Here is a 72,089-nt window from a genome sequence, read left to right as displayed (position 1 = left end):
TGTTACTATTTTTGCCATTCTTAGAGGAGATATTATTACTAGGAATTTCTTGACTATAATCCCTTCTCAGATGTCCTATTCTACCACAATTAAAACATTTGGCATTTTGATGTCTCCTCATTCCTTTGGAAATTGCTTCTCCTACCCAAGGTTCAGTATTACAGTCAATTGTCTTAATGTTCATTGTATTCAGGATCCATTCATCCATAGGTGCTGATCTAACCTTTAAAGGCCCGAGTATCATTTGCATTCTGTGTTGACATTTTCAAAAGCCAGAGATTCAACATTTACTTATCTAGCATCTGGTTCTGTTACTCCTATTTGTACAGCCTTAGGTAATCTTTGTAGAAAGTCACTAAAGTGTTCTCTCTGGCCATGTTTAACCCTAGTATATGATTTAATTTGTTTTCCTAGTTCTTGAATCTTTTCCCAAGCATAAAGGCTGCTTTGTTGCATGAAGACAAGATATCTTCATCATAAAGTGCTTGAACCTGTGGGTCAGCATAAAGGCTTTCACCAAGAATTTGAGACTTCTTGAGAAGTCTCAAAGCCCTTTGCTTTTGCTTTTGTTTCAAAATTTTGGCCTCTTCTCTGAAATAAATTTTAAACATTAATTGAGGTCCATCATCCAGGACTGCTGAAACCAACTGAAAGAAATCATTTGGTGTTGCTTTGATGCTAGGAGCCCAAGTCTTTATCATCTACTTAACAAATACAGAATTCAAGCCATAAGTTACAACAGCTTGCTTAATTTCTTTTAGAACATTTATTCCTATAGGTATCCGTCTACCTTCTTTGGATCCTTTTGGGCCTTTAGAACTTGATGCTTTGTCAGAGTAGATTACAGGGTAGAAAGCTAAAACCTTCATAAGTCATCTCTAACAGCTACAGGCAATGTTGAATCCTGTCCTTACGCCTTCTTTCTGGTCCATCAGGTCCCATAACTTCCTCATTTATTTCAAATCTTTTTATTATTGTCTTTTGTAAAGCCTGAATCTCCTGGCCTGTGTATATTTCTAGTGATTTCATTGAGGCACCTAGCCAATGGTCCACATTCTGCACATGTAATTTCAAGGTATGAAGTTTTTCCTTTAAAGAAAACATCTAATCCTTGGACATTACTTGAACAGCATACAGAGTGCCATCCTGGAGAGACAGTCTATCTGCTAACTTATAATTTTTAACAAATTTTGATTATCAAATTTAACAGTATGAATTCTTTAAGATAACTTCTTGGTATCCTTAAATATGAATTTAATTTTGTCTATCAAATAATGTTATCCTTTTTAATATTATTAATTTTTTCATAGAACTTTTGATTCTCCATGGTATTAATTGTGTCACCTAGCTTTTCATTATTAGTCTGTAAAGACAGTATCATTCCTAAAAGTGCCATATTCTTTCTTAATGATAGAATATGGAGAAGAAAACTGAATCCCAATACACAATAAATTAAAGTATCACCATAACCATACAAGCCTCACATAATACAATCCATATTATTAGCAAAAAAATTACCAAAAATTTCAGTATTAATTTAGTCTGCCCTATTAATTTATAAATCTCTTTATTAACCTGTTACAAGATTTGTTAAATTGTTTTAGGTGTAATAATCTTTATAGTCCAGGAGATGTCATGGTTGCAGACTCAGTGTTGACAGGAACAGTCTTGAACTGCTTTACTTTCTAAGACACTTTACTTTCCCACCTTGGTACTGGTTAATACTGAGAAATATGCTTTTCTTGACAAATTAAAAGCAATTAAATCACTTCCATACATGAAGCAAGAAACCCAGAACTCACAGGCAGAGAGCAGAAACAAGAACTTGCACAAGTCACCATTTAGCAAGGAACTGTCCCAGGGAATGCAGTAGTCATACATGTGCTTGGAAAATTTCCAAGTTGCCACACGCAGTAAACTCCACTCTTGTGGGGATTCTACAAAAAACCACTTAGATAAAAGCAAGCCAAGTGGTCAGGGTTGGGAGACTATCTGGGTCTTGGACCCGATAAGCTATTAGGCTCCTCACGTGTTAAGTGTGGAGTCTGAATGCATGTGGGCACCAAATGTGGATGGATGCTTAAAAATAAATACCACATTAGCTCAGAATTGAAAAATAGATGGTTATTTATTTAGGGGTAGACTCACAAATCAGAATCCTCTGTTTAAACAGAGATCAAAAAACAAATCCCGCAACCGGAACAGATAAAAGCCAGACACATGCTCTAGATCAGCATATATGGTATAGGAGGCCATGCCCCAGTGGGCAAGTAACCACTTGTTGTAAGACTTCCTACAGTACAAAGTCACCAGGGGGCCTTAAGAAGTACAGACCCCAGGCCTCTACCCTGTAGAAACTGCAATTTATCAGGTCTTGGTGGGAATACATGTATGTTTTAACAAGCTCGGAAAAAATGTGGTGCACAATCAGATGCTTCTGCCATGGGTTGTAAACCATAAAATGTTTAAGTGGATCACTACCCCAAATGTGGATCCCAAGAAGAGTGTGACATGTGACTCAGTAGAGATTGCTGCTCCCGTACTGAACTCAGCTCACCAGCAGGCATGAGCACTGGGACCCAGCCCAGTGAGCACATGTTCCCTTCCCCTTTCTAGATCTCATGCACATGAGCAAGAGAGGTCACCTCATCCGCATCCCTAGCATTCATTGTCCACCCAAGAATCCCTAGTGGGAAAGTGTAAGATCCATGTCAAGTACTCTGTAGGCTTTACGCCCTTGGTGGCCACAGCCATAGTCAAGAGTGCAGCCAGCTTCCCAGCCAATAACCCTCCCTTTGAATCTGTCATTATTCTCTTACTCCAGGATGAGTCAGACCTAGGGTGGTGAGGGTGAGGTGGAACTTGGGAGTTGATGAGATTTTGATATAAAGTTGATGAAACTTATTGAAAACAATGAGGATTGGAGTAACTGGTTTCCCATAATCTTCTTTTAAAAATATATTTACTTGTTTGGGAATATACAATGTATTTGACCGTAGTCACCCGTAACTCTAACTCCTGCCTGATCCACACAACCTCCTTGTTCCCAGCCCCCAAGATTTCTCAAAACTTATGGCAATTTCTTCTAAGATTTAAACCATTTAGTTTATTTAAAAAAATTGTAGTAACTCTATGGCAAGGAATAATCTCCCTACTTCTTTCTCCTCAAAAACCAAACTTTATTGAAGTATACATTTATGCTGTGTATCAGTTCCCTGCAGGGTGGACACATTCCATCTTACAGGGTAACTCATTAATATAGGAATTGATCACCTCAAAATAACTTCAGGAAGTCCCTGTAACTGACCTGATTCCTGCGGCCTCTTCTTCCCTAAGCCTATGAACAGTAAAGAGTGCTGAGAGTCACTCTCAGACAGGCCAAGCAGCCTGGAAGAAGCAAGCTCCAGGTGAGATGCCTGAAAGAGGCTCAGCCCAGCTGAGACACCTGGAAAGGAAGCTGTCTAACTGCTGAACTACAGCTCTGCAGTCCTTCCATTTTCTGTCTTTGGTGCAGGTTGTAAACAACACAGTTTCTTTCGTTTTTCCTTTTTTTTAGAATATGTTTTTTAAAAATTGTTTTTAATGAATGATATTTTTTACTCAGTTCTCCTACCTTCCTCTCCCTGGCCTTTATACCCTCTCCCATGGTCCTCATGCTCCATAATTAATTAGGAGATCTTTTCATTTTCTACTTCCCATGTATATTAGATCCATGTATGTCTCTCTAAGGGTCCTCATTGCTGTCTAGATTTTCTGGGATTGTGAATTGTAGGCTGGTTTTCTTTTCATTATGTCTAAAAGCCCCTTAGGAGTGAGTATATATGATATTTGTCATTCTGAGTCTGGGTAACCTCACTCAATATGATGTTATCTAGATTTATCCATTCCATTTGCTTGCAAATTTCAAAATGTCATTTTTTTTCTGTTGTGTACTACTCCATTGTTTAAATGTACCAATATTCCTTAACCATTCTTTGGTCAAGGGGCATTTTGATTGTTTCCAGGTTTGGGCTATGACAAATAATGTTGTTATGAATATAGTTGGACACATATCTTTGTCATATGACTGAGCGTCCTTTGGGTTTTAGACCCAAAATTGGTATTGTTGGGTCTTGAGGTAGGTTGTTTCCTAATTTTCTGAGAAATTGCCACACTGACATCCAAAGGGGCTGTACCAGTTTGCACTCCCACCCACAATCTAAGAGTGTCTCCTTTATCCCACATTCTCTCCAGAATAAGTTGTCATCAGTGTTTTGATCTTGGCCATTCTTACAGGTGTAAGATAGAATCTTAGAGTTGTTTTGATTTGCATTTCTCTGATGACTAAGGATTTTGAGCATTTCCTTATTTGTCTTTCAGCCATTTGAGATTGCTCTATTAAGAGTTCCCTGTTTAGGTCTGTACCCCATTTTTTCATTGGATTATTCATTCTTTTGATGACTGATTCTTTGAGGTTTTTGAGTATTTTGGAGCTCAGTTCTCCATTTGATGTGGGGTTGGTGAAGATCTTTTTCCCATTCTGTAGGCTTCTGTTTTGTCTTGTTGACCATAAAGCATACAATTTCTACACTATTTATCTGGGAGGATTAACTTAACAGTATCCTCACTTTCCTCTCTCCTGAGACTAATCCTTAGGTAGTTAAGTTTCAGGACCAGGGTCAGCTGGTGTGCTCAGAAGTAAGATTTTTCGTTTTACTGTTTTAGCTTAGCATGACCTTCCTGTCTGCAACATTTGTCTTTAAAATCTTCTACCAGGGGCCATGCACTTAGAAGGATCCTATCATTCAGTGCTGTGACACTGAACATCAGCCTCTGCTCCCATGGGCTCACTTAGCATCTTAGGGACTTGCTGCTCCTCATGGGCTGAGTTACTGGGGTCCAAATTCTATTCACATAAAGTTACAGCTTTATTAATTGGCCTCAGCAGCCAGGAATCTGTTATGTCTCCATTGTTTACTTTCTGCAAGGAAATGTTTGCTAAGCAATTTAGTGGTTGGCCAAGATCCAAGGGAGGCTGCTAATGGGATGAGAATTTGTGGTAAATTGTAACAAAGTATAATGGTCTACTCAGACAAATGCCAAGGACTTCTGCCTAGAAACACCTTAGACAAGCAAGGTAGCATATTATGTTCCCAGAAATCAGAAAATGTGTTTCCTTATGCATCACACTTCAATCCTGGATGATGTAGATCGTCAGAGCCATGTGAATAAGAGCATTGCAGGTACTTCAAGAATATTTACAAAAACACCAATTATGTTTTATAAGGGTTATATTCATTTAGACTTAAGGTCCATTATCTTTGTACACAATTCCAACTCGAAACCAATAAAACTGGAGAATATGCTCCTATGTGGTTTAGTTTTCGGAAATGTAAATATCCACCCACACAGGATGAGGACCTGAAAGAGTCACAGCAGCTTTTATTTAAAACAGCTTAAACCAGAAATGATTTAAATGTCTACACTGTGGAAAACAAATTAACAATTTGGGATATTTTTATTTATGCAGCACTATTTAACAGCAGAAAAAGAATAAAATATGTTATAAGCAGACAGAGAACAAACTCTCAGAAGTTATTCTAAACACAGGCACAAAGCGCTCATCAAATATGACCCTGTCACATACCCAGGGCATTTCATCCTGGGGGCCAAGGTGAAACACAGGCCCACCCAGCACCTCGTGGTCCTGGGAAGTCAGCCATGATTATGGGTGCAAGGGCAAGGGCAGATACAAAGGAACAGGGAGATGGAAGAAACTAAGATGCATGATGTAAAAGACATAAAAAAATGATTAAATTTTAAAATCAGAAGATGACCAAATCTAAAAAAAAAGCATGCTCTTATCCACAGATTAACAAAATGGGTTAAATTAAGATGTAAGAGAGGATCAACATAGTAAAAATGTCAATTCTACCAAAGGCAATTTATAGATTCAATGCAATCCCCATCAAGGTCCCATCAAAATTCTTCGCAGATCTTGAGAGGACAATAATCAACTTTATATGGAAAAACAAAAAACCCAGGATAGCCAAAACAATCCTATACAATAAAGGATTGTCTGGAGGCATTACCATCCCTGACTTCAAACTCTATTACAGAGCTACAGTGATGAAAACAGTGTGGTACTGGCATAAAAACAGAGAAGTCGACCAATGGAATCGTATAGAAGACCCGAATTTTAACCCACAAACCTATGAACACCTCATTTTTGATAAAGGAGGCAAAAGTATACAATGGAAGAAAGAAAACATCTTCAACAAATGCTGGCATAACTGGACGTCAACCTGTAGAAGAATGAAAATAGACCCATATCTATCACCATGCACAAAACTCAAGTCCAAATGGATTAAAGACCTCACTATCAGTCAGAACACACTGAACCTGATAGAAGAGAAAGTGGGAAGTACCCTACATCAGATGGGCACAGGAGATCGCTTCCTATGTGTAACCCCAACAGCTCAGACATTAAGGGCAACATTGAATAAATGGGACCTACTAAAACTGAGAAGCTTCTGTAAAGCAAAGGACACTGTCACCAAGACAAAAAGGCAACCTACTGACTGGGAGAAGATCTTCACCAACCCCACAACAGACAAAGGTCTGATCTCCAAAATATATAGAGAACTCAGGAAACTAGACTTTAAAATGCTAATTAACCCAATTAAAAAATGGGGCACTGATCTGAACAGAGAATTCTCAGCAGAGGAAGTTCAAATGGCCAAAAGACACTTAAGGTCATGCTCAACCTCCTTAGCGATCAGGGAAATGCAAATCAAAACAACTTTGAGATATCATCTTACACCTGTCAGAATGGCTAAAATAAAAAACTCCAATGATAGCCTTTGCTGGAGAGGCTGTGGAGGACGGGGTACCCTCATCCATTGCTGGTGGGAATGCAATCTTGTGCAACCACTTTGGAAATCAGTGTTTCGGTTTCTCAGGAAATTTGGGATCAACCTACCCCTGGACCCAGCAATACCACTCCTGGGAATATACCCAAGAGATGCCCTATCATATGACAAGAGCATTTGTTCAACTATGTTCATAGCAGTATTATTTGTAATAGCCAGAACCTGGAAACAACCTAGATGCCCTTCAATGGAAAAATGGATGAAGAAAGTGTGGAATATCAACACATTAGAGTACTATGCTGCGGTAAAAAACAATGACTTCTCGAATTTTGCATGCAAATGGATGGTAATAGAAAACACTATCCTGAGTGAGGTAACCCAGACCCAAAAAGATGAAAATGGGTTGTACTCACTCATAATTGGTTTCTAGCCATAAATAAGGGACACAGAGCCTACAATTGGTGATCCTAAAGAAGCTAAGTAAGAAGGTGAACCAAAGGAAAAACATATAGTTATCCTCTTGGCTATGGGAAGTAGACAAAGTTGCCGGGGAGAAAATTGAGATCTTGGGGGTGGGGTGGGATGGGGGTAAGGGGAGATGGGGAGAGAAAAGGGAGAAGGGGAGGAAGGGGGGAACTTGGAGGAAAAGGAGGATTGGGATAAAGGAAGGTTGGATAGGGGAGCACGGAAGCACAATTCGTATTCGTAGTTAAGGGAGCCACCTTAGGGTTGGCAAGAGATTTGAACCTAGAATGGCTCCCAGGTGCCCAAGCCGAGGTCCCCAGTTAATTCCTTGGGCAGCTGGGGATAGGGAACCTGAAATGACCCTATCCTAGAGCAATACTGACGAATATCTTGCATATCATCATAGAACCTTCATCTGGTGATGGATGGAGATAGAGACAGAGACCCACACTGGAGCACTGGACTGAGCTCCCAAGGTCCAAATGAGGAGCAGAAGGAGGGAGAACAAGAGCAAAGAACTCGGGACCACGAGGGGTGCACCCACCCAATGAGACAGCGGAGCTGATGTATTGGGAGCTCACCAAGGCCAGCTGGACTGTGACTGAAAAAGAATGGGATAAAACTGGACTCTCTAAACATTGCGAACAATGAGAGCTGATGAGACGCCAAGGACAATGGCAAGGGGTTTTGATCCTACGTAATGTGCTGGCTTTGTGGGAGCCTAGCCAGTTTGGATGTTCACCTTCCTAGATATGGACGGAGGGGGGAGGACCTGGGACTTACCACAGGGCAGGGAACCCTGACAGCTCTTTGGACTGGAGAGGGAGGGGGAAAGGAGTGGGGTGAGGGGGAGAAGGGTGGGAGGAGGGGGAGAAGGGTGGGAGGAGGGGGAGGGAAATGGGAGGCTGGGAGGAGGTGGAAACTTGTTTTTTCTCATTTTCTCAATAAAAAAAAAAGATTTAAAAATAAAGAAATTAAAAATAAATAAACTGCCTGGTGAGAGAAAAAAAAAGAAGTTAGAGCTAATGAGCCAAGCAGTGACTTAATTAATACAATTTCTTTGTGGTTATTTTGGATCTGGGTAGCTGAGACAAACAAGTTGGCCCTCCTCCTACAAGATCTCCCTTAAAAATATTATAATTAAGGTTTTAGCCATTGTAAGCCTAATTAAAAGTTTGTATGCTATCCTTTTAATCTATATTGCAAATCTGCCAGCTGATAGAAAAATAAAAAAGAAGGCATATTCAACAAAAGATGCTGGCATAACTGAACATCAACATGTAGAAAAATAAAAATAGATTCATATTCATTGTTCTGCACAAAACTCAAATCCAAATGGATTAAAGGCCTCAATATAAAATGAAACACACTGAATTTCACAGCCACTTTGGATACCAGTATGGCAATTTCCCAGAAAATTAGGCAACAATCTAAGGCTCAGCAAGACCATTTTTGTGTATATACACAAAAAATTCTCAATCATACCACAATGACATGTGCTCAACTGTGATCATAGCAGAATTATTTGTCATAGTCTGAATCTAGAAACAACCTAAATGCTCCTCTCTTATACAGATGATAAATGAGCTGAGAAAGAAATCAGAGAAACATCACCTTTACAATAGCCACAAATAAAATAAGATATCTTGGAGTAACTCTAACTAAAGCTAGTGGAAAAACCTGTGGACAAGAACGTAAGATCTTTGAAGAAAGACACTGAAGACATCAGAAAATGGAAAGATCTTCCCTGCTTTTAGGAAGGTAGAACTAACATAACAAAAATGGCAAAAACAATCCACTGATTTAATGCAAATTTCCATTAAAATTACAGCAAAATTCTTTACAGACCTCCAAACAACAATTTTTAACTTTATAGGGAAAACAAAAACTCCTAAGTGGTTTGTTGTGTGTTCTGTGTTTCATTCTTGTGCATGCCAGGTAATTTCAATAACAGCAAGCAACACTGGCCCATCAGTTTCACTAGCCTGCATCAACACAGGTTTCTATCTGGGACCCAGCACAGGCCAGGCACTCAATCTTACGTTCTTGTCCGCTATACATGGCTCCCTTTTCTTTGCCATCCATGCTCAGACCCCTGCTGCCCTGCCCTTCCCTTCTGACAACTAACGCCTCCCCCTTTTCCCTGTCTTTCCACTCTAAAACTCTACAAAAACTGTTTTGTCCTTATGTTTGCGTTTTCTCTTGCAATGCCTTGGTCAGCTGACATAGGTCCCAAAAGCCCTCCTAGCTGTTTCTCTGTTAAAACAATGTGGCCATGATGTGTTTATGTAAGTATGTAACTGTATTTTCCACCTGTGAATTTGTTTTGTGTATGTGTGCTTCCAGATTACAACAGCTCTAAAACTTTAGCTTATAAGCCATGTCTAAAATACCAGGTAATGACACTTGGCTCTCAAGTGCCTTTATAGATCTGAGATCATGGCATTTTAACAATCATGGAGCTTCTAACACAGAGACATGCCAGCCTTTGCAGCACCCTATGACTCCTTTAAGAAGACAGAAGGCCTGCTGTCTCCAGACTTGCCCCCGGGTTTGCAAAGCCAACACACAGAAAAGCAAAAAAAAAGCCTTTTACCCAGGGAATCAATCAGCTTTTCCTGCCAAGACAGGTAAGACAATCTTCCCCTCACAAAAAAAAAAAAATCTTTTGGATGCTCACACTCAACAGCTAATAGCAAATACTGATTTTAAGACTGATGTTCTCCAAGGACTAGAAGAGGTCTTGGGATTTCCTGCTACCCAAAAGTTGTCTTGATTCTTGTTCATCTTTTCCTCCCAGATCTGTCTAAAGGCATTTGACAACTCAAGGTACTGTTCTTTAATAGGATTCATAGTTCAGGATTAAAAGATTTCACCCTTCAAAGCTTAAGAGTTCCCAATTTCCTCTTAATAGACTTCTAACCTATGACACCAAAATATAAAATCTGTTCCAATTCTCTTACATGTTCCTGGAAAAGTTCTATCACTACATCAAAATCAGGTCTAATAAAATCCAAGGTTCTTAATTTTTAACTCCAGGCAGTTTTAAGCGTATTTTGCAGGTTATTCCTGCTGCCTAAGTCAAGACTGCTCTTAGGACAGCACTAACAGCACCTGTACCAGGTCCGGGACTTCACCATTTGTACCAGCCCTTCTTGATCAAGGACATCTGCCAACTAAAATCTGGTTTTCTTTGATATCGTGTCTCATCCCATGGATAGCCCCATTTCAAAGATTCAATAATAACAATATTATTTTCTCCTAGATACCTGCCTTCTTACCTTCCTCAAGAAACAAATGCGTGGCATCTCTGGGATGACAGCAAACAGAATGCCTTTCCAGCCACACCACCCACTGAATGTGGACCCACCAACACCCAGCTCTCCCCTCCCCAACTACTCCCCATGCCCACAGGAAGTAGCCAGACTTGGGTCTTTGCCCTTTTTCAAAAGAGAGTCTAAAATGTTGGTCATAATTATCACTTCAACTTCCTGTCACCCCTATATCAAAAGAGTCTAAATGTTAAGTTTGGAGTGTAGCTCCAGCCCTGGCAGGCATGAGAAAGCAAAGTCCAAGAAAGTGGACAAAAGCCTGGAAGAGCTGAGCAACCTCCAGGAACACAGAGTGACCACCAGGGTAACTAGAACCATGTGGCACTTACTGTACCACAAGGAAAAACCATCTGAGCCTTGGATGCACTGACACCTAGAGAATAATCAACAGAATCACAGACAGCCCTAACAACACCTATTAGAGGAAAAGATGAGTAGAAAAGCTAAGAACACATGCAACACCACAAAGAACAATACAACACCAATAAAACTTAAAGATCCTACAATATCAAGACTTGAACAACTAACTATAGATGAAGCTGAAGAAAATGACCTAAAAAAATAACTTCAGGAGAATGTTGGAAACTCTTAAATTGAAATTCCCTCAAAGAAATGGAGGAAAAGACAAACAAAAATTGGAAGACATGAGCAATCCCTTAAAGAAAACCAAGAAAAAATAATAAAACATATTAATGAAACTATTCAAGACTTGAAAACTGAAATGAGTCAATAATGAAAACACAAGCCAAGAGAATCATAGAAACAGAAATCTTGAGAAAATGATCCAGAACCACAAACTCAAGCATGAACAGCAGAATATAAGAGATGGGAGAAAGAATCTCAAGCACTGAAGATACAATAGAGGAAATAGACTCATCAGCCAATGTAAACATTAAATCTAACAAAAGCTTAACCCAAAATATCCAGGAAATATGGGACACCATGAAAAGAGCAAACCTAAAAATAATAGCTATAGAAGAAGGAAAAGAAGCTCAACTCAAAAGCCTGGAAAATATATTTAACAAAATCATAGAAGAAAGCTCTCCCAACCTAAAGATAGATAGATACACCTATGAAGATACAAGAAGCTAACAGAATAGCAAACAGACCAGATCTCAAAAAAAAGTCCCCATGCCACATAATAATCAAAACACTAAACATGCAGAATAAAGAAAGAATATTAAGAGCTGCAAAGGAAAAAGGCCAAGTATCTTATAAAGGCAGACCTATCAGAATTACACCTGAATTTTCATTGGAGAAAATGAAGCCAGAAGGTCGTAGTCAAGCATTATGCAGACATTAAGAGACCATGGGTGCCAGCCCAGACTACTATACCCAGCAAAACTTTCAATTACCATAGGACAAAACAAGATATTCTGTGAGGAAAAAACAGATTTAACCAGTACCTAATGACAAACCCAGCCCTACACAAATACTAGAAGGAAAGCTCTAACCCAAGGAAGTTAGCTACATCAACAAAAACACAGATCGTCTCATAGCAGCAAATCCCAAAGACAGAGAAACACACAAATTAACATCATCAACAAGGAAAAGTAAATTAACAGGAGATAGCAATCACTGCTATTTAATAGCCCTTAATGTAAATGGACTCAACTCAGCTATAAAAAGGCACTGGCTAACAGACTGCATACGAAAACAGAATCCATCCTTCTGCTGCTTACAAGAAACATACTCAACCTCAAAGATAGACTTCACCTCAGAGTAAAGAGTTGGGAAAAATATTCCAATCAAATGGACCTAAGAACCAAGCTGATGTAGCTATCCTAATAGTTAACAAAATAGACTTCAAACTAAAATCAATCAAAAGAGGAAAAAAAAGGACATTTCCTATCAGTCACAGGAAAAAATTGTCAAGAGGAAATCTCATACTGAACATCTAGACCCCAAATACAAAGGCACTCGCATATGTAAAAGAAACAATTCTAGAGCTTAAAGCATACATTAAACCCCACACACTAATAGTAGGAGACTTCAACACTCCCCTCTCACCACAGGACAGGTCACTCAGAAAAAATTAACAGAGAAATAGGGGAAATAACAGATGTTATGATTCAAATGGACTTAACAGACATCTATATAATAGTCCATCCAAACATAAATAATATACCTTCTTCTCAGAACCTCATAGAAGCTTCCCAAAAATTGACCACATACTACGTAACAAAACAAACCTTAACAAATGCAAAAAAATGGAATAACCCCATGTATCTTATCATATCACCATTGCTTAAAACTAGAATTCAACAACAATACCAATTCCAGAAAGCTGACAAATACAGGGAAATTTTACAGTGCTCACATGAATCATCAATGGGTAAAGAAAAAATAAAAGGAAAAATTAAAGACTTCCTGAAATTCAATGAGAATGACCACACAACATACCCAAATTTATTGGACACAATGAAAGCAGTGTTAGAGGAAACTTCATAGCACTAAATGCCTACATAAAGAAGCTGGAAAAATCCCACACTTGTCAATAAACAGAACATTTGAAAACTTTAAAACAAAAAGAAGCAAACTCACCCATAAGAACTAGACAGAAGGAAATAATCAAATTGAAAGCTGAAATCAACAAAATAGAAACAAAGAAAACAATACAAAGAATCAATAAGAGAAAGAGTTGGTTCTTTGAGAAAATCAACAAAATACCTTTATCCAAACTAACCAAAAGGCAGAGAGAGAATATTCAAGTTAACAAAATCAGAAATGGAAAAGGGGACATAACAACAGACATGGAGAAAATACAGAGAATCATTAGGTCATATTTCCAATACCTGTACTCTACAAAATTGAAAAACTTAAAAGAAATGGACAACTTTCTGGATAAATATCACTTACTAAAATTAAATCAAAACCAGATGAGCAAAAGAAACAGACCTATAATTGCTGAAGAAATAGAAACATTAATCAAAAGTCTCCCAACCCAAAAAAAAAAGCCCATGTCCACATGGTTTCATGGCAGAATTCTACAAGATTTTCAAAGAAGAACTAATACTAATACTCTTCAAATTGTTCCACACAATAGAAACAGAAAGAACATTGCCGAATTTTTTTTATGAGACTACAATCACTCTGATACCCAAATCACAGAAAGACATTACTAAGAAAGAGAATTACAGACCAATCTTACTCATGAACATTAATGCAAAAATACTAAATAAAATAATGGCAAATTGAATCCAAGAACACATCAGAACCACCATCCACCATGATCAAGTCAGCTTCATCCTAGAGATGCAAGGATGGTTCAACATCCAAAAAGCTGTCAATGTAATCCACCATATAAACAAACTGAATAATAAAACCACATGATCATCTCACTAGATGCCAAAAAAGATATGGACAAAATACAACATCCCTTGATGATAAAGGTCTTTGAGAGAGCAAGACTACAAGAAACATACCTAAACATAATAAAGGCATTATACAGCAAGCCAACAGCCAACATCAAACATCAAAATGGAGAGAAGCTCCTAGTGAGCCCACTGAAATCAGGAACAAGACATGGTTGTCCAATCTCTCCATATCTATTCAATTAGTTGTTGAGATTCTAGGTAGAGCACTTCCTGCTAACTCAAGTAATATTATTTCCCTTCTCAAGTCTTCAATGGAGTTGGAGATTAGATAGTCTTAGTTACTGTCCTCTCATGACTTGACCAAGTTATTTATAATACAAGACATAAACTCCTTAGGATATGATAATTATTGAAACATTTATCATGTGTTTCTTGTTTGATATTATTTATGCTGGTTGCAATTCTAATTTTTATACCTGATATTTGTTCTTATTGTATATAATTTTGTATTAGCTTAGAACTCTCTTATTTAAACAAATGGGGAGTGCTGTGGAAATCCTAGAGCCAGTAGAATTTAAGTTACCCACCTACTCGGCCGTGGCCTCTTATATTATAAATGCCAAAGTAAAGCATGCATGTAGAATGCATGATGCAAACACTCACCAGGGGCTGGGGAGAGCATGTGTGCAGTCACAGGCTCCATCCCCAGCACCAAAACTCAAAAATGATATGCACCAAAAAAGACATTTGGCCACAGAATCCATTTTTCCACTTATATTTAAAATGACTATGCCTGCTGCTTGGGCACTTTGAATCTTCACCTCCAGGAACAATCTAAGGCCATCTGTGAGGATCTGTCTTTTCCTGAGAGTTAGGCTAAAAGGCAGGAGACACCTGAGGCAATGAATTTTCCCAACAAATTCTCAGCCAAATGAAAGCACCATACAAAACATAGAGGTGTGAATGAGAGTTTACTTCTTCTTCACTTGTGCCAGTGTTCATGCACAGTTTACATTCTGGAGAGCCATAAAGAAATAAAAATAAGCAAAGAGCCTGGGAGGTCAGTGTTTGCAGGAGCCTTTGCAAAGATTATTTTTGTTTTTATTTCATTTATTATGTGTGTGCATGCACATGTGGGCAGGCCAACCATGGGCTTGTGAAGCTCAATTGTCTTCTTTCACCATGTGGGTCTCAAGGACTGAATTGCATTTTCTAGAGTAATTTGGCAGCAATCACTTTAACCCACTGATCCATCTTACCCGGGCCAGAAGGGACTCCCAGGCTAACATGATGCAGCAGCTTGGCTGGTATCAGACACCTCCTTTGGGAAGTCCCCTCGGGACCTGTGAATAATAACAAGACTCTCCCCACCACCATACCAAGCCAAAGTCCCAGACAGAGAGAAGAGGAAGCATCCCATCTACCCAGGAGAGTTCCAGCCTAGAGAAGGCTAAGAGACCAATCCTAATGTGATGAATATAGGAAATTCATTCTTTTTAAATTAAAAATTTATTAAAATTATTAAAAATTTCTACCTCCTCCCCTCCTCTTATTTCCCTCCACCTCCCCCCACTTCCCCTCTAACTTCCTCTCCAATCCAAAGAGCAGTCAGGGTTCCCTGCCCTGTGGGAAGTCCAAGGTCCTCCCCCTCCATCCAGGTCTAGGAAGGTGAACACCCAAACAGACTAGGCTCCCACAAAGTCAATACATGCAGTAGAATCAAAACCCAGTGGCATTGTCCTTGGCTTCTCAGTCAGCACTCATTGACAGCCACATTCAGAGAGTCCCGTTTGATCACATGCTCCATCAGTCCAAGTCCAGCTGGCCTTGGTGAGCTCCCAAAAGATCAGACACACCGTCTCAGTGGGTAAACACACCCCTCGCGGTCCTGACTTCCTTGCTCATGTTCTCCCTCCTTCTGCTCCTCATTTGGACCTTGGGAGCTCAGTCCAGTGCTCCAGTGTGGGTCTCTGTCTCTATCTCCACCCATCACCAGATGAAGGTTCTATGGTGATATGCAAGATATTGATCAGTGTGGCTATAGGATATGGTCAGTTCAGGCACCCTCTCCTCTGCTGCCCAAGAAACTAGCTGGGGACATCTCCTTGGACACCTGGAAAACCATCTAGATTCAAGTCTCTTGCCAACCCTAAAATGGCTCCCTTAATTAAGATATCTACTTCCCTGCTCCCATATCCATCCTTCCTCCATCGCAACCATCCCATTCCCCCAAGCCCTCCCCATCCTCCCCTTCTTGTAGTGATGAGTGGTGGGCCTTAGCTTTACCCAAAATAATTACAGGCGAGCGGGAGTGGCAGGCTGCATTCCCGCCCGGCTCCTGCACGTCTAGCATTACCCAAAATAATTACACGAAAACTTTATTCATTTAAACACTGCCTGGCCCATTATATCTAACCTCTTCTTGGCTAACTCTCATCCCTTGATTAAACCATATCTATTAATGTGTGTAGCACCATGAGGTGGTGGCTTACTGGGAAGATTCTGACTTGCTTCCATCTCAGAGAAGAGACCTATGGCATCTGCCTCACTTCCCTTCTTCCCAGGATTCTGTTCTGTTTACTCCACCTACCTAATTTTCTGTCCTATCAAAGGGCCAAGGCAGTATCTTTATTAACCAAAGAAAGTAACACATAGACTGATGACCCTCCTCCATCACCTTCTCACTTCTCTCTCCCCATCTCTTCTTACCCCCACCCCACCTCCACCACAAAGCTCATCCATTGCTGGTGGAAATGCAAACTTGTGCAACCACTTTGGAAATTAGTGTGGCAGTTCTCAGGAAATTTGGGATCAACCTACCCCAGGATCCAGCAATACCACTCTTGGGAATATACCCAAGAGATGCCCTATAATATGACAAAAGCATTTGTTCAACTATATTCATAGCAGCATTATTTGTAATAGCCAGAAACTGGAAACAATCTAGATGCCCCTCAATGGAAGAATGGATGAAGAAAGTGTGGAATATATACACATTAGAGTACTAATCAGTGGTAAAAAACAATGACTTCTTGAATTTTGCATGCAAATGGATGGAAATAGAAAACACTATCCTGAGTGAGGTAACCCAGATCCAAAAAGATGAATATGGTATGTACTTACTCAAAAGTGGATTCTAGCCATAAATAAATGACATTGAACCTATAATTCGTGATCCTAGAGAAGCTAAATAAGAAGGTAAACCAAAAGAAAAACATATAGTTATCCTCCTGGATATTGGAAGTAGACAAGATTGCCAGGCAAAAATAGGAAATTCATTCTTAATTTAAAAACGTGGTATGAGAAAGCTAATGCTTCCAAAAGGAGGGATGGAGAAGACAAGATGCTTAGAGCAACATCTCATCTATTTTTTAAATGATGCCCAACAGCTGCCTTATTAAATTCGGCTTGTGAATTATTCAGTCTGCAATGAGGCTGCAGATTCAGTGGGGAAACCAGAGGATGTCTGAACCCTGGCTTTCTTCTTTCAAAACATCATCCTGAGGCCAGTAATGGACACTCTAGTGCAATCACAGGTGCAGCTGTGATGATAAAAGCTATGTTTCCTCAGCAGGGAGGTGTGTGTGTGTGTGTGTGTTTCACTTCTGCCTGAAGGCTGGAGGTCAAGAACACTCTGGGTGTGCAAGTGTGAGCCACTCCTTCAGCTCATGTCCCCACCATAGTAGCCTCATGACAAAGTGCATCTGATTGTGCAAGGGAGAGATCAAGGCAACCTCACACTCTAAAGAGAAGATCGTAGGTACTTGCTATATCTCATCCCAAGTAATAAAACTAGCCTGGATCTTGCATGTAGACACCTGGATCTGTGTGCACATGTGAAATGCACATGACCTCATGATAAAACTAGTCTAAATGGGAGGTTTGTGAGAATTCCACGGAGGGCCCCAGGGCCATGTGAGTTTCAGGGAGAACCATGAAGAAGTAAAGCCACACTCTAGCCAACACCCAGGACAGAGGTGGCATTGTGCAGGCAAATAGAGATGCTGGTGACTCCTTGGGTAGCACCAGCCCCAGGCTTCTGAGAGAAGTAAACATGCAGGAAGGTTGTTAATGCTGTGCCAATGGAGAAGGCTGAGGGCTGGGCCTCCACTGCACCTCAGGTCCTGGTTGAGTCACTGAGTCACCTCAGTTGCCTCTGCTGACAACCAGTTTGGCCTTAAGAATTAAGTGCAGCTATCTGCAAAACATGCCTCCATCTTCAATGCAAGAGCAAGTCTGGGTACAGGCTCCTCCAATTGAGGAATAACAGTTCTGACGAGTGAGTTTTTTTGAGTTTAGATGGGAGCATATTGCAATGTTTACAATCATACAGTCACAAGAAGTCTTAGCTCCAAGCACATAGTAAAATCTAGTAAGGTAAAAGGCAGGGGGAATCAATAATTCCCACAATACAGAGCAAGATTACGTGTCTGATGACATTGGCCAAATGGCCATGAGCCCCTGTTTTTACCTAGCTCTGAAAACCTTCAGGATTAAATTCTGAACCAAAACCACTCAGCAGATCTCTGACCATGTGATAAATGCAGTGTGATGATGGAGGTGGGTCTTTATCTATCTGTTGCTTTCATTGGTTAACTAATAAAGAAAACTGCTTGGCCTGATAGGACAAAAAATTAGGTAGGCAGAGTAAACTGAACAGAATGCTGGGAGAAAGAAGCCGAGTCAGTCAGTGGCCATGATTCTCCCACTCCAGACAGACGCAGGTTAAGATCTTTCCTGGTAAGCCAGCTCGTGGTGCTACACAGAATATTGGAAATGGGTTAGATCAATATGTAAGAGTTAGCCAATAAGAGGTTAAAACTAATGGGCCAAGCAATGTTTAAAAGAATACATTTTCCGTGTAATTATTTCTGGTAAAGCTAGCCATGCAGAGCTGGGCGGGAACACAGCCCACCACTCCTATTACTACAGTGTGAAGAGCCAGGTTCAGGAAGGATCACATTTGCAGGGAGAACCCTTTGACTTTTGGTGTGGAACAACTGCCTGTATTCTGTCGATTACATTTAAATAAATGCTGATTGGCCAGTAGCCAGGCAGGAAGAATAGGCAGGACAACCAGACAGAAAGTTGAGGTGGGTCAATGAGAACAGGAGAATTCTGGGAAGAGGGAAGCCCATTCCTCTGAAGTCCTGAGCCCACAAGAAGAAGCAAGATGTGACTACCTCACTAAAAAAGGTACTGAACAATGTGGCTAACTCAGACAGGAATAATGGGCTAATAAAAGTTATAAGAGTTAATAAGAAGCCTGAGCTAATGGGCCAATCAGTTTATAACTAATGTAGACTTCAGTATGATTTCTTTGGGACTTAATGACTGCATGAACCAGACAGGACAGAAAACCCCAAAAACAGACTGGGCCTACATCCATGGTCTGCATCCCAGGAGCTTGGACCAGTCCAGGTTCCAGTAAAGTTCCTGGACACCAATACAGGCCATGCCTGTGCCTGGCTGCCCTTGAGTTTGAACTTAGAGGTCTGAAGTGCTCCAGAGCTGCAACTGATCACCATCAATCCATCAACCATCTGCAGCAGAGACAATGTGTTCCAAAAGACTCAGAGGAGACATCACCCTCACTAGGATTTCAGCAGTGTGATCAGCCTATATAGAAAGACTCACCAGTGGCTTCTCAGGCTAATTCATATGGTCAAATAGCGCAGTTTTCTTCTAGAATGGAGGTGAGCAAGTGTCTGCAGGTGTGCATGTCTCATATTGAAGATGCATTAAGTATGCAGCGGCTAAAAGACTCAGTGCCTACCTACATCATGCAGTTGAGGGAAGAGAGCTTAGAAAGCTGATTCATCAAAGACATAGCATTTAAAAATAGAAGAATTGGGAAGTGAGAGGCAGGGGACTCAGGAAAGGTCCTGAAGGATGCTAGTTTGCTTTAAGACACCCACCCTAAGCTTCTTCCACCACTGCTCTCTGGCAAAGAATGGGACACTCAGTTGGGGGCCACCAACTGAATTCTCATTCCTGCTCTGTTTGCAGACTGGGAGTCTTTGGACAAGTAATTGGCTGTGGCTACTGGTTCCTAACCTGTAAAATGGGAATGATCACATCCATGGCTTCATATGCATAGTGAACCCTTAAATGAGAAGATGAGGGCATGTCTCAAACCTCGAGAACATAGTGCAAAAGCCTGAGAGATGAGATCTGATATAGCTCTGAGTGCCAAGTGGGAACAAGTCTTGACTTGTGTGTGTATGTGTGTGTGTGTGTGTGTGTGTGTGTGTGTGTGTGTGCATCCACTCTATTATATGCAGGGCACTGAGAACAGCATTCTTTGCCTTTCTCCTCCTTCTCTCTACCCCTGAAAGTTCCCAGCAAGGCCATCCCTGATCTTTCCAAAGTATCACTGAAGGTTATTGGAAGTTTGAACTGTGGATACCATCAACACTAAGAAGGGCAATACTTTTTCTGAGAATTCTCCAGTATCTGCCAGTAAGAGAGTAAGGTCTGGGGTGTCACAGAGTGGCAGGTCACAATTTTACGAAAGCGGCACACAGAGAAGTATAAGCCACCTGGGAAAAAGGTCTGTTCAGTGTGGAGTTCCTCAGGCCGGATCTTCAGCTTAGCCAGGCAGAGCCCAACAAACACATCCTCCAGCTTGAGGAATGGAACACTCTCTGAGATATTGTATACTTTGCTGGCCACATCACTAGAAAAGACATAACCTGTACCAGAACAAAAAGGTGGGTACCTGTCCCAGGGATATTCAAATTTACTCACAAACCACTTGCTGAATATCTCCCTAAAGGGGGGAGTATTAGATATTATGTAACCCGTGAAGAACCTGGAAGTTTTGTTTTTCTTTAGCAGTAGGTCAGTCAAATAACCAACATTCACAAACATGTCTGAGTCTGTCTTCATCACAAAAGCTGCCTGAGGACAAAAGTGGTGGACCCATTCCATGCCCATCAATGTCTTTAGGGTCAAGTTGTAATAGTCGTCCTTGAAATCCTTCTGGATGATGTCACGGTGCTGCTTACCCTCCTGGGCTGTAGCATTCATCTCATTGATGCTGTCTGAGGCCCCCAGGAGGAAGAGGGTCTTCACATTCCTCCCTTGAATCTCTGCCTCTCTACCCCATGTCTTGCGGATGGCCATGCGAGCTGCCAGCTGTTTGTGGGATGATGTCACCAGCAGCACAAGGAAAGGTGGTTTCTGCTTGCAGTCTATATCTGGAAGCTGGAGGAACTTCCTGTGACCTTTCTTGAGAACAAATGGCTGTGTCTTAAAAGGCTCCATGCTGAAGTACAAGCAAAGAATGTCCATCATCAGAATGAAAGCATAAACAAGCCTTATCTTCATGAAGTCCATCTGAAAGAACAAAGACAAACTGCCAGGTTTCCCAAGAAAGAAGGTGGAATAACAGATACACAAACACAAAGAGATCTGAGGGCTCTGTTCTGGTGTTCCAAGCCTAGTAGCAGGGCTAGAATTTATACTTTATAAGATACTAACAGGGAAGTATTTGATAGTTTCCAACACAGGGCTAGAAAGACCACTCAGTGGTTAGGAGCACTTCCTGTCAGCAACCACCTGTATCTGCTATTCTAGTGGAAAAATCACCCACTAGGTGGTATGGGAGGTCCTCCTGTCAGTGTGTTGATTTTATTGGTTAAGGAATAAAGAAGTGGCTTGGGCTATAGCATGGTAGGAGGCAGGCAGAGTAGGGAGACACCATGGAGTTGCTTCCAGAGATAGATGTGCTGAAACTTTGTTGGTAAAACACAACCTAGTGGTGATGCACAAATTAATGGTCATTGGTTAAATAAAGATATAAGAGGCCGGGCGGTGTTGGCGCACGCCTTTAATCCCAGCACTCGGGAGGCAGAGGCAGGTGGATCTCTGTGAATTCGAGACCAGCCTGGTTTACAGAGCTAGTTCCAGGACAGGCTCCAAAAACCACAGAGAAACCCTATCTCAAAAAACAAAAAAAAAAAAAAAGATACAAGAGTTGGCCAATAAGAAGCTAGAGCTAATGGGCCAAGCAGTGACTTAATTAATACAGTTTCTGTGTGATTATTTTGGGTCTAAGCTAGCTAGGTGGCTAGGACAAACATGTGACCCTTCCTGCTCCAACAACCAGGACCAAGGAGACTTCATCCCAGAGATGCAGGGATGATTCAACATATGAAAATCTGTCAATGTAATCCACCATATAAATAAACTGAAAGGAAAATAACCATATGACATCTCACTGGATGACGAAAAAAATTTGACAAAACCTAACATCCCTTCATGATAAAGGTCTTGGAGATATCAGGGATACAAGAAATGTATTTAAACATAACAAAAGCTTTATACAGCAAGCCAACAACCAACATGAAATTAAAAGGAGAGAATCCTAAAACAATTCCACTAAAATCAGGAACAAGACAAAGTTGTTCACTCTCTACATATCTATTCAATATAGTACTTGAATTTATAGCTAGAGAAATAAAACAACAAAAGGAAATCAAGGGGATACAAATTGGAAAAAAAGATGTCAAATTTTTGCTATTTGCAGATGATATGATAGAATATATAAATGTAATGGGCCAGGCAGTGATTTAATTAATACAATTTCTGTGTGGTTATTTTGAGTGTAAGCTAGCCACGTGGCTGGAACAAAAAGCAAACCCTCTCACCATCAACAGATCCACCCACAACTGATCCAGAGCTTCAAGTGAGGACTACTGAGAACTCAAGAACAATGGCTATGGGTTTTTGATCCTACTGAATGTACTGGCTTTGTGAAACCTAGGCAGTTTGGATGCTCACCTTACTAGACCTGGAAGGAGGTGGGTGGTCCTTGGACTTCCCACAGGGCAGAGAACCCTGATTGCTCTTCGGGCTGACAAGGGAGGGGGACTTGGTTGAGGGAGGGAGAGGGAAATGGGAGGTGGTGGCGGGGAAGAGGCAGAAATCTTTAATAAATAAATAAAAACTGTAGCAGGATACAAGGTCAACACACACACACACACAAATCAGTAGCCCTCCCTATAGACAAATGATTAAAGGTCTGAGAATAAAATCAGAGAAGCATCACTTTTTACAATGACCACAAATAACATAGAATATCTTGGGGTAACATTAACCAAGAAAGTGAAAGACTTGTACAAAAAGAACTTTGAGTCTTTGAAGAAAGAAACTGAAGAAGATATCAAAAAATGGAAAGATCTCCCTTGCTCTTGGATAGGTAGGATCAACATAATAAAAATGGCAATCATACCAAAAGCAATCTACATATTATTCAGTCCCCATCAAAATCCCAACACAATTCCTCACAGACCTTGAAAGAAAAATATTTAGCTTCATATGGAAAAACAAAACAAAAAAAATAGCTAAAACAGTGATCCATTAGGAAAACTCTTCCCCCTACAAAGCTTCTCCAGCTTCATCCTCTACTGACAAGCTTTAAAAACTGGACTGTGAGGAACGATGTTCAAAAGGTCCAGATCTTTCACAACCCTTGAGAAAGGGCAAATTGGGAGCCCAGTAGGAATACACTGATACCTAAAACAGCTGCTGTCAGGAAATACGCATTAAGAGAAAGACAAATAAGTGAACTCCCACACAGCTGTGAAATACAAACAACATATGCACTGTGTGCTAACACAACAGACACTGTTGTAGAAAGGAACTACACAAGGATGGACGCATTTATATGAAACAGGAAAAACCTTTCCATGGTAGAGGAAGACAGAACAGTGATTATCTTTGGTGAGGGATTATTAACTGGGAGGGACACAAGGAACATTTTGGAGAGCTATACATTCTATCCTTGATCAGAATGGTGGCTACAAGGAAATGATTTTATGTTAAGATCTGTTGGACCTGACAGCTAAGATCTGTGCCTTTTGTTCTCGGCACACACTATGTAATGTGGTTTGAATGAGAAATGACCCATAGGCTCATGTGCTTGAACACTTGGTCCCCAGTTGGTGGTGATGTTTGGGGAGGCTATGAAACCTTCAGGAGGTGGAGCTTTGCTGGAGAACTTACATCACTGGGGACAGGCATTGGGGATTTATCTCCTACTCCAACCTCCTGCTCTCTCTCTGTCTCTCTGTCTCTCTCTCTCTCCTTCCTGTCTGAAGAGGTAATCTCTAAGCTCCCCCACTCCTGCTCTCATCCTTGCTGACATGCCTCCCATAAGGAGCTCTTATCCCCCTGGAGCCATCAGCTTAAATAAACTCCTTCTTCTGTCAGTAACTTTTAGCATAGTGTTTTATCACACCTACAAAAATGATGTAATATATGCTAATACCTTTATCACAATTAGAAATACATCTCTGAAATTTTGGCATCTTCTCCAAAACTACCCAAATTCATTTGGCCACAGATTTGATTTTTCCCCCACAATGCAGTTCATGTTGCTGTGTGTCACAACACAGGCCCCAAGAAGAAAACTGGCTTTGTTCTTTCAGTCCAATCCAAAACTTGCATCAGTTGGTGTTAGACTAGAGCCTGGTAGGACCCTCGATCCCTGAGAGTTTGCACAATGGCTCTTGCAATATTTCATAACTTACTGAGTCAGTCAATTACATGCTGTTTGATTTCCATTATGAGCAGGCATTGAGGCAGCAGACTCAGGTACAGGAATCCCGGTATACAACTAGGATAGAGGGAACCAGGAACTTGGAATCAGAAGACTGCTCACAAGGCTGGTTCAGCTTGTGCAAGCACAGGAGCTGAGCTTTATCTTCAAAAGAAAGCTGGGCACGGTGGCATACACGTCTGATTCAAACACCGGACAAGTGCAGACAGCAAATGCTTGGGGCTCACTAGCTAACCAGCCTAGGCCATTTGACAAGTTCCAGGGGTGAAGAATGACACCTGAAGTTGACCTCCAGTCTCCATATGCACACACACACACACACACACACACACACACACACACACACACACACACATACAAAGCTGTTCTCATTCCAGCTCAATCCCAGCATGGTGTGTCATGCTCCACACTTCCGTCCTGAATCCCTCATCACATGGAAAACAGGGTAACTGACTTTTTCCAACTACAATGCAGTAGCATCCACATAGGGTACTCAGGGATGCCAGCTTGGTTCTGACCCTTGTGCCCCACCTTTTCAAGAGCTTTTGTGGGTGCCAGCCTTCCTGTTTATAAATGGAAATTTCCTCTCCATGGATAACTGGAGAGTCTAAAGAATAAGAGCCTTGTTCCAAGCACCTTGCTTACATCCCAAGCCTCATCTCTAAGACAAAGATCACTGGTGTAGGAGTGTTTTCTGACTATCTATGTGTTGCTTTCATTGGTTGAATAAAGAAACTGCCTTGGCCTTTTGATAGAGCAGAACTTAGATAGGTGAGGAAGACAGAACTGAATGCTGGGAGAAGAGTCAGACAGAGAGCCACCATGGAGCTGCCATGTCAGACACACTGAATCTTTCCTGGTAAGCCACAACCTCATGGTGACATACAGATTATTAGAAATAGGTTGAATCAAGATATGAGAGTTAGATAATAAGAGGCTAGAACTAATGGGCCAGGCATTGTTTAAATGAATACAGTTTCTTTGTGATTTCAGGTGTAAGCTATCAGGGCGGCTGGGACCAAAAGCAGGCCCTCTCACACAACAGTTTGGCACTCCAACATGGTGAAATGACTCCACATAAAATCTCAGAGAGCTTTAAAAAGAATACAGAGTTTAACACAGCTTCTTGCTGTCTGCTGGTGGCTTGCCACAGCTGCTTTAAAAGTGATTTTCCTGATTCAGATATACTGAAAAAAAAAGGTCATGCAGTTTTAAAATGCCAGCTTTCTGGGCTATGCTCCTAGCATGACCTCTGTCTCTTGCAGGAGACAAAGCATTTAGATGTGGCTTTGTAAGTAAACTGCTATGGTGTGCCCGAAAGGGGAGCATTGCATGCCATGGCTCAGAGGCACAAGTGACTCAAAGTCATAAACGGCTCTGCCATGTTGGACTGGGCAGGGAAAGCAGGCAGTACCTGTATTTGACCTGGGATTGTTGCAGCTTAGATTGTTAAGAGTTTAGCATTTTAAAAGTTTTTCAAGACAGTAAAAAAATTAAAGACAGAACAATAGAACAGATTAAGACATAAAAGACCTCTAACTAGGTCATACTGTTAGATAAAGTACATAGACTAGGGAGAGAGAAGAAAAGGAGTATATAAAGTCATAAAATAAAGTTAATGCTTTTTTAAAAGGGGGGTAAAGTCTTTAAAGAGACAGAGTACAGATAGTCATAGATTAAAAAAATAAAGAAAAAATAAGACACATAAAAATGGAAAATTCACAGAGAATATGGATTATGTATTTCATTGTGTTTTCTTTAAATTTCTTGACTGTGAAGGAGCTAAGTACAGAGACATGTTTCATTGTGTGGGCTGCTAAACAAAACCAGCATGTATATTATAAAGGTATTATCTCTTCAATGTATTTCTTAAAGTTATAACAGCAATAAAACAACAAAAGGAGATGAAGGAGATTCAAACTGGAAATGAAGAAGTCAAACTACTGTTAGTTGCAGATGATATTATAGTGTATATAAATGACACCAAAAATTCTACTGGAGATCCTACAGCTGATAAATACCTTCAGTGATGTGGCAGGATATAAGATCAACTCAAAAAAATCAGTAGCCCTCCTATACAACAAGGATAAAGAAGCCAAGAGGGAAATCAGAGAAACATCACCTTTCACAATAGCCACAAATAATATAAAGCATCTTGGGGTAACTCTAACCAAGGAAGTGAAAGTTCTATTTGACAAACACTAAGTCTTTGAAGAAAACAATTGAAAAAATACCAAAAAATGGAAAGATCTCCTATGATCTTGGATAGGAAAGATCAACGTAGGAAAAAATGACAACTCTAGCGAAAGCAATCTATAGATTCAATGCAATCCCAACCAAAATCCAAACAAAATTCTTCATAGACCTTGAAAGAACAATAATCAACTTCATATAGAAAAAAAACACAGGATAACCAAAACAATCCTGTACAATAAAGGAACTTCCAGAGGCATTACCATCCCTGACATCAAGCTCTATTACAGAGCTACAGTAATGAAAACAGCTTGATATTGGCATAAAAACAGAGACAATGACCAATGGAATCAAATTGAAGATCCAGATTTAAATCTACACACCTATGAACACCTGATTTTTGACAAAGAAGCTAAAATTATACAATGGAAAAAAGAAAGGATCTTCAGCAAATAGTGCTGCCATAACTGAATGTCAACCTGTAGAAGAATGAAAATGGATCCATATCTATCACCATGCACAAAACTCAAGTCCAAATGGATAAAACACCTTGATAAAATCTGACCACACTGAACCTGACCAAAGAAAACGTGGGAAGTAGCCTTCAATGAATAGGCACCACCTCCCAAATACAACCCCAGTAGCACAGACATTACAAACAACAATAAATAAGTGAGACCTCCTGAAATTGAGAAGCTTTTGTAAAGCAAAGGACACAGTCAATAAGACAAAGAAGCAGTCTACTCAATGGGGAAAGATCTTCACCAACCCCATATCAAACAAAAGAATGATCTCCAAAATAAATAAAGAACTCAAGAAATTAGACATTAAAATTCTAAATAATACAATTAAAAACTGGGGTACTGAACTAAATAAAGAATTCTCAAAAAGAAGAATTTCAAATGGCCAAAAGATACTTAAGGAAATGTTCAACTTCCTTAGCTATCAGGGAAATGCAAATCAAAACAACTCTGAAATACCATCTTACATCTGTCAGAATGGCTAAGAGCATAAAAACCACCAATAATAGCTTATGCTTGAGAGGAGTGTAATAAGGAGAAGACTCATCCATTGCTGGTGGGAATGCAAACTTGTACAACCACTTTGGAAATCAGTATGGCAGTTTCTCAGAAAATAGGGAATCAACCTACCTTAGGATCCAGCAATACCACTCTTGGGCATATACCCAAAAGATGCTCAATCATACAACAAAAGCACTCATTCATTTATGTTCATAACAGCATTATGTGTAATAGCCAAAACCTGGAAATAACCTAGATGCCCCTCAACTGAAGAATAGATAAAGAAAGTGTGGCACATTTACACATTAGAGTACTACTCAGTGGTTAAAAAAAACAATGACATCTTGAATTTTTCATGCAAATGGATGGAATTAGAAAACACTATCCTTTGTGAGGTAACCCAGACCCCCAAAAATGAATGTGGTATGTACTCACTGATAAGTGGATACTAGCTATAAACAAAGGGCATTGAGCCTATAGTTCATGATCACAGAGAAGCTCAATAATAAGATGAACCCAAAGAAAAACATATGTAGACCCACCTGGAAATTAGAAGCAGACAAGATCACCTGACAAAATTGTGGGCATTTGGGCTGGGAGTAGAAGAAGGGAAGATGGGGAAGAGGAGAGGAAAAGGGGAGGGTTGAGGAGAACTTGAAGTAATGGAATAGTCTAGATGGATTAAGGACAGATATGAGAGCAAGGAAAGAGATATCTTGATTGAGGGAGTCATTATGGGGTTAGCAAGAAACCTGGCTCTATAAAAATTCCCAGGGTACCATAAGGATGACCCCAGCTAAGACACTAAGCAATAGAGCAGAGGGTGCCTGAACTGGCCTTGCCCTGTAGTCAGAATGATGATTATCTTAAATATCACCACAGAACCTTCGTCCAACAACAGATGGAAACAGAGATGGAGACCAACATTGAAGCACTGGACTTATTTCCCAAAGACGAGTTGAAGAGTAGAAGGAATGAGAACATAAACAAAGTAGTCAAGACCATGAAGGGTTCATTCACTGAAACAGTTCACCTGAGCTAATGGGAGGTCACCAACTCCAGCTGGAATGGGAACAAACAAGCAAAGGACCAAACTAGTCCCTCTGAATGTGGTTGAAAGTTGAATGGCTGGAACTGACTGACGAAAATGGGCAGTGGCACTGGAATTTATATCTACTGCATGTACTGGATTTTGGGATCCTATTCTCTTTGAATGTATACTCTGCTCAGCCTAGATATAGTAAGGAGGGCCTTGGACCTTCCCAAAGGCAAAGTACCCTACCCTCTCTTAGAATTGGAGGAGGGTGTGGTGGGAGGATGTGTGGAGGGAATAGGAGGAGATGAGGGAGTGGGAATTTGGATTGGTACTTTTTTAAAAAAAGTCTAATAAATGAATAAATAAATAACTAAATAAATAAGAATAAGAGCCTTGCTCCAAGCTCCTTGCTTACATACCAAGCCTCGTCTCTAGGACAAAGAGCAGAGCCAGGGACAAGTCCCTCAGAGGTCAATGACTTTCTCTTAAAGAGCAGTGCGAGCACACGTCTGACCTCCATGACTGGCTGGGTCAAGGAGTTTTACCTAAAACCAGTGGGTAGGGCCCAGGCCAGTGAGGTCCCACATGGGGATGTTCCTACTCCAGGGAGTCAATGAGTAGAGATGGGGCATCCAAGATGGCCTGGTAGGAAACAGTGCAGTGTGTGGAGGGAAAGCTTCAGCTAAGGGAAGACCTAAGGAGGCTGTTCCACATGGCCTTGTCATGACCAGTCTCAGAACCAAGAAATCAAAGAAATGTGTCACTTAGGAGGCTTCTCCAATTGCCCAGCTATGGTAGGAAAACACACTAATGGCTAAACTCACCGATGTATCGTCCCACAGTTCTAAAGTTGAAGGCCCCAAGAGGGAATCAGCTGCTTAGGGAGGACCCTCTTCCTACCTTGCTGTGTCTTTGCACATCAGAGATAATTTTAATGTTTCTTCCCACTCTAGATTTTTAAGGCAGGGTCTCTCTAAACAACCCTGACTATCCTGGAACTCACTCTGAGACAAGGCTGACCTTGAACTCAGAGATTTACCTGCCTCTGCCTCCAGAGTGCTGGGACTAAATGCATGTGTCAACACGCTCAGCTGTCTCTTCCCTTTGCCAGGACTTCAAAGTGCTGATCTCACCTAAACCTGCTCAGCTCTGCCAGTGCTCTGGAAGCTATCTAAGCCTCTGCCTATGAATTAAAGGATGCTAATACAGTCCACAGCAGGCATCATCTCCAACAGTCAGAGGGCACCTCTCTCAATTCCACAGACATGGTGCTGTCTCTGAAGGAATGTTGCACTTTTCAGGTCAAGCAGGGGGGTTTCCTGCTGTCAAATTACTCTTGACCTCAAATTTTCCTTCTCAGACATGGAAAATGTCATTTTACCTAGGCTGAAAACACAGATTTGGGGGCAGTGTGCCAATGCAGAGGGTGTGGGGTATCAGTGTTATATTCAAGCTCTGCCCCTCGGCCTGCAATATGATACCTGTTAAAGCTGCCACTATCTTATATAAATCATCTTTTTCAAAGAACAGACATTACATGCAGTGAACAACCTGCTGGGCCTTCACCTTGTATGGCACAAGCATGGAACTTCTGCTCTATTCAAGAAAAACTACAGATGATACTGAAAATTTTACTGATCACAATTTATCCACAGTGACAAAAAGGAACAAAAAATGTTTCTAGATTTAAGGAGGTTGAGTCATTATGTTTGTTTTAGGAAAAAAAGTTGGTGACTTCAATACATTAAAAATCAAAGCAGCAGGATTTTCATCTTAGCAAAAATCAAACAAAACTAAAAGCTCCATTTTTTTAAAGCTCTGCAGAATGACATCAACAGCAATGCTGGGTATTTTCATCATCCAAGATAGAAACTATGTGTATTTTGTATTAGATCCTTGGCCACCAAGGTCTGGCGAAATAAAGTAAAGAATGAATCCATGCATCCTTTGCACCCTGCAAAGGATTGAATAAGAATTTCCCCACACAGGCTCATACATTTGAATACTCGGTCCTCAATTGGTGGGACTCAACTGGGAAGGACTAGGAGGTGTGGCCTTGGAGGAGGTATGACATTGTGTGGGCTTTGAGGCTCATCATCCTGTTTTCTCTCCCTACATCATGTTTGTGGATCGGATGGAAGCTCTCAGCTACTGCTCCAGGGCCATGTCAGCCTTCCTGCTGCCATACTCTTCACCATGATGTCCATAAACTCATGCTCTGAAACTGTGCACCCCAAATAAACTCTTTCTTCTACAATTGCATTGGTCATGATGTCTTATCACAGCACTATGGAAGTAACTTTGACAAGTGGCAAGTGCTTCACCAAGTCCAATCCCTTTTTCTTGACCATGCAACCTTAACTCTCACGGCTTTTCTTGGTGAGCAAATTCAGCACTCTGAAAGACATGGCTCCCACGGTATGCAAGCTGGTTTGTCTAGTCCTGGTGACTCTCCAATGCCCAGCTCTCACACCAGTTTTTGTGCCTTGGTCAACCCCATCCTGTGTGGCTCTTATGCCCCCCATGCTCAACACCCCTGTCTACTACCACATGTCTCCCCTCTCTGCCAGCTCCTTCATAAACTACTCACATCACCAATGTACTTTGTTGTGCAGGGAACTATGGAGCTGGCCTGGTCTAGCTGCTTTAAGAGGCATGCATCATAGGTTTTTCCTGCTAGAGCCCTGGCTCCTGGCACACCATGTGCCTTCCAGTACCTGAGAGACAAAGGCACTCCCTCAGGCAATGAAGCATTCAGGCTACTTTGTGTTTCTCTGTATGTTCCCTCAGAAGTCAAGGAAACATAGAAGCCTGAGAGGACAATTGTTCTTAGACACTGATCTTCTGTACCCTGTGTAGTTTGCAAACTTCACTATATCCTGGAAACTACAACTATACTGATCCTGGCAACTGCTGCTACATTCTGTTTCTGATAAAGGTCTCCATAAGTCTGATTGCTCTCCATAAAGTTGCCACAGTCTCACTTTTACTGTGGCCCCTGCAAATGGCGTGATTTAATTTCTCATGGTGATATCAGGTGACCTTGTCATGGTAATAAACTTGGGCACTGTGTTATGCGGATTTAATTACAGGGTTGTACAGCCCACCTTATCATTAGTTGACAACTCCAGAGAACCAGTTATCATCTATGTGCATTTTCCACTGTTGTAGACTCTGTTTAGACAGATGATTCAGCACATGGCCACCCAAGAGAATGTTTTGAGCCAGTAGATGAGAATAGAAGAGATTCCTGTCTCTAGATTCCCACACTTCTTGATTCAGTAAATTTTTCCCTCTTGGAAACAGACACATGGTTTATGTGGCTCCTCAACTATTGATGAAAATGTTGATTGAGTCAGGTATGTTTGCTCTCGGCATCTTTCCTAAGAAATTTTGATGATTTCTGAGAGGTGAGCCTGGTTTACTGCAGAAAAGAAGTGGTCATGTGTTTCACTCCATGCTGTTCATGGGGTGGGGCTTCTGGGGTAGTGGGTGGTTAGAGACCCAGTGTGCTTCTGGGGCAGGTTCAGCACTGGAGTGCTCTAGTGTCCCTGCTGTTAGCTTCCCTGAGCACTGGGAAGTCCTTTATCACACCACTGTTTCCCCTTCTTTCTGTTGAAAATGGACTTTTAATAGAGCACCGATGGCTGACTTTTCATAAGTGATTAGCTCCAAGAATGCAGGGAGGAAGAGTAAATATGGCCACCATGTGTGTCCACCAGCTGCCAGATCAACACTCAAGCCCAAAACTTCTCTGGGAAGTATTTCTTCCTTGGTGACTCTGCTGAACAATGAAAGGTGTAGGCGGACATGGAGTGCTTATTATTCTTCTCCAACATTGACACTGCCTGACCTGGCTCATGGCATTTCTCAAAAGCTGTCACCCAGGAAGAGATTTGGCTAGATCAGCTTGGATCAGCAACTAGTCACCTTTATTGAGAAGTCAAAAGTCCAATCTCCCCAGTTTGCCTTTGGCCAGCAGAGACTCTGAACAGAACATCATCTAGGCATGATTGTTCACTGCTCTTTATCCACATAAACATCGCTCACACCATGTGAAAATACAGAGATTCTACACGTATCTGATATAGAGCAGATGATGGGACACACACCAAAGCAATGCCGGATATTCACATGGCTTGTGTCAAGAAAGCCATCCAATATTTGTGCATTCTGGTCTACGGCTGAGAAATCATCAAGAAGGAAGGGCATGAAGAAAAGAAGGACCTGCCTCAGGGTGAATCCAGTGACATATATATCGTATAAGAACCAAGGAACAGATTCCCAGAATGGAAAGAAAATCAAAGGTATCAGTCAAGAAATTTGACTTTGTTATGTACTTGAACCATGTAAACACAAGAAAAGCTGTGCCTTTGGTGCCTGAGGGTCAGACTCTAGACACAATAGGGGCATATCTTTCCCTGTGTGCAACATAAATTAATCAGTTAGAGGTGGGATTGCCCATCTCAAAGGAGCCTTCCTCCATTACTTACAGAGTACATTGCTCATCAGTCATCCTGCCATAGATACCCTGAACCCTATGATTTCTTCTGACTGTGTAATAATTTCCATCCTTCTGTTGCATACAAGAAACATACCTCAATCTCAAAGAAAGACACTACCTCAGAGTAATGGGTTGGGAAAAGATTTTTCAATCAAATGGACCTAAAAAACAAGTTGGTGTAGCTATCCTTGGTGTAGGAGTTCCTTCTGTTTGTGTGTTGCTTTCATTGGTTAATGAATAAAGAACTGCCTTGGAAGCCTGGCAGTGGTGGTGCACGCCTTTAATCCCAGCACTCGGGAGGCAGAGGCAGGAGGATCTCTGTGAGTTTGAGGCCAGTCTGGTCTACAAGAGCTAGTTCCAGACAGGAACCAAAAAGCTATGGAGAAACCCTGTCTCAAAAATAAAAAAAAAAAGAAAAGAAAGAAAGAAAGAAAGAAAGAAAGAAAGAAAGAAAGAAACTGCCTTGGCCTAGTTGAAAGGGCAAAACTTAGGTTGGCAGAGAAGACAGAACTGAATTCTGGGAGGAAAAGCAAAGGCAGAGAGACACCATGGAGCCTGCCAAAGACAGACATGCCAAATCTTTCCTGGTAGGTCACAGCCACATAGCGTTACATAGATTAATGGAGATGGGTTAAACAAATATGTAAGAGTTGACCAATAATAAGTTAGAGCTAATGGCCAAGCAGTGTTTTAATTAGTACAGTTTCTATGTGGTTATTTCAGGTGTAATAAGCTAGCCGTGTGGCTAGGACAAACAGCCTGATCCCTCCAACATATCCTAATATCAAACAAAATAGACTTCAAACAAAAATTAATCAAAAGACATAAAGAAGAACATTTCTTATTCAACACAGGAAAAATCCATTATGATGAGGTCTCGATTCTGAACATTCATGTCCCAAATACAAAAGCACCCACATTTGTAAAAGAAACATTACTAAAGCTTAAAGCAGACATCAAATTTCACACACTAATAGTGGGAGACTTCAACACCCCACTCTCACTAACAGACAGGTCTGCCAGACAGAAATTAACAGAGAAATAAAAGAACCAGCAGATGTTATGACTCAAATTTCCTTGACAGACTTCTATTGAATATTTCACCCAAAGACAAAAGAATATATCTTCTTCTCAGCACCTTATGGAACATTCCCTAAAATTAACCATATACTCAGTCACAAATTAAATCTAAATAGATACAAAAAGTGGAATAACTTCATGTATCTTATCAGATTAGTATGACTTAAAATTAAAATACAACAACAACACAAATTGCAGAAAGCCTACAAAGTCATGGAAATGAAATAATGCTCAACTGAATCACTACAGGGTCAAGAAATTAATAAAAAAGAAATTAAAGACTTCCTAAAATTCAATGCAAATGAATGCACAACATACCCACACCTATGGGACACTATGAAAGCAGCATTAAGAGGAAAGTTCATAGCACTAAGTGCCTACATAACAAATTTGGAGAAATCTTATATTACTGACTTAACAACATATCTGAAAGCCCTAGAATAAAAAGAAGCAATTTCACACAGAAGGAATAGACACCAAGAAATAATAAAATTGAGGGCAGTCATCAATAAAACAGAAACAAAAATAATGATACAAAGAATCAATGAAACAGAGTTGGGTTTTCAACAAAATTAACAGGATAGACAAATCTTTATCCAAACTAGCCAAAAGGCAGAGAAAAAAATATCAAACTTAACAAAATCAGAAATTAAATGCAAATCAAAATGATTCTGAGATAACATCTTATAGCAGTCAGAATGGCTAATATCAAAAACACCAATGACACCTTATGCTAGAGAGCATGCAGAATAAGGGGAACACTTCTCCATTGCTGGTGGAGTACAAACTAGTACAGCCACCTTGGAATCAGTATGGTAGTTTCTCAGAATATTGGGACTCAATCTACCTTAGGACCAACCAATACCACTCTTGGACTTATACCCAAAGGATGCTCAATCATACTACAAGAACATTTACTCAAGTATGTTTATAGCAGCATTATTTTTAACAGCCAGAACCTGGAAATAACCTAGATGCTCCTCAACCAAAGAATGGATAAAGAAAATGTGGTACATTTACATAATGGAGTACTACTCAACAGTAAAAACAATGACATCTTGAAATTTGCATACAAATGGATGGCACTAGAAAAAAAAAACATTCTGAGTGAGATAACCCAGTCCCAAAAAGACAAACATGGTATGAACTTACTCATAAGTAGATCTTAGATGTAAAGCAAAGGATAACCAGCCAATAGACTACAACCCCAGAGAAGCTAAGTAACAAGGAGGACCCTAAAAGCAACATGCATGGGTCATAATAGGAAGGAGAAATAGATACGATCTTTTTGGTAAACTGAGTGTTGGGGTTACGGAATATGGGAGGGGAAAGAGGATGAGAACATGAGGGAACAGGGTGGTCAAGTTGGGGGAGGGAAGGAGAGGGAGAGCAATGAAAGAGATATCTTGATAGAAGGAGCCATTTTGGGGTTAGAAAGAAATTCCCAGGAATGCACAAGGATGACTCTGGCTAAGACTCCTAGCAATAGTGGTGAGGGTGTCTGAACTGGCCCTCCGCTGTAATCAGATTGATGACTACCCTCACTGTCATTATAGAACCTTCATCCTGAACCTGATAGAAGCAGATATAGAGATCTACAGCCAAGCACTGGACCTGGCTCCTGGAGTCTAGTGAAAGAGGGGGATGAGGGATTACATGAGCAAGGTGGGTCAAGATCAATATGGGGAAACCCACAGAAACAGCTGACCCAAGCTAGTGGGAGCTCATGGACTCTGAACTGACAACTGGGGAGCCTGCTTGGGACCAAACTAGTACCTCTGAATGTGGGTGACATTTGTGTGGCTTGGTCTGTTTGTGGAGGCCCTGGCAGTGGGACCAGGATTTATCCTGGGTACAAGCTGGTCTCTAAGCTTACTCAGTTCCTGTGGCTTCTCTCAGGTCTTCCAACCATGCTCCATAAATCTGTCCAGGTCAGAGGATTCCCTTCGCCAGCTTCTCCTTCCTATATAACCCTGCCATTTGATCCATACACCCCTCTTGACCTCTCCTCTTTACTCTTTTCTCTTCTCTTCCTTTCCCTTCATTTCTTTTCCCTTCCCTTCCCTTCCCTTTTCTTCTCTTCCTCTCTTGCTCTCCTCTCCCCACTCCCCTCTGCTCTCAAAGCTCAGTTCAGTCTACTACTTCCTGTTCCTGCTGTGGACTCTTCCAGGTGCCTTTGACTGTTCACCCCTCATGCCCACAATAAGAACCTTCCCCTCAGCCATACCTTGAAGAAGCCATGTCCTCGCTTTATATAATTTTGTCTTACCATAACTGGGTCTGTAGGTCCTTTCCCTACTCAGTACAGAATACATATGGCTAACCAGTTCAGAGAACCACCTAGAAATTTCAATAGATGGATAATGACTACCACAGTCAGCTTATATTCCAAAGGACCCTTCTCCTCTCCTAGAGCAAGTGTGCTCTCTGAAGGGTCACTCATTCAGGCTGAGCTCTAAGGGCTGTGACAAGCTCAGATCTTTCTCAGCATTGGATGGTGTGTTTTCATCTCTATGTTGAAATTAAGAAAACCCATGGTATGTCAACGTGGCATCTAGATCATATAGATCTTGTCTGGAACATCACCACTCCACTCCCCCTTAATTGGGTATGGAGAATATGAACTAACTTAATAACTAGCATCCAAGGACTGTGGTTTCCAGAGTCCAGGCTTTAACCTATTCATGCCAAAGGACTAGCAGGACAGCTGGTCATCAGTTATTTCAAAGCTCCATCTGGAGACACTAAATCTCATGGTCCTGGCTTTAAACTGAGTAAAAACTTTACCAAAACCTCTATCATCCATCTTACCCACCCTTTCACTCTGCAGCTTCAGACATGGGCTCAGATAATTCCCTCTTACCAGAAACAAAGTAAAGTGTTGTCCAAACCCACAGGAGGCCAGTCCAAAGTCTGATGTAGCACAATCCCAAGCCTGAGATCAGGAATAGTGGAAAGATCCCTTGCCAGTTGTGTGCTTCTCTGATGGCAGGGAAGTGAGCAGAGACAAGCAATAGGGATCAGGAAAAAAACCAACTGGTACTGGAACTCCCCAACTCCCATCCCCACCCTCTTCACCCTCAACCCCACCCCAACCCCTACACATATCACACACACACACACACACACACACTCAGATTACCCAACCCAGAGTGGAGCAATTATTGTGCATTGAGTTCCTGGTAGCTTAGAGTCAGGAAAAGGGCACACTAGCTCTTTCAGGCTCAAGGAAGGATCATATCCTGTTCGTTCAACTTACTTACTGGGGACAGAAGATACCAGGCAACTATTCAAGACCACAGGAACTAGGAGTGACTCTCAGGACCAGAAAACCCAGGAGAAATAGGATCTGATGCCCAGTTCAATGAGCAAACAGGACAGATGGCAAGTTCCTGAGCTCAGAGTTCGAGGCCTAGGTCAAACTCAGAGCAGAGACCACCTCTGGAAGTCCTCGGTTCCTCTGCACTGACCTAACTTTTCCTTCCACTGCCTGTAATCAGTCAGTGGCAATAGAAGGTGGAGAGGCCAGCTGAAAGGAGACTTGCCCGCATGTCAGAACATCTGGCCTCATCACATAAAGTCCACTCTCAGAGAAGCCCATTGTTTATTCAGAGCACCTTCCCACAACCCACAAAAAAAGGAACATCTGGTGAGAGGAGCATCCATAAAGGAACAATTGTCTCGGTCAAGCTGGAGGTGGGGAAAAGAAAGAAGTATCTGCTCCCCATGATCACTTCTGGGACTTGATGCCAACAGCCTCGCCCTGAGCTTTTCCCTCAAAATTAAACTTTCTTTTATTTTTTTTTTATTTTATTTATTTATTTATTTATTTTTGGTTTTTCAAGACAGGGTTTCTCTGTGGCTTTGGAGCCTGTCCTGGATTAGCTCTGTAGACCAGGCTGGTCTCGAACTCACAGAAATCCGCCTGCTTCTGCCTCCCGAGTGCTGGGATTAAAGGCGTGCGCCACCACCTAAAAAATTGTTTTTATTTTGAAGATTTCTCAATATTGAATGAATAATTTACATTATGTTTTCTGAGAAAGAGCAAGATAATATAAAGCAGGTTTCAACTTTGGCCATTAAGTATATCTATTGAGAAATTCTTTTTATCTTCTTTTGTTTCTAATCTTCAATTTTTTAATTTTTATTCTTTTTATTGTGCTATATATTTTTCTCTGCTCTCCTCCCTTCCTCTCCCCTCACCTTCTACCCTCTCCCATGGTCCCATGCTCCCAATTTACTTAGAAGATCTTGTCTTTTTCTACTTCCCATGTAGATTATATCCATGTATGTCTCCCTTAGTGTCCTCATTGTTGTCTAGGTTCTCTGGGATTGTGAATTGTAGGCTTGTTTTTCTTTTCTTTATATCTAAAAGCTACTGTGAGTGAGTACATATGATATATGTCTTTCTGGGGTTACCTCACTCAATACGATGTTTTTTTAGATCCATCCATTTGCCCACAAATTTCAAGATGTAATTTTTTTCTGCTGAGCATCCTTTGCATATACACCCAAAAGTAGCATTGCTGAGTCTTGAGAAAGGTTGTTTCCTAATAGTCTGAGAAATTTTCATACTGATATCCAAAGGGGGTATAACAGTTTTCACTCCCACCAGCATTGGAGGAGTGTTTCCTTTACTCCACATAATCCCTAGCATAAGTTGTCATCAGTGTATTTTATCTGGGCCATTCTTTTTTTTAACTGTTAGGAATTTATTTATTGGCCCTTTTGTCTGCAGGATCCTTGGACTATAAGGCATTCCTGTTTCTATTCTGAGAAGTTCCATCTAGACAGGGTCCTTGGACTACCAGGAGTCCCAGTTTTGGTACTGAAGAGTTCCATCCAGACTAGAACAGTTCCTGCACCTGCACTGAGGAGATCCACCCAGAGAGGCAGTCGCATCGAAGACTGGATCAAGACACCAAGACTCTCCTGGTTGCATTTGAAGGAAGAGATGGGCAGGCACCAATGTGAGAATTCCTCCAACAACCTGAAAGGCAACATGACATCACCAGAATCCAGGGATCACGCAACAAGAAGAATTGAACACCCTACTCCAGATAAAATAGAAGAAATGGACTTTAAACAGAACTTTATGAAAATAATAGAGGAACTTAAACAGGAAGTAAAAACTGTTGTAAAGAAATGGAGATAACAAAAAAATGGTAGAGGAAATGGATAAATCTCTCAAAGATTCCCCAGAAAACCAAGAAAAAGTAATCAAACAGGTAATGGAAACAGTTCAAGACTTGAAAAATGAAATGGAGGTAATGAAGAAAACACAAAACAAGGGAAGGCTGGAATAGAAAATTTGGGTAAATGAACAGGAACTTCAGAGACAAGTATTACCAACAGAATACAAGAGATAGAAGAAAGAATCTCAGACACTGAAGATACTATAGAGGAAATAAACTCACTGATTAAAGAACAAAACAACTCCAAAAAATTCTTAACACAAAACATACAGGAAATCTGGGACACCATGAAAAGAGCAAACCTAAGAATAATAGGGGTAGAAGAAGGAGAAGATTTACAGCTCAAAGGCCCAGAAAATATATTCAAAAAAATTATAGAAGAAAACTTTCCCAAACTAAAGAAGGATATTCCTATGAAGGTACAAGAAGTATACACAACACCAACTAGACTGGATCAAAAAAATCCCCTCATCATATAATAATCAAAACTCAAAACATACAGAATAAAGAACAAATATTAAGAGCTGCAAGGGAAAGAGGTCAAATAACATATCAAGGTAAACTTATCAGAAATACACCTGACTTCTCAATGGAAACCATGAAAGCCAGAAGATCTTGGATAGATTGCTGCAGACACTAAGATACCATGGATGCAAGGCCAGATTACTATACCCAGCAAAGCTTGCATTCATCATTGATGGAGAAAACAAGATATTCCAGGACAAAAACGGATTTAAACAATGCGTAGCCACAAACCCAGCCTTATAGAAAATACTAAAAGGAAAATCACAAACCAAGGAAGCCAACAACACCCATAAAAACACAAGCATCTGACAACACTCCACCAGCACAACTCCAAGAAGGGAAACACATAAACACTACCACCAGAAAAAAAATAACTGGAGTTAACAACCATTGGTCATTAATATCAGTTAACATCAATGGAATCAATTCACCTATACAAAGGCACAGGTTAAAGCCTGGGATAAAACCGGACTCTCTGAACATAGCGGACAATGAGGACTACTGAGAACTCAAGAACAATGGCAATGGGTTTCTGATCCTACTGCATGCACTGGCTTTGTGGGAGCCTAGGCAGTTTGGATGCTCAACTTACTAGACCTGGATGGAGGTGGGGGTTCCTTGGACTTCCCACAGGACAGGGAACCCTGATTGCTTTTCGGGCTGGGGGGGAGACTTAATTGGGGGAGGGGGAGGGAAATGGGAGGCGGTGGCGGGGAAGAGACAGAAATCTTTAATAAATAAATAAATTAAAAAAAAAAACAAAAAAAACAAAAAAAAACAAAAAAAGAGAATGGATAAGAAATCAGGATAGAACATTCTGCTGCTTATAAGAAACACACCTCAAACTCAAAGACAGACATCTACTCAGAGTAAAGGGTTGGGAAAAAGTTTTCCAATCAAATAGACCAAAGAAATAAGTGGGTGTGGCTATACTAATATCTAACAAAATTGATTTCAAACTAAAAATCAATCAGAAGAGATGGAGATGGACACTTTATACTTATAACAGGAACAATTCATCAGGAGGAAGTCTCAATCCTGAATATCTATGCCCCTAATATAAAAGCACCCACATATGTAAAAGAAACATTACTAGAACTCAAAGCACACATCAAACCTCACACTCTAATAGTTGGAGATATCAACACTCATCTCTCACCAATGGTCAGATCAAGCAGACAGAAACTTAACAGGGAAATAAGAGAACTAACAGATGTAATGAACCAAATGGACCTAACAGACATCTATAGAACATTTCAATCAAACAGAAAATGTTGTAATAGGAGCGGCAGGGCTGCATCCCCAGCACCACGGCTGCCTGCTTGCTTATGCCCGAAATAACAACACACAAATTGTATTTATTTAAACACTGCTTGGCCCATTTCTATCTAGCCTCTTCTAGGCTAATTCTCACATATTAATTTAGCCCATTTCTAATCATCTGTGTAGCACCGCTAGGTGCACTTACCAGGAAGATTCTAGCCTACGTTCATCCTGGGTCGGAGCTTCATTGCATCTGCTCGGGAGAGAGGAGCATGGCGTCTCTCTGAGCTCACTTCCTCTTCCTCTCAGCGTTCTGTTCTGTTTACTCCTCCCACCTATGTTTTAACCTATGGGGCCAAGCAGTTTCTTTATTACTTAACCAATGACCTTCCTCCATCAAGAGAAGAATATACCTTCTTCTCAGCATCTCATGGAACCTTCTCAAAAATTGATCACATAATTGGTAACAAAGCAAACTTCAAAAGATACAAAAAAATTGTAGTAACCACCTGTGTACTATCGGATCACCATGGAATAAAGTTAGAATTCAACAACAGTTCTCCCCCAGAAAGCCTACAAACTCATGGAAACTGAACAGTCAACTACCGAACCATCCCCGGGTCAAGGAAGAAATAAAGAAAGAAATTAAAGTCTTCCTTGAATTCAACGAAAATAAAGACACAACATACCAAACCTATGGGACACTATGAAATCAGTGCTAAGAGGAAAGTTCATAGCACTAAGTAACCACATAAGGAAAACAGAGAAAGCACACATTACAGACTTAACAGCACACCTGAAAACTCTAGAAAAAAGAGAAGCAGATTCACCCAGGAGGAGTAGAAGACTGGAAATAATCAAACTGAGGCCGGAAATCAACAAAATAGAAACACAGAAAACAATTCAAAGAATCAACTAAGCAAAAAGCTGGTTCCTGGAGAAAATCAACAAGATTGACAAACCCCTATCCAAACTAATCAAACAACAGAGAGAGAACACACAAATTAACAAGATCAGAAATGAAAAGGGGGACATAACCACAGACACAGAAGAAATTCAGAGAATCATTAGACCTTACTTCAAAAGGCTGTATGCCACAAAATTGGGAAATGTGAAGGAAATGGACACTTTTTTAGATAAATACCATATACCAAAATTAAGTCAACACCAGATGAGCAGTTTAAATAGACATGTAAATCACAAAGAAATAGAAGCTGTCATCAGAAACTTCCCTACCAAAAAAAAAAGCCCTGGACCAGATGGTTTCAATGCAGAATTCTACCAGAACTTCCAGAAAGAGTCAATACCTATAATCCTTAATATGTTTCACAAAATAGAAACAGAAGTCATTGCCTAATTTTTGATGAAGCTACAGTTATACCCTGATACCAAAACCACACAACAACTTAACCAAGAAAGAGAATTACAGACCAATCTCCTCACGAACATCTATGCAAAAATTCTTAATAAAATACTGGCAAACCAAATCCAAGAACACGTCCAAAACATTATACATCAAGTATAATCAAGTATAATTATACATGAAGTAGGCTTCATCCTAGAGAGGTAGGAATGATTAAACATACGAAAAACTATCAATGTGATCCATCATATAAATAAATTGAAGAAAAAACCATATGATCATTTCATTAGATGCTGAAAAAGCATTTGACAAAATTCAACAACCCTTTATGATAAAGGCCTTGGAGATATTAGGGATACAAAGTTCATTCCTAAATATAATATAAGCAATATACATCAAGTCAACTGCTAACATTAAATTAAATGGCGAAAAACTCAAAGCCATCTCACTAAAATCAGGAACAAGACAAGGCTGTCCACTCTCTCCATACCTCTCCAATAATGTTTGAAGTTCTAGCAATAGCAATAAGACAGCATAAGGAGATCAACAGGAGTCGAATTGGAAAGGAAGAAGTCAAACTTTCATTATTTGCAGATGATATGATAGTGTACATAAGTGACCCCAAAAACTCTACCAAAGAACTCCTACAGCTGAAAAACACCTTCATTAATGTGGCAGGATGCAAGATCAACTCCAAAAAATCAGTTGCCCTCCTATACACAAAGAACAAAGAAGCAGAGATGGAAATCAGAGAAACATCACCTTTCACGATAGCCACAGATAGCATAAAGTATCCTGGGGACCAAGGAAGTGAAAGATCTATTTGACAAGAACTTTAGGTCTTTGAAGAAAGAAATTGAAGAGGATAGCAGAAAATGGAAGGATCTCCCATGCTCTTAGATTGCAAGGATCTGCATAGTAAAAATGGCAATTCTACCAAAACCAATCTATAGATTCAATGCAATCCCCATCAAAATCCCAGAAAAATTCTTCAAAGACCTTGAGAGAACAATAATCAACTTTTTTTTATTTATTTATTAAGGATTTCTGCCTCCTCCCCGCAACCGCCTCCCATTTCCCTCCCCCTCCCCCAATCAAGTCACCCTCCCTCATCTGCTCTAAGAGCAATAAGGGTTCCCTGACCTGTGGGAAGCCCAAGGACCGCCCACCTCTATCCAGGTCTCCTAAGGTGAGCATCCAAACTGCCTAGGCTCCCCCAAAGCCAGTACGTGCAGTAGGATCAAAAACCCACTGCGATTGTTCTTGAGTTCTCAGTATTCCTCATTGTCCTCTATGTTCAGCTAGTCCGGATTTGTCCCATGCTTTTTCAGACCCAGGCCAGCTGGCCTTGGTGAGTTCCCGATAGAACATCCCCATTGTCTCAGTGTGTGGGTGCACCCCTCACGGTCCTGAGTTCCTTGCTCGTGCTCCGTCTCCTTCTGCTCCTGATTTGGACCTTGAGATTTCTGTCCCGTGCTCCTCTGTCTCTGTCTCCTTTCATCGCCTGATGAAGGTTAATATTCATGAGGATGCCTATGTGTTTGTCTTTGGGTTCACCTTCTTACTTAGCTTCTCTAGGAACATGCATTATAAGCCCAATGTCCTTTATTTATGGCTAGAAACCAAATATGAGTGAGTACATCCCATGTTCCTCTTTTTGGGTCTGGCTTACCTCACTCAGGATAGTGTTTTCTATTTCCATCCATTTGTATGCAAAATTCAAGAAGTCCTTGTTTTTTACTGCTGAGTAATACTCTAATATGTATATATTCCATACTTTCTTCATCCATTCTTCCGTTGAAGGGCATCTAGGTTGTTTCCAGGTTTTGGCTATTACAAACAATGCTGCCATGAACATAGTTGAGCATATACTTTTGTTGTATGATAGGGCCTCTCTTGGGTATATTCCCAAGAGTGGTATTGCTGGATCCAGGGGTAGGTTGATTCCGAATTTCCTGAGAAACCGAAACACTGCTTTCCAGAGTGGTTGCACAAGTTTGCATTCCCACCAGCAATGGGTGAGTGTCCCCCTTTTTCCACAACCTCTCCAGCAAAGGCTATCATTGGTGTTTTTTATTTTAGCCATTCTGACAGGTGTAAGATGGTATCTTAAAGTTGTCTTGATTTGCATTTCCCTGATCGCTAGGGAAGTTGAGCATGACCTTAAGTGTCTTTTGGCCATTTGAAGTTCTTCTGTTGAGAATTCTCTGTTCAGCTCAGTGCCCCATTTTATAATAACAATAATCAACTTTATATGGAAAAACACAAAACCCAGGATAGCCGAAACAATTCTATTTAATAAAAGTACTCCCAGAGGCATTATTATCGCTGACTTCAAACGCTATTACAGAGCTACAGTAATGAAAACTGCTTGGTATTGGCATAAAAACAGAGGTGTTGACCAATGGAATCAAATCAAAGACCCATATATTAATCCACAAACCTATGAACACCTGATTTTCGACAAAGGAGCTAAAATTATACAATGGAAGAAAGAAGGCATCTTTAAGAAATGGTGCTGGCATAACTCGATGTCAACCTGTAGAAGAATGAAAATAGATCCATATCTATCACCAAGCACAAAACTCAAGTCAAAATGGATTAACAACCTCAATATCAGTGTGAACACACTGAACCTGTTAGAAGAGAAAGTGGGAAGTAGCCTGCAATACATGGGCACAGGAGACCACTTCCTATGTAGAACCACAGTAGCACAGACAATAAGGGCAACAATGAATAAATGGGACCTCCTGAAACTGAGAAGCTTCTGTAAATCAAAGGACACTGTCATTAAGACAAAAAGGCAACCTACTGATTGGGAGAACATCTTTACCAACCCTGCATCAGACAAAGGTCTGATCTCCAAAATATATAAAGTACTCAAGAAACTAGACATTGAAACTCTAATTAACCCAATTAAAAAATGGGGCACTGAACTGAACAGAGAATGCTCAACAGAAGAAATTCAAATGGCCAAAAGGCACTTAAGGTCAAGCTCAACCTCCTTAGCCATCAGTGAAATGCAAATCAAAACAACTTTGAGATACCATCTTACACCTGTCAGAATAGCTAAAATCAAAAACACCAATGATAGCCTATGGTGGAGAGGATGTAGAGTAAGGGGAACACTCATCCATTGTTGGTGGGAATGCAAACTTGTGCAACCACTTTGGAAATCAGTGTGGCAGTTTCTCAGGAAACTGGGAGTCAACCTACCCCAGGATCCAGTAATCCTACTCTTGGGAATATACCCAAGAGATGCCCAATAATACTACAAAAGCATTTGTTCAACTATATTCATAGCAGCACTATTTGTAATAGCCAGAACCTGGAAATAACCTAGGTGCCCCTCAATAGAAGAATGCATAAAGAAAGTGTGGAATATATACACTTTAGAGTTTTATTCATCAGTAAAAAATGATGATATCTTGTATTTTGCGTGCAAATGGATGGAAATAGAAAACACTTTACTGAGTGAGATAACCCAAACCCAAAAAGATGAATATGGTATGTACTCACTCATAAGTGGATTCTAGCCATAAATAAAGGACATTGAGCCTATAATTTATGATCCTAGAGAAGCTAAATAAGAAGGTGAACCCCCAAAAAAGCATATAGTTATCCTCCTGGATATTAGAATTAGACAAGATTGCCAGGCAAAAGTTGGATGCACGGGGGTGAGGGTGGGATGGGTGTAAGGGGAAGGAGGAGAGAGAAGGGAGAAGGGGAGGTTTGGGGTGAGCTTGGGGTAATCAGATGGTTGGGATGGAGGAAGGGTGGATATGGGAGCAGGGAAAATAGATATCTTAATTAAGGGAGCCTTTTTAGGGTTGGCAAGAGACTTGACTCTAGAGGTGTTCCCAGGTCCAAGGAGATGTCCCCAGCTTTTTCGTTTGGCAGCAGAGGAGAGGGTACCTGAACTGGCCTTGTCCCATAACCACACTGATGAATATCTTGCATATCACCATAGAACCTTCGTCCGGCGATGGATGGAAATAGAGACAGATACCCACAGTGGAGCACTGGACTGAGCTCCCAAGGTCCAAATGAGGAGCAGAAGAAGGGAGAACATGAACAAGGAAGTCAGGACCACGAGGGGTGTATCCACCCACTGAGATGGTGGGGCTGACCTAATGGGAGCCCACCAAGGCCAGCTGGACTTGAACTGATGGAACATGTGATCAAACGGGACTCTCTGAATGTGGCTGTCAACGAGTGCTGACTGAGAAGCCAAGAACAATGGCACTGGGTTTTGATTCTACTGCATGAACTGGCTTTGTGGGAGCCTGGTTTGTTTGGATGCTCACCTTCCTAGACCTGGATGGAGGGGGGAGGACCTTGGACTTTTCACAAGGCAGGGAACCCTGACTGCTCTTAGCACTGGAATTGGAAGGGAAGGGGGAGTGGAGGAGGAGGTGGAAATTTTTAATAAATAAATAATGATAATAAAATAAATAAAATAACTTATTTATTTTGGGTTTACTTATTTTTTTAAAAAAAATCAATCCAAATACCCACTCCCTCCCCTCCTTCCATTCCCTCCACACACCTCCCACCCCACCCCACCTCTAATCCTAAGAGAGGGTAAGGCACTTTGCTTTGTGGAAAGTCCAAGGCCCTCTTTACTTCATCTAGACTGAGCAAAATATACATCCAAAGAGAACAGGATCCCAAAACCCAGTACTTGCAGTAGAGATAAATCCCAGTGCCACTGCCAGTGGCCCTTCAGTCTACCCCGGGCATGCAACTGTCAACCACATTTAGAGGTAATAGTTTGGTCCTGTGCTTGTCCCGCTGCAGTTGGCAAGCTGCCATTAGCTCAGGGAATCTGGGCCATTCTTAAAGGTGTAAGATGAAATCTCAGAGTTGTTTTGATTTGCATTTCTCTGAAGACTAATGATATTGAGCATTTACTTAAGTGTCTTTCAGCCATTTTAGATTCTTCTGTTGAGAGTTCTCTGTTTAGGTCTACCCCGTTTTTTTTTTATTTTTATTGAGCTCTACATTTTTCTCTGCTCCCCTCCCTGCCTCTCCCCTCCTCCCTTCAGCCCTCCCCCAAGGTCCCATGTTCCCAATTTACTCAGGATATCTTGTCTTTTTCTACTTTCCATGTAGATTAGATCTATGTAAGTCTCTCTTAGTTTTCTCATTATTATCTAACTTTTCTAGGACTGGTTTGTGGGCTGGTTTTCTTTGCTTTATGTTTAAAAATCACATATGAGTGAGTACATGTGAAAATTATCTTTCTCTGTCTGTGTTATCTCACTCAAAATAATGTTTTCAAGCTCCATCCATTTTCCTGCAAAATTCAGGATGTTGTTATTTTTTTCTGCTGTGTAGTACTCCATTGGGTAAATGTACCACATTTTCCTTATCCATTCTTCAATTGAGGGGCATTTAGGTTGTTTCCATGTTTGGGCTATGACAAACAAAGCTGCTATGAACATAGTTGAGCATATGACCTTTTGGCACAATTGAGCATCCTTTGGATATATAATCAAAAGTGGTATTACTGGGTCTTGAGAGAAGTTGTTTCCTAATTTTCTGAGAAATAACCACACTGACATCCAAAGAGGTTGTACCACCTTGCATTCCCACCAGCAATACAGAAGTGTTCCCCTTTCTCCACATCCTCTCCAGCATAAGTTGTCATCAGTGTTTTTGATCTTTGCCATTCTTACAGGTATAAGATGGAATCTCAGAGTTCTTTTGATTTGCATTTCTCTGATGACTAAGGATGTTGAACATTTCTTCAAGTGTCTTTCAGTCATTTTAGATTCTTCTGTTGAGAGTTCTCTGTTTAGCTCTGTACTCCATATTTTTATTGAATTATTTGTTCTTTTGATGACCAATTTCTGGAGTTCTTTGTGTATTTTGGAGATCAGCCCTCTGTCTTATGTGGGGTTAGTGAAGATCTTTTCCATTCCACTGGACATGTCTGTCAGACAGAAAATTAGCAGAAAAATAAGGGAATTAACAGATGTTATGACTCAAATGGACTTAACTAACATCTATATACTTACTTTTTTAACTTGCCTTTTAGATTGAGAAAGAGACAACAAAAACTGAAGGTAATGGAGAACAGACCCATGCATAATCACTGCTTAAGACAAACATCTCTTTGAAGACTAATTTGCATATTACTCACAACATTTATTAGAGGAGAAACACTGAAAAAAATGGGGCAGATAGATGGAGCACAGAAGAGACTGATGGATGACTGGCAGGCAGGTAAACAGACAGGTTTGTTTTTCTTGTTGGTTTCAGTTCCAAAGATTGAGCTAAAGCCTCCCACATGTCAGGGAAATCTCTACCACTAAGCTATATTCCTTGCCCAAAGCTATAATTTAACAAAAAAACCTTCATTATACAGGAATGGGCAAGCTGAGTAGTGGTGGCAATGGTGGTGGTAGTACACACCTTTAATCCCAGCACTTGAGAAATGGAGGGAGAGACAGCTAATCTTTGTTTGAGGCCAGCCTGGTCTACACAGAGAAACCCTGAAAGAAAGAAGAAGAAGAAGAAGAAGGAGGAGGAGGAGGAGGAGGAGGAAGGAAGAAGGATGAAGAAGAAGGAGGAGGAAGAGAAAGGAGAAGGTGAGGAGGAGAAGAGGAGCAGGAGGAGGAAGAGAATGAGGAAGAGGAAAAAAGAAAGAAAACAAAAGAAAGAAGTAAAGAACATAAAAGACAAAAAGAAAGAAAACAGAAGGCAAAAGAGAAAGGAAGAAAAGAATGGGCATTAAGTGTGTAAAGAATTCAGCCATGCAACTAAGAATTCTCTACATTCAGAAAATAGACAAGAACAACCACTGGGCACCCCAGCATTGACTGGAGCAAGAACCTTCACCAGACTCCACCTCATTAAAACTTACTTTCCCATCCCTTTGACCCAGAACAGAAATAGTAAATGAAGGAGAAACAAACATAGGAGGCGATGCTATATACACATAGGAACAAAAAAAGTTTTTTTATATAAATTGTTTGAACAAATAGAAAAGTGAAAAAGAAATCTATAGCAGCTTTCTTCTGGCTTAGTTCCCATTATTTGAAAGTTGGCTCTGTCCCATAAATTAGAAACCTGTGAACTGAAATGAGATGAGGGGGCACAAATGCTGTATTTTCTGTGTTTTCCCTTGATGGGTGCACACACTCATCATCACCAACATCATCATCATCACCATCATCACCATCATAACCATCATCATCATCGTCATCATCACCATCACCATCATCATCATCATCATCATCACCATCATCACCATCACCATCATCATCATCATCATCATCACCATCATAACCTCATCATCATCATCATCACCATCATCACCATCATCACCATCATCACCATCATCACCATCACCATCATTACCATCACCATCATCATCACCATCATCATCATCACCATCATCACCATCATCGTCATCACCACCATCATCATCATCATATCACAGCTTTCCCCTACCCACTCACCCCCCCCAAAGAAAATGCTGATTACCAAGCCCCAGGCACTCCCAGAACTTAGAAATAACCAGAAGAACTGCCCCCAGGAAGTCAGCCTATGGCTGTCACCCCTGGCTAAGAAGATGGCTTTTTCCTTTCTTGTTCTCAACCCTGGGCCCACACACTGCAGGAGCTGTTGCGGCAGGATGATTCCCCTGATGTTATTTCCTCTAGCTCGGGCTGTTCTTTTGAATCATGCACTGTGTCCATATGATGTGTAGCCCTCATGTATGTGTGTGCTGTTACCCACCCAGAAACACAACTTCCTTCAGCATGTGTATACAAGACTCTGTCAGTGAACCAAGGCTCGAACAAGCTCTGTGACATCCCTGCCTTAATTTTATAGGAAGAAGGAACACATGGTTGCCAGCTTGCCCTGCGGTACTCTCGCCCAGGGGTCCCAGCATTTCCTTACCTTCTTCAGGCTGGAGCTGAGACAGGGGTAGTGCAGGGTTCAGGGGTCCTGCAGGTGCTGTCCAAGCCAGAGTGGTCGCTGACTGGGCAGGCATTTGCAAGTGGGAGGAGAGCAGGGCAATGGGCTCAGGGACTATGATAGGTGCACAGTAGTGGGAAGAGGCACACTTGACTCCCATGGCACACAGCTCAGGTCAGTCAGTGCCTAGGCCCCAGGACCATAGAGCAGCATAACTGTCTGCGAGGTACCCCTCCCAAGTGTGCTGGCCAGAGCATCTTCCCTGGCACAACAATTGCACAGATCCTCTGCAGAGACATACCGGGTTTGCGCTCAGGCCCTCACAGGGGACAGTCAACTTTAAAATTACTCCAGTGCAAGTCAAGTTTTGGGGTCCTGAGTCTCCAAAGTCTCCAAAGACCATGATGCTCCCTTACCAAGAGAGAAAAGATTCTCATAGGAAACATTCCTGCAAGGTTAAAGAACCTCATTGGGAAATGTCCCTGCATCCTAAGCACTGGAGCAATGATGAAGACATGATTCATTTTTCCCATTTTGCAGATGGCAGAAATTGAGGCACAGGAAAGTTAAGAGGCCAGTGCTGGGTAATGCCCTCTGCCACAGGCCAAGAGGAAACAGAATACAAATGTGTTGATAGAACAGAGAGAAAGAATCTAGCTGGAGTGGCAGAAGACACCAGACCCTTCTCAGGACTGAAAAGTGCCCTTTTATTTAGGTACCCTTGTCTACAAAACTTCACAGCATTTTTGTCATTTGAACACAGCTCTAACTCAGGGTTTAACCTGAATCACACAGTGAAAATCTTTGGGAAGCTCTGAAGAAGCCCAGAGCACAGCTCCCATCCCTAGCTTTCTGCCCTTTTCCTTATCCTCCTCTCTCCTTCCCACCTCCCTACTGGCAAAATTATTCCAGATCCCAGACTTTCTTTTCTACCTGTGTCTAACACCTTAGATCTCAGTTTTTAAATTCCTGGAGTCTGGACTCCATCTGTTCCACCTTAGTTGGGTGCCCCCAGACCGGCTGCTATTGTGATCATGAGGATAAGACAGTGCTTCAGAAACAGATTTCAGATTCTCCTGTGTGGGAGAAAAAAAAAGTTTGATGCCACCAAGTCCCTAAGATGAAAATTCTAGAAGCTGATGATTCCTGCTCAAACCCAGCACTTATACCCAGAGCCCAGCCTACTGTCTGCCCACCTCTATCAGAGGCGCTGACCCTTCTTGGATTCTGCTGGGTGCCTCTTTGACACTGTCTTGGCACATGAGCACAGAAGTAACCCCAACCCAAGAGTCCCAAGTCACCATTCTCAAGTCTCTGAGCACTATGTGCCACTATAGCATTCTCTCCTACTACACAGTGTCCCCAACTCCTGAGACAACAAGGCAGGTGAGACCCTACACACTGTATCATTCTAAACAAGGCAGGTGAGACCCTACACACTGTATCATTCTGAAACAAGGCAGGTGAGACCCTAAACACTGTATCATTCTAAGCAAGAGATGGTTTCAGTCCCCAGAACTGTCTTTAAAAATGCTCTAGTCTTAAGTAAGTTACTGGACCTCTCTAACCTAAGTGCCTACACTTCGAAGAAAGGAAAACAAACCCTGTAGGAATGTCTCAATTTCAAATAAGGGACAAATATTTTCAGTACAAAGGTATTCCATACTTTGTGTGGGACTCATTTGTCCTAAACATATTTGCTGCTTATCAGGACATTTGAGAACCCCTTAGGTAGTCATTGATGGTCTGTAATTAGCTTCCTTACAGTTTACCTGGCAATTCCACAGTCGACACATGGTAATTAGTAAGGTAAACCTGAGAGTCAAGCCATCTCCAACATCTGAAATGAGATGTGTGTTCACTGATTCAGTGTAATGGCCGCTTTTTCCTTCAGGGTGCATTAGTAGTAGACAGATTTCATGGACACTTGGCGCTCTAGGGAATTATTAATTGCTTCCCATTTTATATTAAAAACAAAAAGTTACCTTTATGAGGCTACCACAGACAAGCATAAACATGTAGTACTTGACTTCTATCACCAGATGGCAATGCAGGGCGAGAAACTACATTAAAATGACACTTAATGATCTCTATATAGATACATATATACTTAGTAAGTATATCCATGTTTGTGTGTGTGTTCATGACGCTAGAGGACAAAGTTTTATTTCCTCTTTGGTGATAATGTCATTGTTTGAGATAGGCTCTCTCACTCACACAAACCCACCAATTAAACAAGGCTGGGGAGACAGTGAGCCCTAGGATTCCTATTTTTCCAACCCTAGAGTGAGGAATAATGGCATGCCACCACACCTGGTGTGTGTGTGTATGTGTGTGTGTGTGTGTGTGTATGTGTGTGTGTGTGTGTGTGTTGTGTGTGTGGTGGCTTCTGTGGGTGGCAAGTCACACTCACGTTCTCATACTTGCAAGACAAGCCCTTTACCAACTGAGCAATCTCCCCAACACTAAAATTTGATTTCCTAACTTCCTTGGGCTGTTTCCCTCCCTGTCCACGACACATACACATTCTGTTTTAGTCAGCAGCAGCCCAGGGCCCCAGGGATGGTATCAGAAGGTGCTATAGAGAAGTCCAATGGTCATTGAAATATGCTCTCAAAAAAGAATTGTGGAACCCTTCTCTTTGTATCACAGCATGTGCAACATGCAGCCTTTGCCAGAAAAGCAAGCAAATGAGGCCACCTGACTTTGCATTTGAATCCCATAAATCATAAGTTTCTTCCTCGCATCCAGGAAGCCCACATCCTGGGTTTCACTGTAGTGACACAAGCTGGTTAGGATACTGACATTCCTAGCATGTGTCATGGTTAAATACATGCTTAGTAGAAAAGGAGTGAATGAGTGATTGCCAAGGACAAATGTTTCATGTTTGTCTGTGAAATGACATTTCAGGGAACCAATAACAGATAGTGATGTGAAGCCCTTTGTGAGGAAAGATGACTGAGCTATAATAATCGTCTGACATCTGGATCTGTCTCTGTGGAGAAAACCTGCCACTGCACTCCCATCATTGTAGAACAACTAATAACAGATCCAGAGACAGATAATGGGGTTCAAGCAGAGAAATCAGAGAAGCAAAGCAGTCACATCACTAGAGAGTTCTTTCCTCTAGAATCTTCAGACTAAAAAAGAGCAGGCTCATGTCTCATCCCATCTTATATACCTCTCTAGTTCTGGTGATAAGGGCATGCACAACCACTGCCTGGCCTCTATGAATTATTAGTGTGGCTGCTGGTATTAAAGGTGTGTGCCACCACTGCCTGGCTTGTATGACTGAATAGTGTGACTAACTTTGTACTCTGATCATCAGGCAAGCCTTATTTGTTAGATCATAAACAAAATATCACTGTAAATCACTCCCTGTGACATTTTCTTCCACTCTATCTTAGGTCAGTACATTGAGACTACACACATCAGACGTGGATATGACAGACACAGACCTGCAGAGGAAGCAGTTGCAATGGGTACACATTAAACTGGAGAATATAATGTTACACAGATCTGTTAGATCCACAGAGTCGCCTATGGGCAAGCATTTAATCAGCTGCTATTGGTAGAGGAATGGCCATTGGTAGAGGAATGGTAGCTAGAGTAACAATCTTGCTAATGACTGCAATGTCTCCTCTTCAAATTTCTAGCTTTAAAATAACTTCTATCAGCCGTTCATCCAAAGCTGAAGGTAGCTATTTTCTCCATAGATTCATTCCCTCCTTAAGAAGTAACGCATAAATATCAATCACTCACTCTTAGCTTTCATTCAGTACACATCAAGGTCGTCCAGGCTCCAGCACCATCCATAAGTGCTCCTGAGAACTGTCACAGCAGCCAGTTCTGTTTCTCAAGCCAAGTTATCTCAACATATCTCCATGAGAGTCATCCCAATCATTTGCTACAGGCAAGTCTCCATCCCAGAGTCTATCCCAAGGGGCCATGACCTAAAGCAGAGCCTAAGACCAGACATTGAAGAGAAGGTGGATGAAAGAACAAGGGAGCTAAACTTCAGTCAGGACTGGAGGCATCTACACACACCTATCAACCAATCTCCAAGTTATTTTTCTGGTTACTGAAACAAATGCCTGACAAAAATCATCTTAAGGTAGAAGGATATGTCACTCACGTTTTGAGGGATATAGTCTATCATAGCAAGGATGGCATGGGAGTAGGGAAGCCTGAACGGAGATAAAACTGTGTCCCCAATCAGGAAGCAAAGAGAGATAAACGCCAGGACTAGTTTCCCTTTCTCTATATTCAGTTTTTGATTCAGATCTGGATCCCCAGGCCATGGGATGGAGCCAGCTGCAGGCAGGGAGGGTCTTCCCTCAGTTAAAGTCTCTGGAAGTGTCATCTCTGACACTTGAAGAGATGGGTCTCCAAAAACCAGCCACAATGACAATGAAGAATAACCCTCACACCTAGCTAGTGAAACAGAGCTGGGTACAAGTGTGCTGACCTGTAACACCCGATTTTGTGTTACACCCTTGGTACAGTTCGCGCACCACTGTACCATATGCGAGTCGGGCAAGGGCCTGGAGATTGAAAGAACACACAAAGAGACCTGGGTCATTCGAGAGGAGATCAGCCGAATGCAGTTTATTCAAACTTGGGGAAATCCTTATGTACCTAACTGCTGCACAAGGATTTCTGCCCAGGCAGGTGGGAAATTACCATACCAACAATGGAGTCAATGCCCTACAGCTAATCACCAGGCAGGGCAGAGGGAGCACAGGAACAAACAGAATGCTTTAGTTAGCTGACCAGAAACTGTACTCAAGATGCAACCCAGAAACAAGGGTAGACCCGGGCCCTACACTGACCATTTTTTGTTTTTCAGTTAGTATCCATAGAGAAAATGCAATGAACCTTAGAAACCCAGGGGCCTGGATAGATGGCTCAGTGGGTAACAGCACTAGCTGCTCTGCCTGAAAATTCCAGATCAAGGCTGAGCTCCTGCAAGGTGGCTCATAGCTGTCTGTAACTGAAGTTCCGGAAGATCTCTCACCCTCTTCTGGCCTCTGTGGGCAGTGCATGCATGTGGTGCACAGACATGTTGGCAAAGTGCCAACACATATAAAATAAAAAATACATAAATCTTTTTTTAAAAAACTGATGATATGAGTTTTCTTCCAGAACCTACAACAATTCATGCACCATGGCATGTGTGTATCTGCCACCCTCCACATAATAATGTCATGTTTATTACAATGTTTTTCACTTAATGACATTCTAACTCATTTGGCAACACCACAGAGCAGTAGCGTGGCTATACTGGTGTATTCAGTCTTTGTCAACTGGTATACCCTGAGAACTAAGACCCAGTAGATAGCTTGGTACTGTGGGGCTCTTTGTGTGCTATCTGGGTACTCACCAACAGGTGGCACTGCGGGGCTCTTTGTGTGCTCTCTGGGTATACACCAGCAGGTGGCACTGCAGAGCTCTTTGTGTGCTATCTGGGTACACACCAGCAGGTGGCACTGCAAGGCTCTTTGTGTGCTATCTGGGTACACACCAGCAGGTGGCACTGCAGGGCTCTTTGTGTGCTCTCTGGGTACACACCAGCAGGTGGCACTGCAAGGCTCTTTGTGTGCTCTCTGGGTACACACCAGCAGGTGGCACTACAGGGCTCTTTGTGTGCTCTCTGGGTACACACCAGCAGGTGGCACTGTGGGGCTCTTTGTGTGCTATCTGGGTACACACCAGCAGGTGGCACTGCAAGGCTCTTTGTGTGCTATCTGGGTACACACCAGCAGGTGGCATGGTGGAGTTCTTTGTGTGCTATCTGGGTACACACCAGCAGGTGGCACTGCAGGGCTCTTTGTGTGCTCTCTGGGTACACACCAGCAGGTGGCACTGTGGGGCTCTTTGTGTGCTCTCTGGGTACACACCAGCAGGTGGCACTGTGGGGCTCTTTGTGTGCTATCTGGGTACACACCAGCAGGTGGCACTGTGGGGCTCTTTGTGTGCTATCTGGGTACACACCAGCAGGTGGCACTGCAAGGCTCTTTGTGTGCTATCTGGGTACACACCAGCAGGTGGCACTGCAGGGCTCTTTGTGTGCTCTCTGGGTACACACCAGCAGGTGGCATGGTGGGGTTCTTTGTGTGCTATCTGGGTACACACCAGCAGGTGGCACTGCAAGGCTCTTTGTGTGCTATCTGGGTACACACCAGCAGGTGGCACTGCAGGGCTCTTTGTGTGCTCTCTGGGTACACACCAGCAGATGGCACTACAAGGCTCTTCATGTGCTATCTGGGTACACACCAGCAGGTGGCACTGCAGGGCTCTTTGTGTGCTCTCTGGGTACACACCAGCAGGCGGCACTGTGGGGCTCTTTGTGTGCTCTCTGGGTACACACCAGCAGGTGGCACTGCAGGCTCTTTGTGTGCTATCTGGGTACACACCAGCAGGTGGCACTACAGGGCTCTTTGTGTGCTATCTGGGTACACACCAGCAGGTGGCATGGTGGGGTTCTTTGTGTGCTATCTGGGTATACACCAGCAGGTGGCACTGCAGGGCTCTTTGTGTGCTATCTGGGTACACACCAGCAGGTGGCACTGTGGGGCTCTTTGTGTGCTATCCTGGTACACACCAGCAGGTGGTACTGTGGGGCTCTTTGTGTGCTATCTGGGTACACACCAGCAGGTGGCACTGCAAGGCTCTTTGTGTGCTCTCTGGGTACACACCAGCAGATGGCACTACAGGGCTCTTTGTGTGCTCTCTGGGTACACACCAGCAGGTGGCACTGTGGGGCTCTTTGTGTGCTATCTGGGTACACACCAGCAGGTGGCACTGCAAGGCTCTTTGTGTGCTATCTGGGTACACACCAGCAGGTGGCACTGTGGGGCTCTTTGTGTGCTATCTGGGTATACACCAGCAGGTGGCACTGCAGGGCTCTTTGTGTGCTCTCTGGGTACACACCAGCAGGTGGCACTGCAAGGCTCTTTGTGTGCTATCTGGGTACACACCAGCAGGTGGCACTGCAGGGCTCTTTGTGTGCTCTCTGGGTACACACCAGCAGGTGGCACTGCAGGGCTCTTTGTGTGCTATCTGGGTACACACCAGCAGATGGCACTACAAGGCTCTTCATGTGCTATCTGGGTACACACCAGCAGGTGGCACTGCGGGGCTACCCATCTGCAGTCTCACCTTAGTTCAGCCGTTCCCCTCACTCAGCAGTGTTGGGTCTTTTACCCCTCCCCTTACTGCTAAGTCAGCAGTGGCCTCCTGGTTGGTTATGGGTGTTATTCTACTCTCTTCACTCATCCCATGTGACTCAGTGAAAGCCACATCATTCTTTATGCTCTGCCATCAGCTTCCAGGACTGCACAGCTTTCTGTTCCCCCTAAATGCTGACAAACATCCTTAGAGGCTCTCTTGAGCACTTGTTCTTGGGTTTGGGGAGCACAACGTTGTGGATCGATGCTTAAAAGTAATCCCACACTAGCTCAGAATTGAGAATTAGATGGTTATTTATTTAGGAGTAGACTCACAAATCAAACTCCTCTGTTTGAACAGAGACCAGAAATCGAATCCCGCAACTGGGAAAGAGAGGCCAGAAAACAGGCCAGGTGCCTGCTCTACATCAGCATATATAGAATAAGAGGCCATGCCCCAGTGGACGGGTAACCACTAGCTGTAAGACTTCCTACAGCACCTCCCCCTTGGGTTTAAATACGAGAGTCCTAAGCCTAATACAAAATTATATACAATAAGAACAAATATATCCAATAATTATCCTACCCTAACTAGTTTAAGTCCTGTAGAAATAAATAACTTGGCCAACTCATGAGAGGAAAATAACTACAACTAACTAGTCTTCAACCCCATTGAAGATCTGAGAAGGGCAATTATATTACTTGAGTAAGCAGGAAGTGCAATCAAGCAACTTCCAAAATGTGCAACAAATGACAGAGACAACTGGCTACCTGGGCAATCATCCAAAGTCTCATTTGCAAAGTTGAAGCAACCAACTTTAGCTAAGGCTTAGAATAACTGACAGACCATTTTCAGAGGCAGGAAATTTTTCAAAACTGTGTTACTCTGTCTTGGCAAGATTTGACAGTCCCGCTCATGCATTTCCGGGTATCATGTATCTCATCACTGGTTGAGGCATGGACATTTCTTTGCCCAAAAGCCAGTTTTGCCAAAAAGAAAACAAGCTCCAAGTGGAGTTTCTGCAGTGCTCAACATTCTCTCGGGAATAGATTGGTGCTTCCAGGACCAATTTTGTTTCACTTCAACAGTACCCCAAGTTATTTAAATGCCGTATTCTACAGCTATTTGAAGTGGTTGAATATTACATATCTATGAAGAATATAATCTGTATGTATCCAAAGAACCTGATTAAGCTAACTATACATATGACAAACATAGGTGACTATTGATCTATAATCCTTATATACCTATATAACTTAAAGACTAAGACTTCATTTTAGAATATTATACAATAAACAAATGTGCAACAAATGAGGAAAATGACCTCAAAATGTAGAAAATGTATAAGTATCTTGATCAGAGGTAGAAATGCACATTGCAATATGATAAATATATGTATAAAAATGTTTTAATCAGAGGTAGAAGCATGCATTTGTATAATATTCAATGTAATTTAACTTTGTATCAATATACAAGAATCTATACCAATGTAATTGTCTATAAATAATAACACATGTATTCACTCTATTACTCACTATTATTTGTAGTAATATGAGTAAGCTCACAAAATCTATGATCTGATCCAATTTTCTTTTCCTATTTTTTCAAAGAGATCCCTGCTCCTATAAAATTTCCCTTCCAAACCCCAACCCTATACCAATTATAATAAACCCCTAAATAATGTCGCTAACCCTGAGGACAAACTCTGTTGCAAGAGGGGACGTTACCTTTAGCTGTCATGGGAGGGGCAATGTTCTTTCTATGGGATCCTTTGAATTTAAAATGATGGTTAGACTCCAAGGTTACTGTCTAGTATAATTGCAAATAATCTCTGAGTATTTGGTAGGGTTTTTCTGAGCTTCCTATTTAGAGTTCTGGACAGAACGTTATAAAAAAACTGCACCATGTCAGCTAACCAAGTTAGAGCCATCTCAAGCATCTGGTACCCAAAATAGGTCTTGTAGTAGCACTGTCAGCATCATGACATCATGTCAACCAGGTGGAGTTGTTCTTGTGGGGCCCTATCTTCTTCCTGGAAACTTCACGATACTGTATAAAAATTCATTGTTCATTGTAGAAAACTTAAACATTATTTATATACACATGTACAGACATATATATATTCAATGAAAGGTATGATAGAGACAAAAATAAATATGAAGAAAATTAAAAATATTTTTTAAATTCTTTTTTCTTTCTGTCCCATATCATGGCTCCTGACATAAATCAGAAACTCTGAATTTTTATTTTAACAACATGCTCAGATTTAGAGAGGGACAGAGCCAGTGTCCAACTCCAAAATCAGTTCTATATATTCATAGAACTATCTATATCAATGTATATGTTTTAACATTTGTACTTACAAATCATATTTGATTTTCTTGGTGATTCTTATTGGGTAGTTATTTTTAAATCTGTCATCATTCAAACATCTAGGGTTTCTTAAATTTTTGAAGATGAGTATTTTTCTGCAAAGATAAGAGCAGAACCCTGCCCAAACCTTATGAGGTTTCCTTACCATCTGTATGGTTGTGACCATTATGGATGCGCTATCATTTCTTATTTTCAAGAAGTTTCTAGTTTTCAAACTAAATTTTTATTAATTTTGATGATATCCATAGTTTTTCTTCTTCTGAAAACAAGAGCAAAACCAACATAGCACCTCACCTGGCTTAAATTGTGAAGTCAGCACATCCTTGAAATAAACTGGTTGATTTAATTCAGAAGACTTTTCTATTATCCAGTGTCTCTCTACTGCAGTTGTCCCTTTCTCATTAGTGTTAAGAAAAACTCAAGGTTAATAAAATATTACATAATCTATTTCTGGGGTCATTTTCTACCCATTTCTGTTTATTTAACATATCCTTTATAGTTTGATTTGATCTTTCTATAACAGCTTGACCTGTAGGATTGTGTGGTATATCTGTAATATGCTTAATATGATAATAAGCAAAAAACTGGTTCGTTTTCCTAGAGACGTAGGCTGGACAATTATCTGTCTTTATTTGTGCAGGTATAACCATGATGGCCATAACTTCTAATAAATGTGTGATTACTGAATCAGCCCTTACTGAGCTTAAAGCAGTTGCACATTGAAAACCTAAATAAATGTCAATCGTGTGGTATACATATTTTAATTTTCCAAATTCTTCAAAGTGAAACACATCCATCTGCCAGATTTCATTCATTTGAGGACCCACTGGTTTACTCCCTGCAGGTTATGGTATTTGGTTATAGAAAGAGCAAGTAGGACATCTCTTTATAATCTCCTTTGCTTGTTGCCATGTAATAGAAAACTCTTTCTATAAACCTTTGCTATTGACATGATGCTTTTTATAAAATTCTGAGGCCTGCAGCATGCTTCTAGTCAATAATTTATCATTTTCTGCATTACTTTGTGCTAGAGGTCCTGGCAGACACTTATGGGATCAGATGTGTGTTATGTATATAGGACAAAGCCTATTCCTAATTATGTCTTGCACCTGGATAAATAATGCATCATCTGTTATAAATTCAGCAGTTTCAATACACAAGTTAACTCTTCCTGCATATTATAAATCAGTAACTATATTGAGAGGTTCTTTAAAATCCCTTAGCACCATGAGAATAGCTTCTGTTCAGAAGGCAGAATTATAAAGGCTTTGTTCCACCTTACTTAATTCTTCTGGTGTGTATTTTGCCTTCCCTGATTTGTCTGCATCAGTACAAAATGCATGGACTCCAGTTATTGGAACATTATGTACAATTCAAGGAAGAATTCAAGAAGTTCTCTTTATGACGTTAAGTCTATCAGTTTGGGGATAATTACCATTAAATTCTTCTAAAACATTAGCACAAGCTCTTTGACATGGTTCATTGTCTTCCCATAATTTTTTTTATTTCATCAGTAGTGAAAGGCACTATAATCTCTGCTGGGTCTATACCTGCTAGTTGACAAAGTCTCGATTTAAATTTTATAATTAATTCAGAGACACTTTTTACATATTTTTTAAAGTATGTAATATCATCCTTCTGCATCAAAATTCCTGCAGGAGAAATTCCGGAAGGCAATATAACTAGATTACAATTAAGATTTGGATTAACCCTATCCACATGTGCCTCCTTTAATTTCTCCTCAACAATTGTCAATTCCTTTTCTCCTTCATCTGATAAGTCTCTGGGACTATTCAAGTCTTTATCACCATTTAAGGTTTTAATGTTTAAATGAATTATTAGATCGGGTGTTATCCCAATAGCTGGTCATAGACTGGAAATGTCTCCTAACAATCTTGTTGAAAGTCATTAACAGTCTTCAACTAGTCTCTCCTAATTTGTGCCTTTTGTGTCCTAACTTTCTGCAAACCTATTTTATAACCTAGGTAATTGACAGAATCTCCTCTCTGTATTTTTTCAGGATCAATTTGCAATCTCCATTTTGGCAAAACTTTCTTTTTGTCTTCAAACATTCTTTATAAAGTATTTATATTTGTATCAGATAGCAAAATGTCATCCATGTAATGATAAATTATAGATTTAGGAAATTGCTTACATGTTATTTCCAATGGCTGATTTACAAGTATTGGCACAGCGTAGGGCTATTAAGCATTCCCTGTGGGTGGGTAATCCATTTGTATCTCCTAGTAGGCTGAGAATTATTATAAGTAGGCATTGTGAAGGAAAATTTTTCCCTATCCTTTTCTTATAAAGATATAGTGAACAATCTTTCAAATCAATAACTATAATAGGCCATCCTTTTGGTAATAGAAAAGACAGAGAAATTCAAGATTGTTGAGGACCCATAGATTGAATTACCTTATTGGCAGCTTTTAGATCTGTCACCATTCTCCATTTACCAGATTTCTTTTTTACAAGAAATAGATGAGAATTCGAAGAGATGATTAATTTCTCAATATGGTGAGCATCTAGTAGTTCTTGTAACAGCTGTTCTAAAGCCTGTACCTTATCTTCAGCTCTAGGCCACTGCTTAACCCATATAGGCTATTCAGTTAACCATTTTAAAGGTAGGTCTGCTGATACCTTTAAAGGTTTCCTGGTTACTGCAGCAGGTCATGACCCCATAAATTTACTGCAATATTAGCCACATATGGCCTCAGCTCTTTGACCTTCTGACCCAATACAATCTTCCCATCTCATGCTTTCTTTAACTTGATATATGGTTCCAATTCCTAGTAGTTGAACATCTGCCTCCTGAAGAGGCCAATTTGGATGCCAAGATTCTGGAGTAATGACTCATATCTGCACTTGTGTCTATCAAACCAACAATTCTAATGTCATTAATATGCATTCTTAGCTTTGGTCTTTGATCATTTATAGAAGTCTTCCAGAATATATGTTTCTTATTTCCTATGGGAATTTTTTCACTTAGCCACAAAAGAAGCAAGATGTGCTTGCCTCACTGAAATAAGGTACCGAGCCATGTGGCTAGCATAGGCAAGAATAATGGGCTAATATAAGTTATAAGAGTTAATAAGAAGCCTGAGCTAATGGGCTAATCAGTTTATAGTTAATGTACACCTCTCATGTGATTTCTTTGGGACTTAATGATTGCAAGAACCAGGCAGAACAAGAACTAGGTGGGACAGAAACCCTAACAGCAATAGTCACTCCTCACTCTAACTCCTTATAGATCCACCTGGCCTACCTGTGCCAAGCACCCAAGATTTCTCATAATTTATGGCAATTTTCTTCTAAGATTTAAACCATTTACTTCATTTAAAAAAATAGTAGTGACCCCATGGCAAGGAATAATCACCCTACTTCTATCTCCTCAAAAACCTAACTTTATTGATGGATACATTTGTGCTGTGTATCAGTTTCCTCCAGGGTGAAAACATTCCATCTTACAGGGAAGCTCATTAATACAAGAATTGATCACCTCAAAATGCTTCAGGAAATCCCTGTAACTGACCGGCTTCCCGAGGCCTCTCCTTGCCTAAGCCTATGAACAGTAAAGAGTGCTGAGAGTCACTCTCAGAGAGGCAAGCAGCCTGGAAGAAATAAGCTCCAGGTGAGATGCCTGAAAGAGGCTCAGCCCAGCTGAGACACCTAGAAAGGATGCTTCCAACCTCAGAACTCCTGCAAAGTCCTGGCTAAGGCTCTGCAGTCTCCCCATTTTCTATCTTTGGTGCAAGTTCTAAAGCAATCATTTCTTTCTTTATTTCCTTTTTTAGCATATATTTTTTATAAATTGTTTTTAATGAACTATATATTTTCCTCAGCTCTCCCCCCTTCCTCTCCCCTGCCTTTATACCATTTCCCATGGTCCCCATGCTTCCAATTTACTCAGAAGACCTTGTCATTTTCTACTTCCCATGTAGATTAGATTCATGTATGTCTCCCTCAGGGTCCTCATTGTTGTCTAGGTTCTCTGGGATTGTGAATTGTACGTTGATTTCCTTTGCATTATGTCTAAAAGCCACTTATACGTGAGTATATATCATATTTGTCATTCTGAGTCTTCATGACCTCACTCAATATGATGTTTTATGTATCTATCCATTTGCCTGCAAATTTCAAGATGTCATTGTTTTTACTGTTGTGTAAATGTACCAATTTTCCTTATCCATTCTTTGGTCCAGGGGTATTTAGGCTGTTTCCAGGTTTGGGCTATGACAAATAATGTTGCTATGAATATGGTTGAACACATATCCTTGTGGTGTGACTGAGCATCCGTTAGGTTTATACCCAAAAGTGGTATTGGTGGGTCTTGAGGTAGGTTGTTTCCTAAGTTTCTGATAAACCACCATACTGATATCCAAAGGGGCTGTACCAGTTTGCACTCCCACCAACAATGCAGGAGTATTCCCTTTACTCCAGATTGTCTCCAGCATAAGTTGTCATCAGTGTTTTGATCTTTGCTATTCTTACAAGTGTAAGATAGAATCTTAGAGGGGTTTTTTTAATTTACATTTCTCTGATGGCTAAGGATGTTGAACATTTCCTTATGTGTCTTTCAGCCATTTTATATTCCTGTGTTGAGGGTTCCCTGTTTAGGACTGTATTCCTTTTCTTTCATAGCATTTGTGCTTTTGATGACCAATTCCTTGAGTTATTTGAATATTTTAGAGATTAGTTCTCTGTTCAGTGTGAGGCTGGTGAAAATCTTTTTCCCATTCTATAGGCATCTGTTTTGTCTTTTTGACCATCAACTACACAATTTCTACTCTATCTATATGGGAGGAAGGATTTAGTAGTGTTCCCACTTTCCTCTCTCCTGAGATTAATTCTTAGGTAATTAAGTTTGAGCACCAGGGTCAGCTGGTGTGCTCAGAACTAAGATTTCTGCTTTCACTGCTTTAGCTTAGCACACCTTTCCTGTCTGTGACATTTTTCTTTAAAACCTCCTCCCAGGGAACGTGTGCTTAGAAGAAGCCTGTCACTCAGTGCTGTGACACTGAACATCAGCCTCTGCTCCCAGGGGCTCACTTAGCATCTTAGGGACTGCTGCTCCTCATGGGCTGAGTTACCGGGGTCTGAATTCTATTTACATTAAGTCACAGCTTCATTAATTGGCCTCATCAGCCAGGAATCTGTTATGTCTCCATTGTTTAGCTCACACTTCCTGCAATGAAATGTTTGCTAAGCAATTTAGTGGTTGGACAAGATCCAAGGGATTGGAGCTTGCAGTAAATTATAGCAAAGTATAATGGTCTACTCAAACAAATGCCAAGAACTTCTACCTAGAAACACCTTAGACAAACAAGTTGCCATCTGATGTACCTAGAAGTCAGAAAATGTGTTCCCTCATACATCACATTTCAGTCCAGACTGATGTAGCTCATCTGAGCCATGTGAATGAGTACTTCAAGAATATTTACAATAACATCATTTATATTCTATAAGGGTTATATTCATTTAGTCTTAAAGTCCATTATCTTTGAACACAATTCCAACCCAGAACCAATAAAACTGGAGAACATTCCTTTATGCGGTTCGGTTTTCTGAAATGTAAATATCCACCCACACAGGATAAGGACCTGAATGAGTTACAGAGGTTTGTATATAAAACAGGTTAAACCAGAAAAGATTTTAATGTCTACACCGTGGAAAACAGATTAACACTTTTGGATACCTTCATACCATGCAGTCCTATGTAGCAGCAGAAAAGGTATAAAATACATTATACATAGACATAGAATGAACTCTCAGAACATTTTCTAAACACAGACACAAAGCGCTCACCAAATATGAACCTGTCCCATACCCGGGGCACTTCACCCTGGGTTCCAGGGAGAAAACACAGGCCCACCCAGCACCTTGTGGTCCCAGAAAGTCAGCAACTATTATGGGTGAAAGGGTAAGGGTAGATACATAGGAATGGAGAGACGGAAAAGACTGAGATGCATAACGTGAAAAGAACAAAAAAAATTATTTTTTTAAAAAAGCTGATCCTGTCTACACAAATCTTAAAAACAGCTTGCTCTTATCCCCAGTGTCTGAGTGGAACTGTGGCTGCTGTGGGTGGCCATGGGCATCTTTGTGGAGCTTGTGTTCAATCTACTGTATCTCTTTCTCCTAATGATTCATATACAGTCTGTGTACAAAGTTGTCACCACATCCAAAGACCCAAATTCTTAAGTTGTTATAACCTGATCCCTGTTTCAGCTTCACAGTCTCACGGGTACTACTATCCATTTGCCACACTGGCAGACCCTGAATCGCTGGTAATACCAGTAGGGAGACCTCTCAGCTTCTCTTTTGGACCTGAATTAGTATAACCCAGCTGTTATGTCTGGAGTGTAGCCCCCCAACCTCTGGCATCCATCCCAGCACCCCTGGCCTGGGAGTTGCATTAGTCTGGACTCCAAATCCCAGCATGCCAGGTCCTGGCCTCTCCACGGGGGAGGGTCAGGACCACTACCACAGGGTATTAAGTGGGCTCGCAAGAGGAGAAACACATGGTTTCAGGTTTGCATGTGCTCCCCACTTTCCTGTCCTCCTGCCATGTGCTCGGCTATCCAAGAGCATCATATTTAATAAAACAATGGGCATTTTAATTTGGTTTGATCTGACCTAATTGGATTACTTTGTGCCAGCGGAGATGCCCCTCTTTATGATTTTTTTTTCCTAATAGATGGAGGTTTTTTTACCAAGAGGCCTTAATTTTTCCTGTGGGCCCAGGCCATGCTGGAAAATAAGCCTTCCTGAACATGTGCTCTGCCAGACAAGTTCTGTTTCACTTGGTGAGTTCCCCCTTTTAAACTGTATGAGGGTAGGGGCTTGGGGTGACCCATCTGTTTTTTCTGGCTTTTGTGGAAGTCACAGCCATGCCTAAAGCCTGACACACAGGCAGCACAAACCAGGCCTCCTGCTGAGATGAGATTTGGGTGCTGGAATATGTTCTCATCCAATTGCTCATGTACCCTGTACATGAACGCCTGACTCAGCACCATTCCGGTGGATGCACTGCAATGGGCTCGTGCCAAAGGTATGCATTTAAAGTGGGTTTCTTGCAATTCCTAGCTGATTTCAAATGTCCTTAAGGAGACACTTAAGAACTTTTTTAAATTGCAACAATCTAACTTAATGCAAATTACGCTCCTAAGTCCACGTTTCTTCTTCAAGTATGGCGCTCCCATATTTTTCCCTTCCCTTCTGCTGTTCTTTCTCTGTTCATTGGCGACCACGCTTTGTCCCAAGTCCACTTCTGTCCCCATCTATGTTTCCATTCGCTGCCTATCCTCACGTCCATTCCAACGCCTCACACCGCTACATTAGCACCTTGTCCTGCCCCTCTGTTCTGTAGTGAGGAGCTGCGGGCTGCGTTCCCACCCAGCTCCCGCATGGCTAGCTTTATACCCAAAATAACAACACACAAATTGTATTCTTTTAAACACTGCCTGGCCCATTCGTTCGAGCCTCTTATTGGCTAACTCACACATTTTGATTAACCCATTTCTATTCATGTGTGTAGCACCATGAGGTGATGGCTTACCAGGAAGATTCGTAACCTGCCTCCATCTCAGAGGAGAGCTATGGTGTCTGCCTCACTTCCTTCTTCCTCCCAGCATTCTGTTCTGTCTATTCCACCCATCTATGTTTACTTCCGGCTGCCTTGCCACTCCCTTCTGGTTACTCTTCAGCTCTCTCTTCCCCCCACTAACTGCTCCAGCAGACCCACTGAATCATTCTTCCTCTCTGATGCCTGGACACAGCAGTTGCCCAGCTGTGGCACCCACATTTACCCCTCCTCTCACATGCTCACATGCTGCTATGGAACCCAACCCTAACCAAGCCAAGCCCGCTGCATTTCTCTTGTTGTGAGAGGTGGCTGGTGTAGATGGATTGATTACAAAAACTGGAATCCTATATGTTTAATTCTACCACTTTCATAAAACAATTCCAATATATTAGCTAGTCTTATGATCTCACCTAAATGGTATCTATATAATCTTATTTAATAACCTACTTCTTGATGAATGCAGGTGAATTTGGGAGCAGGCCAGACTACATGCAGATGAGACTCACCAAAATCACACAACCCACCCTCCAAGGGCAGAGTTGGTCCCTGAACAGGAACCTCACTGGGACTATAATACTCCAGGTGGAATTTTAGCTATGGACTGGTTTTTGATGTGCCTCCTGGAGGGTCTCTATAAGGCTGCCCTCAAGCCAGTAAACTATACTAAACTCTCAGAGGTCATTCAAGATATGAAGAAAAATCCTGAAGTGATTGAGGTAGGTTTGGGCTCTGAGATGCTGCTGTTCTAGCTGCTTGATCAGCCTGATTATTTCCCTTGGAAATAATAGAATTGAAGGTCTGATTAGGCTGACAGTGAATAATTCCTATAGCTTTGGGGAGCCATAATTCCCCACTGTAAGAAAAGTGTGAAGAAGCTGACCAACCCCATCATGGTAAGATCTCGTGACAGCACACATCTCAGAGCAGAGTCCTTGTTGGGGACATTAGTGTGAATGCCATAAACCCCAGCAGCAGCAGGCAGGGCCCCAGCAGCAGCAGGAAAGGGAGGGATAGGCTACTGTGGGCATTCCCTGCGGGTCTTACAGCCCAGAGGCCTTGAGTCTGTGGATGGATAATATTTGGGGTAAAATCATGAAACTTTAAAAATTATTCCTATAAGAAAACTAATATAAGCCTATAAATTTAACACCCCACTGTTAAGTCGGGAGCACAGCTCCAGCTTCTAGCATCTACCCCAGCGCTCCCCCCACCCCCCTGGCCTGGGAGTTGCATTAGTCTGGACTCCAAATCCCAGCATTCCAGGTCCTGACCCCTCCCTGGGTATTTAAGTGGGCTCTCAGAGGAAAAACACATGGATCCAGGTTTGCATGTGCTCCTAGCTTTCCTGTCTTCCCGCCGTGCACTTGGACACATGAATGTGCCGTACTTAATAAAACGATGGGCATTTTAATTTGGTTTGATCTGACCTAACTGGATTTCTTTGTGCTGGCTGAGCCACCCTCTTAGGATTTGTTGAAGTCACAGCCATGCCTAGAGCCTGACACACACGTGGCAGAGGCCAGGCCTTCTGCTGAGATGAGATTTGGGAGCCAGAAGATGTTCCCAAACGATTTCTAATGTTCCCCTTACACAAACAGTTGAGTCGGTGCCGTTTTGGTGAACACAGTGCAATGGACTCGTGTCACAGGAACGCATTTAAAGTGGTTTTCTTGCTATTTATAGCCGATTTCAAACACCCTTAAGCAGGCACTTACAAACCTTTTAAATTGCAACGGTCTAGCTTAACGTAAATTACACTCCAAAGTCCACGTTTTTGAAGTATGGCACTTCCGTCCCTTCTCTTCTGCCTTTCTTTCTTTGTTCATTGGCAACCATGTTTTGTCCCGCCTCCACTTCTGTCTCTCTAAGTTTTCATTCTCAGACAACTCTTGTGTCCTGCCCCGAATTCCCCCTCTCCCTTTGCTGCTTCATCATCAGCTCTGTGCCCCTCACACATACACATCTGCTCTCTGTAGCCTCCAAAGTGCTCTGCCACTGTGCACCCGAAAGCACAGCCCTTTAGGGGATCTGTGCACCCATAAAATGGTAAAGTCCCAGTTAGTGCCTTGTCCTGGCCCTCTGTTCCAAAGTGCTCCAATGCTGCCTGCTCAATAGAGCGGCCAGCTCCTGTTCTGGACACGGCGTGGCCTGTACATGTAGCGACACTTGCCCATCCGTTTCACTAGCCTGCATCAACACAGGTTCCTATCCAGGACCCGGCACAGGCCAGACACTCAGCCTTACGTTCTTGTTCTCCATAGATGGCTCCCTCATCTCTGCCATCCACGCTCAGACCACTGCTGCCCCGCCCTTCCCTTCTGACAACAAATCCCCCTTTTTCCCTGTCCTTCCACTCTAAAACTCCACAAAAAAAAATGTTTTGTTCTTATGTTTTTGTTCTCTCTGGCAATGCCTATTCAGCTGACATAGGTCTCTAAAGCTGTCCTATCTGTTTCTCTGTTAAAATAATGTGGTCACGATGTATTTATGTAAGTATGTAACTGTATTTTCATGATGTGAATTAAGTTTTGTGTATATGTGTGCTTCCAGATTACAACAGCTCTAAAAATTTAGCTTATAAGCCCTGTTTAAAATACCAGGCAATGGTACCTGGTTCTCAAGTGCCTTTATAGATCTGAGGTCATGGCATTTTAACAATCATAGAGCTTCTAACACAGAGACACGCCAGCATTTGCAGCACCCTATGACTCCTTTAAGAAGACAGAAGACCTAACATCTCCAGGCTTGCTCTGGGTTTGCAAAACCGACACACAGAGAAGCACAAAGAGGCCTTTAACCCAGGGAATCTATCAGCTTTTCCTGCCAAAACAGGTAAGACAATCTTCCTCCCATGAAAAAAACCTTTGGGTCTCTCACACTCAACAGCTAATAGCAAATACAGCTTTTAAGACTGATGTTCTCCAAGGACCAGGAGAGGACTTGGGATTTCCTGCTTGCCAAAAGCTGTCTCGATTTTTGCTCATCTTTTCCTCCCAGATCTGTCTAAAGGCATTTGACAACTCAAGGTACTGTTCTTTAATAGGCTTCATAGTTCAGGATTAACAGATTCCAACCTTCAGAGGTTCAGAGTTCCCAATATACTTTAATAGCCTTCTAACCTTTAAAACCTGTTCCAGTTCTATTTATAGGTTCCTGGGAAAGTTCTATCACTACATCAAAATCAGGTCTGATAAAATCTGAGGATTTAATTTTTAACTCCTGCCAGTTTTAAGCACATTTTACAGGTTACTCCTGCTGACTAAGTCAAGACTCCCAGGACAAAACTAACAGCACCTGTACCAGCTCCTGGACTTCACCATTTGTACCAGCCCTCATCAAACAAGAACTAGAATCTGGTTTCCTTTGCTATTGTGTCTCATCCCATGGCTAGCCCCATTTCATAGTTCCAATAGTAACAATATTATTTTTCTCCTAGATACTTGCCTTCTTACCTGCCTCAAGCAACAAATGCCTGGCATCTACAGCAAACAGAATGCCTTTCCAGCCACACCACCCACTGAACATGGACCCACCAACACCCAGCTCTCCCCTCCCCAACTACACCCTATGCCTGCAGGAAGTTGCCAGACTTGAGTCTATGCTCTTTTTCCAAAGAGAGCCTAAAATATTGGTCATGCTTATCACTTCCTGTCACCCCTATATCCAGAGTCTGGAATGTTAAGTCTGGAGCATAGCTCCCATCCCCCAGCATCCATCCCAACCCCCCTGGCCTGGAAGTCGCATTAGTCTGGACTCCAAATCCCAGCATGCCAGGTGCTGACCCCTCCATGGGGGAGGGTCAGAACCACTCCCACAAGGTATTAAAGCAGGCTCCCTGAGAAGAAACACGTGGTTCCGGGTTTGCATGTGCTCCATGCTTTCCTGTCTTCCCAACATGTGCTCGGCCACCCAAGAGCACTGGATTTAATAAAATGATGGGCATTTTAATTTGGTTTGATCTGACCTAATTGGATTTCTTTGCAGTGGCAGAGCTGCCCCCTTAGGATTTTTTTTCCTAATCCCACATGCAGACATCTAAACATTTCACACACTCAAAGTCTTCAAGAGTGTTTTGCAGCCCAATTTCAGTGCTAATCATTTCCAGAAACCTCGGCAGATGCCTCTTTAGAATGCAGTTATAAACCCTGGATAGCAAACAGGGCTATGACTCAATCAGGGACATTTTCTGAACACACTGAAAAGAAGGCCTGGCATTGCAGTAGCCTGACACAGTTGGACTCATTTTCACTTATGGTAAGTCTGACAGAAAGTGGACCATGCCACAGTTGGGGACTCATGGCCCCCAGTGTCAC

The 72,089-nt window shown here is 41.5% G+C and overlaps 1 protein-coding gene across 1 annotated transcript; it reads right to left on the bottom strand.

Moving 5' to 3' along the window:
- Positions 1-18,214: 18,214 nt before the first annotated feature.
- On the bottom strand, positions 18,215-37,342 carry LOC142838865 (beta-1,3-galactosyltransferase 5-like). The gene is made up of 2 exons (XM_075954549.1): positions 37,231-37,342; positions 18,215-21,306 (listed from the first exon to the last, which is right to left on the bottom strand). The coding sequence occupies exon 2, from the start codon at positions 21,304-21,306 to the stop codon at positions 20,383-20,385; it is 924 nt and encodes a 307-aa protein (XP_075810664.1). The 5' UTR covers positions 37,231-37,342; the 3' UTR covers positions 18,215-20,382.
- Between the last annotated feature and the right edge of the window lie 34,747 nt (positions 37,343-72,089).

Source organism: Microtus pennsylvanicus, chromosome 1, assembly GCF_037038515.1.
Source record: "Microtus pennsylvanicus isolate mMicPen1 chromosome 1, mMicPen1.hap1, whole genome shotgun sequence".
In the NCBI taxonomy this organism is placed as follows: domain Eukaryota; kingdom Metazoa; phylum Chordata; class Mammalia; order Rodentia; family Cricetidae; genus Microtus; species Microtus pennsylvanicus.
The sequence above is the reverse complement of the archived record's forward strand: the minus strand, read 5'-3'. Positions and strand labels throughout refer to the sequence as shown.

Bases quoted from the DNA above. Each gene is read 5' to 3' on its own strand.
- LOC142838865 (XM_075954549.1), bottom strand. From the start codon at position 21,306: ATGGACTTCATGAAGATAAGGCTTGTTTATGCTTTCATTCTGATGATG.